Consider the following 72,089-nt stretch of genomic DNA (forward strand, 5'->3'; position numbering starts at 1 on the left):
TATTTTATTGGGAAAGATAATGAATATATTTAAATTTAGATTAAATATGTGCATAATTTGATTTATGTTTATTTTTTTTCTACTAAAAAAATTAATTAGCTTTTTTAGGGCAAAATTGAGTAATTTATCTTTAAATTCAAATTTTCATCTAAAATTAACCATAATAAACAATTTAGTGATAAAGTTAATTATTTAATTAAAATTTGCTCGCATTAATGATTTAAATTAATTGGCTTTTTACTTAAAAAAAAAAGGTAACAGGAAAAAATTCCCCAGGGGAATCCCTGCCTTGATCCCGTGGAGAATTTCACGAGGATGGGAATGAAATGGGGAACGAGGACAGTGAGAGAGAATAACATCCCGCGCCCCACCCCAACCCCGTGGACATCTCTACCATTGAAGGCGGTCCTTTGATTTGTATGGGTGGGAGTGGCCAGATTGCCAACTCAATATGCCTACCATTTTGGATTCGTCTGATTGGGGAGCTGAGAACACAGCTACACGATGAAATTCATCCTACCCAATATCAGGATAAATAAATAAATTGCTCCCTTAAGAGCTGATTTCGGGGCTTAAACATTGTGTCCACACCTTCTCTGCTCAAGAGAGACTTGGTCATAGTTGGACTATGACTTATTGTTCATTAGAGGGATCAGTGGTACTTAAGAAGTTAGATATAGGGGCAAAATGGTGATTTTAGCCCATTTGTACTTACAAGCAATTTGCGAATGATCGTCGCACCGTTGACTGGTTATATCCAATGAATACAGAAATATATTGTAGTGCAAAGAATGCAGGTGTAGGTCTTTAACGGAGCGACCGTCAATTAATGAATGTTAGGTAACTTAATTAATTATCCAAGTACCATTAGAACTTCAATTTACTGGTCCATTAGTCCCCTTTGTAACTCAATAGAGATTATTGAGATTGATTTTGGATTAATTTGAATTGTTCAAATTAATTGAGGGATTAATTATATATGATATAAATATAATGTATTTGATACATTATAATATTTTACGTTAAATATCATAAATGGTAGAGAGGAATTTAAACATTTAAATATGATTCAAATATTAATTATATGGATAAGATTCATATAATTGAATTTAGTATAAATGTGATTTATATAAATACCAGTATTGTTGATAGAAAATAGAACCATAAGTTATATTGTATTTGATACAATATAAAAATATAGGTTATGTGTTATATTTGACATAAACACACACACATACACATACACAAATATATATATAAGTTAGTTATTATATATTTATATATATATATATATAGATAACTATTAATCAAATTAATTTTAATTTAATTAAAGGGAGGGAACTCCTTCCCCTTAACTTCCTCGACCACAATGTGAGAAGGGGGTTGGCTTTCTCATCTTCTTCCTTGTCTCTTTGACTGTCGTGAGATTCTCCCTGGAAATTCCTAACACATAGAAAAAAAGTTCTTCGTTCTTCCTCCTTTCATCCTCTCCTTCCTCTCCCAAAAAAGTGCAGAGCCCACCACTCCTGCAAATTCTCAATCCCAAAAGAATATAGAAGGTTCTCAAGTGGTGGTGTCTTGATTTGGGATCTCAATTTCGGAGATCGAGGGAATTCGTGAAGACCTTTAAGAGTAAGTCATATTTCTTCCCTAATTATTATGTTTTTTAGCATGTTGTAATTTAAATCTTATAATGCGTAATTTTTTTTATTCTGTACAATTTTGTGATTAAGTGAAAAATAAAATTGGGACCGATCCCGACATTTCCGCACAAAGGCCTTCACTAGTTCCCTTCAGGCATGTGGCAGGAGCTTAGAAAGAGATTATGGGAAGTAAGATTCTCGGTCAAATTGAGGGAGTGGTCGACCAACTAGGCTTTGATACGTGGCAGGTACGAAATCAATGTAAAGTAAGAAGGAAAGAAAAATGATTAAGGTCGAAAGGAATGACAAAAAAAAGAAAAAACCATGGGAAGAGGATGTTCTCAATCTAACCGAGGATGAGGGACCAATAAAGTTACAAACTTGGCACTCGTGATGGTTTGAAAAAGGCCAAATAGACAAGAGGGTATTAATCAGCAGCTGCAAAATGACAAAAACTAACAATAAAAGAAAAAAATTAATTAAAAGACATCACAGGAGGACAGAGGTCGTGGTCATTATTTTGAGAAACAATGCGTGGAAGAAAGGGGAAGCTTGGAAAATGTGAAAGGAGAAAGAAGAAACGTGAGAGAGAAAGGAAGTCAAGCATGGAACAAGACGATAAGATTATCAAAGCCTCACCGTAAAAAGGTAGGCAGGCTAACTTTGCCTAAGGACAGGAGGACAAAAACCAGGGAACTGATTAGATACCAAGAAAATCTGATCAACACTCTCAAGTAAAGCTCGTCAAACTGGCAAGGTCCAATCTAGACAGGAATAGCCAAGTTCGAATATTTATGCCTTTCAGGATAATACGAGCACGATACTAATACATGTGCTCAGCACTGCTTAATTGTAGTGGATGCGTGCCAAGAACCTAACCTTGCTCTCAAGGAAAAGAAAGTTCATTTAGATATTTCAGGCATGGTCGAGAATCGAGATTGATTTTAAAAGAACCAAGTTCGATATGGTTATACTGATATTGTAAAAAGGTATACGTAGGCCATATAGTAAGAAAAGTGGAGCATGCAAGGAAAAATGTCACAAGCAAAAGTCATACTCTTAAGTTCATATTAGCATATGTGTTGATAGTTTAAGAGTGGGGGCCAATGTTGTGGACAGTTTTACAAACAAGGGTAAAGTCGTACAAAGGCAAATTAAGAGGCAAGGAGACCAACCCAACTACCACGAACCGGGGGAAGTAGATAAAGATCACGTATGGGTTGCAACCCAGATAATAAGGCTCAGCCTCGACCTAGGTCGAGGCTGAGCTCAAGGAATAGCCTAAAAACGGAACACTGTAAGAAAAGTGACCCAAAGGAAAATCATAAGGAATAGGAAGCAGACTCGGAAACCTAAAAGGAAAGGGAAAGAAGCTCTATAAATAAGAGGGAAAAGTATAAGGCAAGCTTTATAAATAAGAGGGAGAAGTATAAGGCAAGCTCTATAAATAAGAGGGAGAAGTCTAAGGCAAGGTAAGCCCATTCTCATGCAATACATTTGACTTGCTACATAGAATTCCTCAAAGTTGACTTAAGCATCGAAACCTGTGTGGCTGGCACCACACTGGTATGCAGTTTCCTTTTTGGTTTTGCAAGATGATCTCTTTCCCTAAATTACAAATTCATAGTTGTTGTCATGTGGAGGTTAGATAATTAGACCAATTTTTGACATCAACAAGTATAATTATTATTTGAAAGTAATCAATTCAACCAGCAATTTTTTTTTCTTTTAATTTTTTTTAAGGATCAAATTTGATATTTTGAAAGCTTGTAGATTAAAATGGAATGCTTCTAAATGTTAGGGAACCAAAATAAATTTCAGACATTTTGACCTCATTTTGTAACTATTAGATCTTTTATTGTTGATTTTAAAAAATCGTGCTTGTTTTCCTCCTCCTTTTTCTTTCCATGAATTTCACATTTTTTTAATTAAACTTTAATTGAATTTCATACAACAAAAACAAGTTCTTGAAAATAAGTTGTTTTTTTAATATATATATATATATATATATATATATATAGTTTTCAAATTTTGATTTATATTTGAATCCATTTCGAAAAAATAGTCAACAAAATAAATTAAGTAATAGTTGAAAAATCAGTGTTTATTGAGCTTGATTTAGAAAATGAAAAATAAAAACTTAAATATTTATCAAACATGTTTCTATATTTTAAAATATTTGTCTTGATATTTTTTTTATATGAAATTTAAATTTAATTCTCTCAAACCTTTTATTGCCTTGAAAGGCTACCCTAATAGATATGTTGTATTATATGTTTGATTGGCTTGTTATAATAGGTTGTACTTGCTTCAAGACAAATCACCTTATGATGGAAATTTTGATTAATCATATTTCCCACTTAGATGAAAAATGTCCATTTTTATTTTTGTTAATTTTATTTATAAATAAACCAAATAACTGAGGAAGAAAATTGACAAATATAACTTTGTAAAGTCAGATATAAGATTCCACAATTATAAAATCCATTACCAATTCTCTTTTTCTTAAAAAAGAAAACAGTGAGAAATAACATTAATTATGCTATTTATTTTTAAATTAGCTTTATAGAAAAATTGAAAATGGTCTCATAATATGATTAGCAAATGATTAAGGTAATGTTTTGAACTCAATTGTTTCAAGATTAAGATGAAATCATCTTTTTTAAGAAATGGTTGAAATTCACTGATCAATGATAATTATCATGCATCCTCATTTTTCAAAAATATGACTTTTGAAAATCGCATAATCTTTTTATAGAAAAGAACGAGATGAGCTGTACATACGTTGTCTTCATCATCATGTATTGTGTGTATGTTAATATGTCTACACGTTGTTATCATGCATATATACAATATGCATATGCATGTGTGACAACAATCTCATATGTATAGATTACTATACAAAATATTAAACGTCCAACAAGATCACCTTGTATATGAATAGGGCAAAATATTGCAATGGCTTGAATAAGATGACTACCTACCAAATTTAATGATAGTATTAATTATTTAACATAATTGATCATAATTTTAAGACAAATATTATGGTGAAAAACTAGGACATATCTTATAGTTCTTTGTTATATTTGCATGAGTATGTTGTACTCATTAAAAAAAAAAAAAAAAAAAAAAAAAAAAAAAAGTAAAATGATATTTGTCACGTATCATACATATCATGATAGTCGGATTGACTTGTGTGTATCTTAGTTATTAAATTTTAGGTAGATGATCATCGTGATTTGAATTAACTTTTTTTTATTATTTACATTTCATTTTTTTTTTCTTTTTCTTCTAAGTACCCTGAATTTGTCATGTAGAAAAGAAAAACTATGTTAAACTGTTCATAAATAATATACTTATTAACTGGGTAATCATCGCAAAAAAAATTAGAAAATATTGCATTTATGTACATAGACCTAGTTTTCATATTCATAAATATAAAATCGGTTAAAATAACTAAGATAAATGTTGAGTCAAATATAATGGGTTAGAGGTACATGTTTAATTTTTTAAAAGAAAAATAAATGCATGAATACATGTGGGCCTAAAAGATTAGGATAATTCAAGTTTAACCTGATACAACAACATTTACTATCGACTTAAATATAGTTCAATTAATTAAAACATTATAAATGTCAACTAAAAGTCAATGATGTTTGAATCTCCCTAACGCTTATCGAATCTAAATTATTGTTGTCAACAAATAAAATAAAACAAAACAAAAACCCTTCAACTATTAATTAATAGGTTAAAAATTTTATTTTCTCGCACTCCATGGTTGGACTAAAAAAATAAAACTATAAAAATAACAATGACACATTTTATTACATCCCTTATTCCCATCCCCATATTGTTTATTCTTCTTCTTTTTCCCCGTCTTTTTAAGATTTGAATGGTGTTCGTTGAAAAATATATTAATTCAAATTAAAATTTGAAAATTCCCAAAAGATAATTAAAATAACAACGATATCTTAAATAATATATATATATATATATAATAGTCCAATTTGAACGATAAGATAGAAAATATAAGACAGACAAGACATCCATCAAATGTCGAGAGAGATTTAACTCTTTGACCCACTAAGATAAGCTCGCTATATTTACGTAAATGTTCGGACATATAATATATCTCTAATTCACCTCTATAATTGACGTTCCCATTTATGGGTGGAAGTCAATTTGATTTTATTGAGTTTGGGAGTAGTCAAGAACCAAAATGAACTATCAATTTTATAAACAAGGGAATCAAACTGATGTATAATAAAAGATAAAATCAACGAAACAATTTTTATTTGATTTGGTTTATTGTCAATTTGATCTCGGTTTTGAGCATCCTCTTTTTATCTTCCAATTTTTCATTTGTATTTGTATTTTTGTTTTCTGTTTTTTCTTTAGAAATTGGAATTAAACATTTTTGTTTTTTCTATTGATTTTTTTTCTAAATTATAAACAAACGTGCACTCTAACAATGAAGAAAAACTAATGAATTGATTTTATTTGGTTCAATTTATTATCAATTTGGTTCTCAAATTTTTGGTATTTTCTTTTTTCTTCTAAATTTTTAGTTTTATTTTCACTTTTGTTTTGAATTAGTTATTTTGCTAATTTTAAATTAAAATTGGGTCTATTTTCTTTTTTTCTATAGATCGAAATTTGATATTTTTATTTTTTTATTAGCACATTTTTAAATAAAAAACATGCAAATGTCATAATAATTTGTCTTTTTTTTCTCTCTCTAAACAACAAATATATATGCACCATAATAATTAAAATACTAAAAGATACCCAAGGTAGAGTTCACTTTAAGGGTGTATATATATACTTGGTTCATTATGTTTTGAATGACTTTTAAAATAAAAAATTGATCCGAGCCAATACTTTCTAGTTTTCTCCAAATAAAAATCAATATGTCCAATTATATACCAAAAATCAAACCAAATTATTGGATCAGGTTGGATTTCAATTTTTTCTTGCACTTCTGATACTTGCGCCAATTTGGTTCGATGGTAAAAAATAATTTTTTATTCTCTCTAAATATAAATTAAAATATCTAATTTTATACTAAAAATTCGAACCAAACGAATGGATCAATTTAGTTTTTCGTTTTTTTTTTCCACTCCCACTCTCAATAAGGTAATAAAATATTTAAATAAAAGTAATTAAATTAAACCTAGGTATAATTTCCAATCCAGCCGGACAGCATATCCATAAAGACATCTCATGTAATTTTCTTTCCCATATTATTTTAAAAAATAAAAAAGACAAATTAAAAAAAAAAAAGAAGTGAAAAACCCAAAAAGCCCTATACTCCTCCATTACACTACTCTCTTCGTAGTACTCTCTTCTCTCTCTCTCTCTTCCCCCTTTCATTTCTTTCCCCCTTTGTTCTTTCTTCGTCTTCTTCTCAATCAAATAGATCAATTTTTTTTTTTTTTTTTTTACAAACCCCTCTCCCCTTTCTCTCTCAGCTTAGCTTTCCCCATAGCCATAGCCCCAAATCTGGTTTTTCCTTCTTTGCTTCCTGTTTTTTCCCTTTGTTTTTCTTCACTTTTACGACCCCTTTTCACCGATTACTGTTTTTCTTCCCCTTTCTCAAGTTTTTTTCTTTTTCTTCTTTCTGTATTTGGGGTTTCTTGGTTGTGAAGAAGGATGAGTGGTGGCGGGTCTACGGCTTCAATCCCCAACTGTGTCAGGAAGACGATCGAGAATATTAAGGAGATCACGGGCAATCACAGTGATGATGAGATTTATGCAATGCTTAAAGAATGTTCCATGGATCCCAATGAAACTGCTCAGAAGCTTCTTCTTCAGGGTACTTTTCTTTTTTCTTCGTTTTTGCTTCTTTTAGTGTTTTCCCCTTTTGGGTTTTCGTTGCTTTGCTTTTTGAATCGTTGTGATCCAACTTCTGGTTTACCCTTCTCTGTTTTATGGTTTTTATGGAGTTTATCCACTCCTGGTTCGTGGGGTTATTGGATTTCAGCTCCGGTCTTTTGCTTTAGTGGGAATTCGAGCTGACATTAATTCAATGTTGTGTTTTTTTCAGTTTCTTTTTTTGCTTAATTTAATGGATGAACTTCAATTGGATTAACATATCTTCTCTTGGTGGTTCTGATCCCTTCTGTTCTCATGAAAGTGGAGTTTACTTTAGAACCATTTGAGCTTCTCATTGTGTGGGATTTTTACGTTTATTAGTTTACATCATTTTTAGGAGCTTTTGGTTGTTTATGATAATGGATGGGGGATCTTGTTTTATTCTATTTCTTGCAGTTGTAATGGGTCTCTACTGGTTGCTTTCATTTTGGGTTTTTCTTTTTCTTAGCTTTCCAATTTATTGGAAACCTGAGGTTTTTCAAATAGTTACACTAGGAACAAGGTTCATGCTTTTGTTGGGTCTTGTTGGATTGTGCAAGGCTTGGCCCGATATAGCAACATTGGCGTATTGGACATAGTAAAGTTTTAGTTTTAGTTTTTTTCATCAACGAATGGTTTCTCGTGTATTTTTCTCCGCAATATTAATCAGTTATAGTGGTTTTCATCATTTATAAGGTATTTTTTTTCAATGCAAGGGAGAATACCAACAACTTGAGCATGTCACAATTCTGCCCCTAAGAATGGATAAAGTTTTTCTTCCTGTCTGTTGTTGATTACTGATGTTTCTCTAGATCTTGCATGCTTATTATTTGATGATTTTCTTATTTATCTTCATTTCATTTCAACAAGTATCCAATTATCCATTATGTCAGGATTCTCAACCATGCCATTAGGCGTTAGTACTCACGCTGGTAGGCATGTCTTGCATCTACTGATTAGTTTTCACTTTGATATCTTTGTTTCTGAACTGCTGATTTCTTAGGTTGTCATAAATTACTATAGAGTAGGTTTTAGAGAAAGCTGCTTGTGCTCTGGCCAGAAGTTTCTGTTGAATTTTATTTATCACGACACACGTACCCTAAACTATTAATTCAAACTCCTTTATTCTATGTTAGTTCTTCCCCCCATAATCATTTAACTGATTTTCAGTGGCTAATTGGATTTTAAAAGCAATAATATATTTTTTTAAAAAAAGAAACTTCTTGGTTGGCTCTTTTTGGGATTTTTCCCAGTTTTATGTTTTTTCCTATTTCCTATTTAAAAGAAAGTGGTTCTTGTTCTCCTTCCTACTTTTCTTTTGTTTGTATTTATTGAGACAATACTAACTGTGTCGATGTTGTTCTTCAGATACTTTTCATGAAGTGAAGAGCAAACGTGAGAGGAGAAAAGAGGTAACGCCTATTTCAGCATGTTGATGCCTTATGGTACCCACATTTTGTTTAGTCGATATCATCTATTGTGTCTGTGAGCCTTAGAGTTATTTGAACCCCTTGGGCTCTTTCATTATTGTTAATATCATTGTCTTCTCGGTGGAGGATCATTGAAAAGGAAGCATAAGCATTTCATCATTCGTTTTATCAAATCAAATAAATGTCTTGTTTTGTTTTGATAATATGATCATTCATCTATGAAAACACATTGTTTGAGGTTCTGTCTTATGTGTTCTATTTATTTTTGTTTGATAAGCTTTCTAACCTAAAACAATGAACTAATTCTCTACCTTCCCCCCCCCCCCCCCCAACAAACCCAAACAACTATTATTGTAGAATGCAAACAATCGAGAGTCTTCAGAGTCACGGTGGAAAACAGGCATGCAGGGAAGGGGTGGTAGAGGTGGTCGTATAAATTCTTCTCCTCGTTATATTTCTCATGGTAAGCTGTTGTAAAAGATATTTGCTTCTGCTGCATTTTGTGTGTTTATACGGTTAACACCACAATATTTCTTTTGTTCACTTATGCTATGATGTAATTAAGATACCACGAACACCCATTTAATTTCTGAATTTCTTTCTTGAAAAGCCATCAGTACTTTGTTCATATGAATTTTTCTTAGGTTTTTCAGTTTTTTCTTCACTGATTGATGAGTTCAATCTGGTAATGTTAGTTGTATTATTCGTAAACTCCTTGTGATCAGATACTGGGGGTGGTCGGAACCCTGGACCTGGAAGAGAGAATGGAGTAAATCAAGCAATTGAGAAGAGTGGCTCTTTATCCATGCCAACTTCTCAAGAGACAAAAAATAAAGAAAAAATACCAGTAACAAGGTGATTATGGTTTCAGTTTGGTTCTCAATGGTTTTAAGTTGATTGTCCTAAATTGCAATTTTACGTGTAACCTTGAGGATGAATATTTTGAACAAGTAGATGATAAAGGTGTTTTTTGCAGCTCTCCGTCTGTTGGAAATGGTGCCACAAATGTAGCTTCTGGAAATGTTGCTGAAGTAACTTCATCTTCGGCAGACATGAGTGGTAAGGGGAGTGCATTGCCTCCTATAAATGCAAACAAGAACCCAAACCGTGCGCTTGGTACACGGCCCTCAAGTGAGCAGCCCATACCGAACTCTGACAACAGCATAGTACCAATCACACTGGCATCTTCGTCATCGGCATTGAGCTCCTCATCTTCAGATCCATCCAATGAGGCACAGTTACCAGGTTCTGTGGATGCAATTAAATGTGATGGGGAAAGCTTATTGCATCCTAATGAACCTAGCACAGCTAATCTTGTGGAAAATAAATTAATTCTTGGTCAGCACAGGACTATTGGTTTTTTCTTCTACTTCTGTTGGTATCTTTTGACTTATGGTTTAACTAATCCATTTTGTTTGCATTGGCTGAAATAGAGACTTTGGAGATTAGCGACTCTCTGGCTCAGGAAAACCAACCAATTAAATCTCCAAAAATTGAGGAGAGTCTGCTCAATGAGATTTCGCCACCTTCTGTGTCGATGCAGGGCAGCTCTACCGTTAGTTTACCATCTAATCATAATAAACGTCCACAACAAGTAATTGGTTCTCATAAAGGTATGACATTAGTTTTGTATCAGTTCCTCATGTGCATGATTTGACTACTTCATGCGACAATGCTTGGAGTTCTGATGACTCTATTCCTCATAAAAAAATTGTTAACTTACAAATATAACCAGATGATAACTCATGTCTCCATTCTCTTGACTCTAAAATCCATCCACTCCCAACATCTTCTTCAAAAAAGTTGAAGAAAAGGGATAACCTTTCTTAATTGGGTCCTTTCCAAAGGCTTGTGTAATTATTCCTCATACATTGTTGTGTTGTTTGTTGTTTTTCCTTTGTATTATGATGTGTATAATGGATAAAATAATTCAGTTTTGTTGGGACTTTAACAACGTGAAAACAGGAGTCACAAACAACAATTAAAAATATATGATTACAGTTTAGAATAAACAATAATCTATAAAGAGTAGCAAAAAAAAAAAAAATCATAAAGAAAACTGAAAAGAAGCATTGGAATGAGCTACACTCCAAGCCCAAACATCCCTTCAAGGCCCATCTATCCCCTGAAACTGAAAGTGATTGTCATCAAGAAAAGAAAGAACTAAGAACACCTCAATTATGCCCTGTTATTTTTTGTTTGGAGCCAGACTAACACCAAACTTTTAGAAGATATTACCTCAAATGTCCCATGGAAATTCACCCCCTTGGGGGGGGACCAATAATGTATACTCTCATTCATATCTGAATATTCCTTGATCTCTTAATGTTCCTAACTATGAAAACTCAAAATCATTGTGGAGTATTTTCTTTTTCTTTTTCTGAAAAGGATACAAAACTTTTTAAGTACAAAATAAAAGAGATCAACTAAAAAGGAACAATAAAATTCTCTCAGTTCAAACTCAAATCTTGGATGGAATAACCATTGAAGCTTTCATTATTGGCGAGTATTACAGTGTAGTACTCGGGAAATTCATCTTATCTTTAAGATCTCAAATATATGGCATTAAGTAGTCTACTAGACCACTTGGTCGAATTCTAGGCTTTGTATACCGATGTTTGGTCCACTTGATTTTAATTTTTAATCTTTGTTTAAAAAAAAATTTAACATGTACATAATTGTGACTTCTTGTACATGGTTTACATCCATGACAGCTAGTTCTAATAAGGAATGGAAACCAAAGACGACAAGTGCAGTTGTTATCCAGCAATCGAGAACTGTCAGTGCAGCTGCTGCTGCATCCGAGGTTCCAGGTGTTACCATTGATGGCACTGAACATTTAGAGCCTGGTTCGAGGGTCCTTGATACAGAAGAAGCTACTTTAAAACTTCAGAAGAAATTGGAAGAGTTGCATGTATCAAAAAGTCAGCTTGTTATTCTTCCAAACCACATCCAGGTTTCTGAATCTGAACGATCGAAGCTAAGCTTTGGAAGTTTTGGCATTGGTTTTGGAGTTTCTGACATTGTTCCAAGCAGTCAGGAGAGTGACCAGAAACATACACCTGTTTCTGAAGCTTCAGTGGATGCAGATGAAAATGTAGAGGATGATGCTTCAAGGTTGGCAGTTACAGCTCTTAGTTTGTTTTTAACTGTATCATTGGTCGAGTATTTTTACTTCTCATATTGAACCAATTTTGTGTGTGTGTGTGTGTGGTGAGGGGGGGAAGCTATTTTAATCTGCTTCTGTGACTGCTGTTTGATGCATTTGAGAATGAAGTAGGGGTAATAAGATGTCTTTTGGCTAGAAGTCTGCTTCTGATTTCGTTTCCAGTGTCTCTTAAATGTTTTGAGAATACTTCCCTGTTTTTTATTTAGCAAGATTGTATTTCGTGGTGTAAATTCTAATTTTTATTTTTGTATTTTTTTGAACTCCTTGTCCTGGTACGCTTTTCTTCTTTTATTCTTCTATTACATTTTGTTATTTCTTATTATAAGAAAGGTTAATCATTTTGGTAGTCCGTATGTTACAATGATCCATTTCTCTCTCTATCTCTTCTTAGCAAGCTGTGGAAAGTATTTCATTATTAGAATGAAGAATGAAAAATTGGTGTAACAACCTTTTCTTTACAAAATTTACATGGTTTTGTTTCAGTTATCCAAATGTCCTGAGAAGTACTGAAGAAGTGGATTCTCCTGATCGTCCACAATCTCCCATTCGTGTGCCTGAGAATTTATCGCCCACTGGAGGTGAACTTCCATCAAGCACAATTCACGAGTACAATGACTTAAAGCAGGAGACGGTATTACCCTCCGGAGGTCACACAAACTCCATTCCTCAAACTTCTTCAAGTTACAGTTTTGGTTTAATCTCCCCTGTAGTTGGGAGTCAGATTGCAGCAGTTGAAAACTCTGATTCTCACGGCCGCGATGCTTCTCGTCTTCCCAGTTTTGTCGTAAGCACTCAACATAATGCTTTATTATATGTTGATCTCTTAAGTTTTGTATGGTTAACTTGTAACATCTTCAGTGTCTCAAAATGCTAAACATGAATCTTATTGATTTAGAGAGGCTATTTCATTCTTTTTAGTGTCATGGTGCTCGTGTCAATGAGCTTCATTGTCCTAAAAAGTTTACTGGAAATTTCATAATTGCTACTTTTCTTGTAGGTTCAACAACCTTTTGATCCTTCAAGTTACTATGCCCAGTTTTACCGATCAGGTGAGAATGATGGTCGACTTTCCCCCTTTCTTTCTCCTGGAGTTGCTGCTAAGTACAATGGCAATGTTGCATTGTTGTCTCCTTCAAGCTCTCAATCTCCTCAAGAGGTATCTACTCAGGATTTTTATTATTGTTGTTCTTACATTAAGACAAATGTTGTGGGGGGTTAATTGTTACCCTTGGACCACTATGTACTTCTTCAAGATCCTGTTGCAGTTAAATTACTAACTTTCCGGGACTTTGTTCTTTTCTGTATGCTTGTCTTGTTCTCTACTATTTAAATTACAATCGGGAGAGCTCTTGGATTTTTAAAGATCTCTTCTATAGGCCTAGTTTCATAATCTATTTGCTGTTTCAATCAATCATCTCCGGTTTAGGCAACTCTATTGGGTTGGGTATAAAGACCTCTATGTCTATCCTATAGATGGTGCTTGGTGCTTAGTTTGTCCTTCGGTTATCTCTTATACTAGATTGCTTGTAGCCATAATCTCCTGTTATTCTTATTTTGAGTTTGGCTTGTTATTTGATGCTTAAAATGATGAGGAATAAACTTATAGGTGTCTTGCTTTCATCCTAAACAAGAACAGCAATTGCAGAAATGCAAATTCCTTTATTTTGTTTTTTTGCTGGTGTTTATGCTGTTGTTTATCTGCTTGTAGGGTGTGGTTTTGACTACAGCAGGTCCAACAGCACTGTTAACTCAAGCAGCTGGGCTGATGCAGAGCTCCATAGCTGTGACTCAGCAGCCTGTCCCCGTCTTTCGACCTCCAACAGGCGTCCATATTTCTCATTATCCTCCCAACTACCTACCATATGGTCATTATTTCTCCCCCTTCTATGTTCCACCTCCTCCCATCCATCAATTTGTTGGCAATAATGCATTTCCTCAGCAACCTCAAGGAGGCAATATCTATCCAGCTCCGCCAGCAGCAACTGCTGCAGTTAAATATTCAATTCCACAATACAAGATGGGAGCCAATTCTGGTAACCCCTCTCACATTGGTGTGCCGAGTGGTTATGGCCCCTATGGCTCTTCAGCATCTGGTTATAGCCCTAGCACTGCTGCACCAGCTGGAAATACCACCGCTAACGAGGACCTTGGTGCATCACAGTTCAAGGAAAATAGTGTATACATCACTGGACCACAGGTTGGTGCTGCCCTTTGATTTTCATTCTCTTCAAATTAATAAGATAATACATAAGAATATATATAGATCATTATGCTAAAGGGTGATTGTGGGCGTGCGATTGTCACCCAAAAAAATTATCATATATGATATATGCCAAATGAGAAATGAAGCTAACCATGAAACCCGTACACTTTCAGGACCCCTCAACTTAAACAGCTGTAATTTATCACTTTTTTCAATGTTCCCTGTCATCATCATTATCACACCCTACCCCAAATTACTCTTATTGAACAAAGGACGAGCTGTAACGAAAATAGACTTCAAGTGGGCAATGGAATCTTTTTTTTTTTGATTAAGAGACAATTTAATTGATAAATGAAATATGGAGAAAAACTCTGAACACCAATAAAAAATTCCGATAAAGAACTGATTTGGGGTCTATCGTTGTCACAGCTCGTCTTAGGTTCAGTAGGGTAAATACGGAGGTGTGAGTGAATCATCCATTTGGTAATGAGGAAAAAAAAAGGCTGCAGTAGTTACAAACGTCATGGGTTATTATCTGATGAAGAACTGGAGGATAAGCCGCCTTGTTGTTTACACCAACCATCACGTCAAATTGAAAAACTGGAATCTTTACTTGATTGGTTTCTTTTACAAAAGTGGAAGATGAAGTTTCATATCAGAAATTATAATCGTGTTTGGTAGAAGGATGAAAATGAAAAAGGGAAAAGAAAGAAGTAATGTACCACTGTTTGCATGTCTTGCGTTAAAAAATCTATTAAAAAGTTGCTGATATACGATGATGAACTATATTCTCAAGTACTAACAGAGTCATAATAAACAAAGAAAAAATAACATCTTTATAAATTACATATATTTGAAAAAAGTAACATCTTTACATAATGATGATGAACTATTTTCTCAAGTACTAACAGAGTCATAATGAACAAAGAAAAAAATGACATCTTTACACATTCTTTGTAATTGAAAAAAGTATCAAAGAAACTGTTTGAAGAATATAGTTTAAGCAATAATTTGTTAAAAAGAAATATGAAATAGCCCTTACTAGCATTCTGTGTAATATCTTGAAGTTTGATGACAGACGTGCATGAACAATAATTGGATCTTTTTCCTCTTCCTATTTAGAGTGAAGGTTCAGCGGTATGGATTGGTGCGCCCGGAAGAGACATGTCGAGCTTGCCAACAAATTCATTCTACAACCTTCCACCACAGGGTCAACATGTGACCTTTACCCCAACACAGACAGGGCATGGTACATTTGCCAGTATCTATCACCCAGCACAAGCAGTAACTCCAGGAACAGTTCACCCACTTCTGCAACAGTCACAAGCCGTGGCTGGAGGAGCAGTCGATACGGTAGGACCGGGAGGTAGCATTTATCAACAACCTCAACACTCGCAGATCAATTGGCCAAGTAACTATTAGGTAACAACAAATCAGAAGTTTTTTAAAAAAATATTAATATTGGGATTTTTGGGAGAGCTCCCAGCAATTGTGGATCGAGAAAAGAGTATTATCAGGGGAAGAGTTGCTAATGACTGGAGAATGTTTTAGAGGAGCAGGAAAAGACTGATTCTACTGTTTGCTTGAAGTGAGTACATGAAAGGTGCAGCCCACCTATAACAGATATTTACCATTTTAAGTTAGTTCAAGTTCTACTAGGCATGTGCAGTTCTATTTCTTGCAGCTGGTGCTATATGGAATATCTCTCTCAATTCTTCATTTGATAAGCTTTTCGAGCGTTTCTATTGTTGAATTCTTCAAACTGAGAGAATTTGCAGTCAAAAGTGTTGAGAATCTTTTTGCATTCTTTCTTTTTTAATTTGGAGATCTTATAGGGGCTTTTGAAAGGTAAGATATAGGCTGGTGAAGAATTTTTCCTTCTTTAATTTTTCAGCTACCTTACCTGTAAAGTTATTTGATAGCAAGAAAAAAGTTGTATTCATGTAATCCCAGAAAATGTGAATTGTTTTGGTTGACTGATTTATATTTTAATACTTTAGTTCTCATCTTCCTCAATTAAACACGGACTTTATTTTTGTTTTTTTATCTTCTATTTTTATACAAATGTGATGTTCCTTCATTTCCTTCCATTTAACAACTGATTAAAAATTTGACAACTCGGGAAAAACAGAATCTTCAGAATCAATTTTCAATTTTTTGTTATGGTTTCTCTACAACTTTATATTCTTCTAAGAGTAACTGTGGAGTTTGTGTGAAGCACATGTCAAGTCCCATCAACAAATACTATACATTTTTCTCAATTCTGTTAAGGTGATTTTCTTTAGTCAGAAAAGCACCTGCTGGCCCCCATTTTTCATTTGTCATTATATTGTTGTCCCAAGGGGAAATTCCTCATTTCAGAAAGGGTTCCCCTGTAGGGTCTGAATGGAAAGCCTTTACTGTCTCTCAATGAATCTTTCCCTCTTCTGCCATAGTTGTGGAATGGTCAGCCATCAAGGCCGACTGTAGGAACGAGTGAAGGTTGAAAGTTGAAAAAAGAATACAAAAGAAGAAATATGGTGGGAGGATGGGTGAGATTAAATTTTGAAATATGAAGTAGATGAAATTTAGCAGATACAGAGAAATTTGTTGGCAGGAAATGTTTGCTTCAGAATCCAGAGCAATCATCACAATCATAAGAGTATAAGATAGTGTTCAAAATTGAATCCAGAAGCTACATCAGTGGCAGGAAAGAGTTGAAAGTTTATTGAGACTTACATTACGATGGCAGGAATCTCGACTCTAAAAGAACAAAACTGCTTGATTAGCACTACAACAAATCAAACTTGATATTTTCAAACGTTTATCAACCATCTGAATATGCAATTGCCACATTTTTTATGAGTTATTTATATAATTCACATTGTTTAGCAACAATGACAAATAAAAAGACCTGTGAACTTGGCTCGGAAATTTTGGGTTGTAAAATCCAGTCGTCATTTTATCTCCCAGTCCCTTTCCACTTTTTAACCGGAAAAAGGGTCACTTTTTTGCTAGAGTTGTTACTTCTACCCTCCAATGGCTGTAACAAAGACATTGGTGCTTGATTTTCACTTCTGCTCAACTTATCATCTGCGAATGATTTCACCTCAAATGATCCTCTGGTGAATCCTCTAGCTACCTGAAGGGTTTCAATTTCAAATTTGCGAATACAATGGCCTTTAGGAGTTTGTTTTGAAGAAATAGATTTTTAGAAGATAATCTTGTTTGGTTACAAATGTATTTTTCCCAATACATACCTTCAAAATGATCCAAACTTTCAGAGAACTGCTCAAGGTTGCAAGTTTTGTCCTTTTTCCTGAAGTCAAGTAATCACACATGTGATGGTCGACCCTTAAAATGAACTTTGGCCAGGATTTTGGATTTTCAGGATCTGGTTTCAGCTTCATTGTTGCCTGATCACAGTGAAAAGAGGGATAATGTCACTCATATGTGTAAAGCCATAGTAAGAAATAGTAATGCAATAATGGCCCAAACCAAGTTGCATATCCAGAGATTTGGGGGACTCTTAACATTGTATGATGATCACCAAATGTAAAATCTTACAAGCTGCCGACAGATTTCCTGCTCGATTTTTGAAAAGGAGGTTTCCAGAGCTTCAACTCTTCCAGTAGCATGACAGCAAGCACATGGTTCACTGATCATAAACGTTACACTTGGCCGAACCTGTCAATCAAACACTATAACTTTTAGATCTCGATGTGTTGAGTCCATCGACAAAAATGAAGCAGATACTTCCGAAACTTTGATATACCACTGATAAGCAAGATATAGATCCATATTATTTTCAACTGGTTGGAGAACTCCAAGTTTTTCATTGATTACCTACACTATTATCAGGGAAAGAAAATATGGAATAAAGGAGAGTTTAGGATAGGTACCCTCTTTCTTGTCATTTCCATGAGTCCGTGCCTGGATAACTCAGAAACTTTCACCATTGACCTGTCTCTCTCAACCGCTTTCTTTACTTCTTCATAGACTAATCTCTTATTTGCTGAAACAAAAGAATCCCAAGTCATTAATTAAAAAGATGGCAGACATAAAACTGACCATTCTCGATGCCTCCAATGGCAGCAACAAAAATGTAGATACTTTTCGTAATATTATGCAATTTACTTGAGATAAAGGAGAACAAAACAAGAGAGTTACATGCAAGTTCAACAAGATTCACTCTCTCTTTTAAGCACATTGTTCCAGTGAAAGAGCAACACAGATAGGTCCAGTCGATTGTATCGGGCTAGATCTAAGACAAGTGTTTTAGTTCATTTCATAATTCATTGCAGATTTCAAGCCACTATATAATCAACCAGGAGAATCTAGATTTGCTTTATATACAATTAATTCCATGTTCCGCGAGTTGGTGGATATCCTATCACTTCAGTACAAGAAGTTAAATACACATAGGACCAGAAAGAACAGGGAAAGAAAAAACTAAGTGAAAGATGATAATTGATTTATTCAAAAGCTGACTCAACATACTTTGTAAATATGCAAAATTACACAGGCGTAAGCGGCATGGAGGTAGGAGGAGAGAGCGAGAGATACAGGGAAATCAAACTTACATTCGTCTGCCATGTCAATGAAATCTACTACAATTATTCCACCTATATCTCTCAATCGTAATTCCCTTGCTATCTGAAAGTATTTGTTGCCAATCAGATTTTTAGAATAACTGCTCTTTACGGGAGTAGATAACATAATCATACTTCAATGCAACGACTTAATAGTTAATAATAATTTTTTAAAAAAGGAAATAAGACTTTTCATTGATAATAATTTTTTAAAAAAGGAAATAAGACTTTTCATTGATAATAATTTTTTAAAAAAGGAAATAAGACTTTTCATTGAATAAAGGAATAGAGGCTAATGTTCAAAATACAAGGAAAAGAAACAAAACAAGACTTGCCGAGCAAGCAACGACTTAAAAAAATTACTTATGCTCAAATATACACACAAGAACGCAGAGAGACAGTGTCCTCCCCTCGTGCAATATGATTGTAATACACACCTACATAGCTTAGCAAAATGCAAAGTCTAGAACATAGGAGAAAAAGAGAGATTCCAACAAGAGAATTTTTGTATAATCTGAATCATGGGATGCATTTTGATTGCAAGAGAAATAAATCAAATCAACTCGGACAAAAAAATAAAGCCATGCGCAATACAGACATGGTGTAAAAATATGATCATCCAACATACCTGTCTTGCAGCAGCAAGGTTGACCTCTAGAATAGCTTTCTCCTGCGAAGATGCTTGACCAAACACCCCATGTCCTCCATTCACATCGATGGAAACTAGAGCCTCAGTTTGTTCAATTATTAGAGAACCTCCATTAGCAAGTGGAACCCTGTGAACAAATAGACTTGGCTAATATAAAAAGATCACTAGCAAAGATATTGCATGGATTGAACTCATTTTATATTCAGGTCTCGGGATAATGATGCTATTAATAGTCCATAAATGATTAGACTTCGACTCACATTATCAACAATCGGTACCCTACAGGGATGACGTCCATACAACATGGACCGAAGACTGGAGACTGAGATAAACTAATTATTTAACATGGAATTGTTTCTATTAAAAGATAGAAGAAGGTGACACAAGATTTACGTGGAAAACCCTAGAACAGGGAGAAAAAACTACAATAGAAGAGTTCTTTTTATTATTGTTCAACACACACCATTACAAGAGAGGACTAGGGAAAAAGCTAGGGCAAAGTTAAAAAAAAAAAGAGACTAAAATGCCCTTTGGGCTAATACATAACAACCCTTTTTTCAACACTCCCCCTCAATTGAGGCGTAGATGTCAATTAGACCCAACTTGCTAACACAAGAATCAAAACTTTGTCTGAGTAATCCTTTGGTGAGAATATCGACAATTTGTTGACTAGAAGGGATGTAAGGAATACAAAAACTGCCATTGTCCAGTTTTTCTTTGATGAAATGTCTATCAATTTCCACATGTTTTGTCTTGTCGTGCTGTAAAGAATTGTTGGCTATGCTTATAGCTGCTTTGTTATCACAATAGAGATTCATAGGAAGATCACTGTCTTGATGGAGATCAGACAGAACTTTCTTCAACCAGATTTCTTCACATATTCCCAGACTCATAGCTCTGTATTTTGCTTCAGCATTACTTCTAGCAACTACACTTTGCTTCTTACTTCTCCAAGTAACAAGATTACCCCACACAAACGTACAGTACCCAGAAGTCGATTTCCTGTCTATAACAGATCCTGCCCAATCAGAGTCGGTGTAAATCTCAATACATCTTCTGTCAGTTTTCCTGAACATCAGACCCTTACCTGGAGTAGTTTTTAAATATCTCACAGCTTCCATATGTTCCTTGTAAGGTGCCTACATAAACTGACTCACTATACTGACGGCGTAGGATATATCTAATATAGTATGAGATAAATAAATCATTTTTCCCACTAGACACTAGTATCTCTCTTTATCGACATGAACTTTGTCAATAGAATCTCCCAGCTTAGCGTTGAATTCTGCAGGATTATCGACAGGACTATATCCAGTCATACTTGTTTCTTTCATCCGTTGAGAAATACTCTTGATCTCGCCACCTTCATTCCAAAAAAATACCTTAGTCTTCCAAGGTCCTTTAATCTCAAATTCCTCGACCATTTTCTTTTTAAGCTTGATAATCTCAGTAGCATCATCACCTGACAGAACAATATCGTCTACGTACACAATAAGAATAATAATCTTCCCTGATATTGACATTTTTGTGAACAAGGTGTGATCAGAGTGTCCTTGAGTATAACCTTGGGACTTAACAAAGGTAGTGAACCTGTCAAACCAAGCTCTCAGAGACTGTTTTAAACCATACAGAGACTTTCTGAGTTTACACACCTAATGGTCAAATTGAGCTTCAAAGCCAAGAGGAGGACTTATATAAACTTCTTCCTCTAATTGACCATTCAAAAAACTATTTTTCACATCAAGTTGGTGGAAAGGCCAGACTTTGTTAACTGCCACTGAAAGAAGGACCCGAACTGTGTTTAGCTTCGCTACAAGAGAAAAAGTTTCTGAGTAGCCTATTCCATAGGTCTGAGTAAACCCTTTAGCTACCAATCTGGCTTTGTACCTATCAAGAGTTCCATCTGACTTATACTTCATAGTGAACACTCACTTGCACCCAACTGTTTTATGCCCTTTAAGAAGAGCTACATAATCCCAAGTATTATTCTTTTCAAGAGCTCTCATCTCTTCCATGACTGTAGCCTTCCATTCAGGAACTTCTATTGCCATATGTATATTGTTTGGTATCGTTACTTTATCCAGGCTAGTAGTGAAAGTCATGAACTCATAAGATAAATTACAGTAAGATAGAAGGCTATGCATGGAATATTTAGTGCAAGATCTGGTGCCCTTTCTCAAAGCAATGGGTATATCAAGATAACTCTCTGTTTTGTCAGGCCCCTTATTAGTAAGAGGACGATGATCAAACTCAGTTACCTGTGGCAAAGTCTCATCCTCTGGTATTTCTCCTAATGACTCATCACTACCTGCAACCTTGTCATTCTCTGGAATTATCTTATCGGTTTTGTCACTCTTAACCACATCACACATATCACCCTCGATACAAACATCAATATTATCATAAGTTTTGTCATTCTTACCCACATCACACATATCACCCTCAACACAGACATCAGTATTATTAGAAATAGGAGTACCTTGAGTTGGTGCTGATTCCGATTCATGGACCGTAGTCGGAGAAGCAACAGGTGGCACTATTTCCTTTCTGAGTTTCTTCCTGTAGTACGTTATCCATGGAACTTGTTTAGTAGGTACATAGTATCATTCGTACCCAAGATAGGTACGAGAAGAAGGTCTGTAGGAGTCGAAGATGTGAACCAATTAGTCTCTTCACTAGTATTCCCTAAAGGTGGACTAATAGGAAAGAAAGGTTTATCCTCAAGGAATGTTACATCCATAGAGACAAAGTACTTCCGTAAAGATGGATGGAAACACTAATAACCTTGTTGGTGAATAGGAAACCCGAAAAAGACACATTTCTGAGTACGAAGGGTAAATTTAGTGTGGCTAAGACCATGACTCGACAAAGGCAGTGCATCCAAACACCCAAAGAGGAGCATCAAGAATAAGGCGAGTGGTTGGGTATGATTCTTTGAAGCATTCAAGAGGAGTTTGGAATTGGAGAACACTGGAAGGCATCTGATTGATGAGATGAGCTGCAGTCAGAGCAACATCCCCCCATGAGTAAGAAGGAAGAGAAGTAGATACCATGAGGGACCGTGCAATCTCAACAAGGTGACGATTCTTCCATTCAGCCACCCCATTCTTTGAGGGGTATAAGCATAGGAACTTTGATGGACAATTCCTTTAGAAGCCAAAAATTTATGAAAGATGTTATTAAAAAACTTACGGCCATTGTCACTACGAAGGATGGCAACTTTGGGGTTAAACTGAGTCTCCACAGTAGTATAAAATTGTTGGAATATCGATGGTACCTCCAATTTATCATGAAGAAGGAACACCCAAGTAAGACGAGTATGATCATCAATAAATGTCACAAATCAACGTTTCCCAGAAAAAGTAGTGATGATTGAGGGACCACAAACATCACTATGGATAAGATTAAATGGCTGGGAAGGTTTGTAGGGTTGGAATCAAAAAGAGACCCGATGTTATTTAGCACGAATACACACATCACAAGACAAAAAAGAGATATCAACATTATGGAATAAATGAGGAAATAATACTTCATATATTGAAAATTTGGACGACCAAGACCAAAGTGTCATAACATATAATCTCTTTCAGAAGTTGAAAAACAAGAACATAATAAACTAGTCCTACAACAATTCCTAGAGGAAGCATCATCATTAAGGAAATAGAGCCTCCTATCGTGCCGAACAGTGCCAATCGTCGTCTCCGAGCTCAGGTCCTGAAAGAAAACAGTATCATGTGAGAATACAACTTGACAGTCCAAATCTCTAGTAATCTTATTGATAGACAACAAATTGTAAGATATTTTCGGGACATGCAACACATCTTGTAAAGTTAAACCCTCAAAAGGAGAAAGATGACCCTTTCCAACAACGGGAGCAAATGACCCATCTGCAATCCGGATTCTCCACTACCAACGCTTGAAAAATATCAAAGAAACTGATCAGACGAGGCAGTTAAATGATCTGTAGCTCCTGAGTCAATAATCCATGGTATCTTACCATTAATACTAAGGAGGCTGAAGGACTGAGAAGTACCTGACTGGGCAATAACACCGATGTTGACAGTACCAGAGTCATTCTAGTTATTCACCTGAGATTGAGACTGTGAAGCACCATTTGTAGAATCACTCACAAGCGCTTGACCAAGGTTTGACTAATCGTTTTGATGACGACATCTACCATTCGGAGGTCGACCATGTAACTTTCAGCACTGATCCTTAGTATGCCAAGGTTTCTTGCAATGTTCAGGAGGTTTACTATTCTACTTGTCACCATCAAGCCCAGATGATTTTACATTAAACGCAACAGAATCGATGGTAGAAATAATAGGATTGTTCATAGCACTCGATCTATCTTCCACTGAACGAATCTCAGAGTAGACTTCCATGAGAGAAGGTATCGATTTCTGTCCCAGTATTCGACCGCGCACTGTATCAAATTTGGAATTCATACCAGCAAGAAAGTCATAAATGCGATCAATTTCCTTAATTTTTAAATACTGAATTCCACCAGTCCCAAACAATTTAGCGACATAGATCCATCTCCTGCTAGATTAGAGACAATTTATTGAAATAGGGGGTAACATCCATTGTTCCCGGTTTGCACTCATGGATCTGTTTACGTAAAGTGTACGATTGTGATGCGTTCTGCCTCTTAGAATACAACTTTTGTACTGCATCCTAAGTATCTCGAGCAATTGCAGCATACAGTAAAGGTTTTCCTATTTGTGGCTCCATACTATTAATTAACAACGAGCGAAGCAAGGAGTCTTCTCCTTTTCAAATGCAATCTTGAGGATCGCCAAGTCTAGGTCTCGGTATCTCACCAATTAGATACCCGAACTTGTGACACCCCTTGAGGGCCATTTTGATAGACTAAGACCAAGAGAAATAATTTTGGCCATTCAGCTTTTCCTCTGTAATGAAACCTGTAGAATTTTTCATAAATCCAGACAAAAAAATTGTTGTAGGTAAAGTAGAAAAAGCAGTTACCGAATTCTTTGAATACATCAGTAGACTGGAAGACAAATCTGAATTTATGAGGTTCGACTGAAGATTTGTGGAAGTCTCAAGGCTGCCCCAAGAGTTGCAGTCTGTTGTTGAAGGTTAGCTAATTGTTGTTGTACATTATTGGAGATAGACTCACTGAACCCGTAACACCATGGCTAACCGAAGGAGGCTACACGTGGTTGGTTGCTGTCCACCGTGAAAGGATGAAGATTCCCCCGTTTCAGGAGTGTGTTGGTCGTCGACACTCGTTCAACTGAGGTGGCTGGTGCTCGGGTAGTCAGCGCTAAGGAAGCCGGCGTTAGGAAGGCTGGCACTCGAGTAGGGGAGCATCAACAATCGACCGGCAGCAACTGGCGGAACCAACGTTGAGGGAGTCAGCAGTGTTATCGTCGGGCTGAGGAGAAGCAGAAGCGCCGTCTAGAGGTAGCAATCAACAGCTGCTTGCACGACGGCGGCTCCACCTGTTTCGTTAGTGGTGGTTTTGCTAGCTGCTATTGTTGGTGAAGGTTGAGGAATCAACGATTGAATTTTGTCAACGATGGCTAGGGTTTCGTCATCATGTTCTGATACCATATTGAAAAATAGAAGAAAGTGACACAAAATTTACGTGGAAAACCCTGGAACAGGGAGAAAAAACCACGATAGAAGAGTTCTTTTTATTATTGTTCAACACAAACAATTATAAGAGATGACTAAGGTATAAATAGACCGTAGAAAACCCTAATACAAAAAAGGAAAAAACTAGGGCAAAGTAAAAAGATTAAAATGCCCTTAGGGCTAATACATAACAGCCCTTTATTTTTCAACAGCTTCATTCGTTCTTTCTTGTCTTTTCTTTTCTATTTTTTTATCCTTTCAAAAATTTGGTTAATCAAGGTTGTGTGAGCCCATCTCTACGGACACTTCATCCACCACAACACAAGCATACCAAGGTTCCAAAGATCACTCAAGTTTTTCTTTCTTTCTTTCTTTCTTTATTTTTCTTTTTTTAAAAAAAAAAACTATTAAGTTATTGACATTTTATGAGGGCTAGAGATCTTGGCACAGGCTGCATGAGTAGTGATTGATTGCATACATTAACTGGCTACATAAGCAAGCCTCACAAAACTCACCTTTTGCTGAGAATACCATTGATCTCTTCTTCAATATTGAATTTATCGAAAAGGGGTATTCTTTCATGGAATAACTCAACTCGATCACATAGATCAGGAGCAATTTCCTGAAGGTAATTAGTGACCTGGAAAAACATTCACACACTTAAGAACACTACAACAGAATGAAAAATCACATGTTTAATAAAAAAAACATTCAGGTGCAATCCATCCATATACTTCATTATTAACAAGAATTGATCATGAAGTGCAATAACCGAGTGTTTGTGCTCTTGGGATAACTAAAGATTGGTTGGACTAAGGGAAGCTCAGAGTTCTAAAATCCTTTTAGTTAGAAAACCTAACTAAGAATCTAGTTTCACCTACTTCAACAAATGGAAGAAAGAAAAAACCACTACACGAGTTCTTATCTCATTAAATATTACAAGAAAGCTAAAATGAATTTTTGCAAAAAAAAAAAATGTGAAGTGGAGATATTGAGAAAAGGAAGAAATATTTATTGTTCCAAAGTATACAGACTCTCAAGTCTTAACAAGTCCTACAATACTACCCTAGTGCATGTTCACACAGAGAGATCTATTTTTTTAATACATCACCTAGTGATGAAATAAAATGTACCTCATGGTATGTCCTTGGAGAGTCGACTACCATTTTTTTAACCTGAAAATCGAGTGAAAAAAACAGAGCAGGAACGTTGATTGTTCAGCTATAATCTTGCAATTAAAGTAATGGAACAACATAGACAAGAATAAATCATAATAAATCATAGAACCACCTTCTCATTAAAATAATCTTGCACAACTGAAAGTGTTTGACCCATGGCCCTATGGAGAATAACTGGAACTGCCCCCTCAACACCTTCATCTGCAGCTAGAGCAGCTGATTTTGCATGTTCTATTATAGTTTTCCAAGTTGAAATTAGACCCTCCAAATCTTTTTGTAATTCTTCTAAAGAATGACCAGCAGCAACTGTTCTTACAGTCAAACCAAAGCCTTGAGGCTGTAAGGTTTTAGCTATAACCCTTAAGCGCGTCCGCTCAACACCAGAAATTTTCTTTGAGATGCCAATTCTATCACAACGAGTTATCAATATCTGCAAGCCAAGTAACTTGGTTCAGAGGACACCTAGACAAATATTTGATATAATGAGTTGAGGGGAAAAATTATTAAAATAAATAGTAGTTCATGCATGAAGCACAAATCTTGAGGAACCTACCCAAAATCTGCTTCTGAGTTGTGGGTAAGCAGTCAGTGTTGGACCTTTAGTCCCTAGCCCCTCTTTGACAACCTGCACTATTATTTTGGTGCCTTTCCGAACTTGGAGCCACTTATTTTCATCAGTCGTGGTCTGCTTCGAATCCTTTCCATCTTGGAGAAAAGATAATTGAGAACCACTAGAATAATTTGCAGTAGCTGAACAACTGATGCTAGCATGGCCTTCTAAATGATGTCCCTTATCATCTATGCAGTCTTCAAAGTCAGCATCTAGATCACCATCATCATCTACCATGCTACCATTCACATTTTCTCTAAGAACCTCTGAAACATCAAAGTTATCCTCAACTTCAACATCCTCGTGGTCATCATGCACAGACAGCATCGAAGTACTTTCATCTTGTGATGTCAGTTGACCTTGTATGGAGCCATTGACCACTTGTTTATTTATCCTTTGACGAAAAGGAGGAAATATGAAAGGTTCTCTGTTTTGCTTAATGTCCATTAGAGAAGGTCTGGAGTTTCCAATATTTACAAATGCACCGCCCATATGAGGAACAAGTTTTGAGATAAGCCCTAAATACACACTATCACACTGCACATTGCTTTTAACCGGTTCCAGTAGCAGCTCTACCAATTTTCCTTCTTCCAATACAGCAATCCGCTGCATCGTGCATATTGACGAATTAATCAGTATGATGGTAGAAATAGGGTCCTTCAACATTGTATCAGCCCCAGATGCTGGCAACAGACTTGCTGCATCTTCCAATAGGTGATCTCGAGTTTCAAGTACAGTTGTCTCTTCTTTTACAGTGACATCACTTTTCAGCAAATCAGGTTCAAACACATTCTTAGACGGATCAAAAAAGAGGGGTAGCCATGGTTCCTCAACAGGTTGATGTCTATGAGAATCTGAGCTCTGACTTGTAGAATCCATCGGTTTCTCATGATCAGAGTACAATTTATCATATATCATGGTACCATTTAAATTTACATAGGGCTCAATAGGATCACTCTTAGGACAGTCTTCTTCAATTTCACATTCATCTGTCAAATCACTGGAAGCATTAAGTGTTCAGAAGCATTTTAAGAGAGGAAGTTGCTTGAAGATGGAAATCAAAATGAGATATTACCCTCGGCTGGAAGAGATTTCAATGGTTGTTCCTCTATCCATGAATCCCATGTGAAAACTGAAGGGCGTGTGACAGTAAACCTCATCCACGAATCCCTCACCATGATTTGTTTATTATGTTTGACAGTTTGAGGTAGGGATAGAGAAAACTCAGGCCCAGTCCTCCAAATGATGTTAGATGAAGGCAATGTTTCTTCCTTGATAAAATAATTGTACTTGAAATTTATGCCACGAGCTATCTGCCCAGAATGTAAAGTGGGGACAATGAAATGAAACTAAACAACGACGCAGAATGAACTAAGCACTCCATTTACTATTTACTCCAATGTGAGAAGGGAATCTAACATTCAACATTATTGAGTTGCAGAAAGCCCTGTGCACAATTACAAAAAGATTGTAAATTGTGTATTTGTGTTATGTTTTTTAGCAAATTGATCAATAATCTCAAAATACCTCGTAAGACCTCAAATGGGATTGACATCAGTAATTATGTGCTTCACTACTAGACATAAAGTGTAAGAAGCATGGGTTAAATTGATAGACAAAGGGAATAATGAGAAGATATTTACAGAGAAGCAGGAAAAAAAAAAAAATCCACATAACATACAACACACTGTGGCTTGTGTCATTACCTTGGCTTCAGCCTTCCATAAGTTAGCATGACGCGTAGGAGACATTTGTATCGCCATATTCGGTTCCCAGGACCCTAATGCGATAGGGTCCCCAGTTAGATAAAGAAGTTGATCAGTTTCCAAATCAGCTTCAATAGTCCAAACTACTTTGCATACTCCTTCAGAAACAATTAAGGTTCCATCAGCAATTCTAATCAAACGAAAAGTAGTGACGTAAAAGGAGAGAAAGAATAGTATATTTATGAGAAGAAATAGGAAGAGTATGTCCACCTCATTGCATGGGGCATGGTCCTAGGTCCTGAAGTGGTTAATTTCAAATTTGTGATCTTAGCTAAATGACTGCCAATAGCAACCTAATAATATCCCAATTGACGGAAAAAGAATATGCAAGTTACTTTGAAACTTTACATGCATATTCAACTGTATGATCGTTTTTCTACAGTTGGAGCTCTGCATATGAGGAAAATTTTCAATCTTCAAAAAGACTATAACCCATAAGCACCAGGGCGACATTTAAAGAAATAGTCCTCAACTGTAACACACATCCATGCTTCAGAACATTTCAGCAAATTGTAAATAAGATAAGAACTACTAGAACTAAAACTAAATCTGATAGGAAACCTTTTTTTCAGTCATTAAGAAATTAAGTACCAATACAGAAACAGACAACTCAATCAATGGTATGTGTCATCTCTACTTCGTCATACGAGTGGCAAATTTTGCGTTAAAACTTTCAGAAATGTACAAGCAAAAATTGATCATCAAATTATATATATATATATATAAGAAAATAAAAGTTAGAATAAAATAACCAACAACAACAACTAATTACCTTTTTTGGTCGACATTACAGGCGATCCTCCAACATAATTATTCTGCCCTGTGCAGAGACGGAATCTCATCTTTCCAAGAGGCATATGCAGGTATATATACCTGCTTTCACATAGTAGGTTTTAGAAAGGAAGCGTGAGCTAAATTTTGGAATAGCTAAAAGGTACTTCTCACACACTTTAAAGTTCATCGTTTAACCAAAAGTTATTCTTAAGTACAATTTAAATTACTTAATAAGAACTTATTTTGAAAGTACTTGACTTAAAAAATAGTACTCTTGAAATGTACTCTTAAAAGCCATTTCAAACTCACTCAAAGACAGGCAGGAGAAACTTTACAAGTCTTACAATCATGCAAGTGGATGATCTACATACATATACACCATAATATAATGTCTGGAACTCATTACAGTATGTCTTAAACTACAAACTTGTCAAATTCATGCAATTAAGCAATTAAGACTTCTCTTCTGGAATGACATAAAATAAGGATTAAAGCAGCTATTGAACACATATAGCCCACTAACATCACAGGACTTCGTACAAAGAAAACCTATCAGAAAATTGAACTTATACAGACCAAAAACAAAAATGCTACCCGGTGCCGGGTTTGAAAAAACAAGAAAACCCATCTAAAAAACAGGCAACGAAGAATGCAAGATGTTTTTATCGAAAACTTACTGAGATAGAGATAAAAACTTGTCGGTCCATAGTGACCAAGAGCCAGAGAGGCGCAAGCGGCGGTGCAATACGAGATGGTGAGGCGACGAAGAAGCCTCAGGAACACCCATGAACCGAGGTTGATGATGAAGCTCAGAGGAACAAGGGCAGAGAAACTGAGAACCCATGATGGCTTAGCCGAAATTGATGAAGTGGAACTGGCAACAGGGCCAGTTCCGTCATAGAGAGCGAATTTGAATAAGCAAAGCCTTGAGCTCTGCGATTTTGGATAACGAAGTGAAATACACCGTCGTGAAAGAGGAGAGTGAGCCTGAGCCGATAGGATTTTTCGCTTTTGTCATTCACTTGGCGCCTTCTTTGGCACGTGCAATAGGGGTTGCACACGAGTGTAAAGTTGTATCCTCCATAGGAGATGAACCTAAAAACCAATTAGTTTTGCAATTTGGGATTGTTATCGATGATTTTGGTCAAAAGGATAAATTGAGAAATTAGGTCGGGACCAAGATAGGGTCATGATGAATCAAGGGAGGTTGAGTCTCTCCGACCGACCCCACTTCCTTGGTATTAGTATTGACCTTCAAGGATGAGCCCAACTTTTACATAGGCATGCTCCCAAAGCTTAAGAATCTCACATAACATCCAATCGGGTGATCAAATAACTAGATTCCAAATGGGAAACAAAAGAAGACCTAAGTCAACATTCTCTACTATACGAGAGAACTTGAATCCTACTCTATAGCTTTTACACCCTTCCACTCTCGACTTAAGCATTGGAATGTGTGTAGCAATTCTTTCTTGATTTGCTTCATTATTGGAAATGGATTTAATAACTTTTTTTTTTATTGAATCAATAAAAAGTTGTCCATTAATCCTCGTATATTAATCATACGTTGAAAGATATCTATGTATATGTTTTCAACGAAAAATTTTAGAAAATGATGCGAATTACAAATTAATCGTACATTTCCCTTTTTTAAACACTTGCAGACTTTCTTTTTTATTGATCATACTTTTTGTCTTAAAATAATTTACTATTAATATCACGTAAAAGTCAAGTGAGTCTCTCTTATTAAGATAAAATCAAAGAGATAAAAGGATAATAGTAAAATAACGAACTTTGATCAAAATTTCTCTCTATTTTCTGTAGGAAAATATGGGTTTGTTCTTTATTGTCAAAGACAAAAGTACAGTCAAATCTTCCATCTGTCTTCTGCCAAATTAATATTAAAAAACATGGGTTTTTAATGGATGTTTTCCTTCTTCAATGCCTCCTTCTAATACTTGTGAAAACAAAATCTTATCTTCAACAATGGCCATTTATTGAAATACATACATACCCATCTCAATCTCTCTTACCCAAGCGATAAGTCATTATCTCATTACAGGCGCAAAGTCCATATGGAGAGCTTGAATGCCACGGCGAAAGCCAGTATTTATCATTTTTGAGATCTTCTTTGGGTTATTTGATAGATTGAGCTAAAAAATTGGGCCAAATGTTCTTTGACTTGGTTTTCAAAATAAAGTTTTATAACTTTTTAAATCTTCTTAGTATTATGTTTCTCTCTGTCAATTCTCATTTTTTATATATCTTCACAACAACGACAAGAATGAGTAAAGTTATTTCTGCTTCTCCCAATAATGTACCGCAGAACAATCAATGGCAACGAACAAAGGTTTTTTAGACGCTAAATGAACCAAGTGTAGAAGGCAAGGGCAGAAGAATGAATAAAAATGAGATCAATAGGGAGAAAGTGAGCTAGAACTATAACAAAAATGAGGGGAAAAATCTAAAAAAAATGTGGATGACGGCAGCAAAAGATTAGAAGGTCTTGTTTTAAAGAAGTCAATCAAATTTCATTTTTTCAAAAAAAAAGTTGGGTCATATGTAAAATCCCCACATCTTTTCTATATTCACTTGACAATTTATCAAGAACAGAAATTTCTGGGTTGTATGAAGTTGGATTTCTACACAGATGATGCAACTTGCAGGAGTGCCAAAATCTGAAACCTGTACCTGACAATCAACAAACATATTAGATTTAACAAAGGAACCCCAACAAAACAAGAATGCTAAGTCAAATTGAAAGGTTCTTTTTCCCTTCCAATCCTCCTTTAACAGAGATTTATTGGATCACGTTAACATTTTTTCTGTTAACTCTTGAATCACATAACTTTACATGGAAGAATAAAGGAAGATTTGTTGGTAGCAAGCAGTTACAAAGGAGGAGAGACATATATGTAGGTCAAGAGTGTGGGAGAAGTTCTCAAAAGGCTATTATCAGCCTATGTAATTTCTTTAAACACTGTCTATATATACTCTGTCTTCAATTTGGAGTCCAATCTGGTTTCTATCCTTTTGTTATAAAAGCACATGATCTTCAGAATCATGGTGACTTTCCAATGGTGGCCAAAAATGGAGAGAAGGATGGAAGATGGTCAAAGCTCATGGATGGAGCTGCTCGATTTCGATGGAACAACTCTACTGTTCGGTTTTACGAAGCTAAACTTTTTTTTTCCACAATGCAAAGAGGAAGAGAAGGCAATTACAGCATCAAAGCATATAGTGGAGGCTTATGCTTCAATTTTAGTAGGGCTAAGGAGCCGATAACTCCGAACCTTCAAATGGCTTGATATATAAACCGTGCCTTCATTCCGGCTATAGTTAGCAAGTGAGTAGGGGAACTATTCCTTCCCTAGGAATATGAAAATGACTCTTCCCAACTCAAGTCAAGCAAAGAGTAGTGAGGAAGGAGCGGAAGAACAAATACAGAAAGGCTAAGGGAAGTACTTCTCGGAACTTCTCTTTTCTTAAGACTAATGAGAACTTTTCCATATAAGATCACAATAATCTAGCAATATCCTGCTCCAAAGACGATCAGTACTCGACATCAAAAAAACTAAGATATAAGTTACCATCAAGATTTGAGAAATCCCCAACACATCACTTAACAGTAATTCTAGGAAATTGATGTACAGACGGTCAATCCCATCAAACAAACAGATTCTGAAAAACTTTTTTGCATACTCGTCAATTCCATATACAAAGAAGTGAACAGTGGATTAACTCAAAGCTAAAGGCACAAGCCAGAAGCATAGAAATACACATGTATTTACAGGGACAAAACTTTGGTCTCAAAAGACCAGTCTGACACATCAAACTTCAAACGTCATACACGACGAAGGTAGGAAACGCATTCACGATTATCTTTAAGAGTATGCTGTACATGAGTTTCTCCTAACTATATTCTAGCATACTAAATGCTCACCAAAAGCACGATTTCTCTTCTTCAGACATTAGAGGAGTTCTGCAAAGAGGGCATGTGATGTTCCAGTAGTCCAGCCACTTCTCCAAGCATTCTGTGTGAAAAAGATGACCACAAGATAAGATATTTATCTCAGATTCAGGTTCAAATTGAGTTAGGCAGACCGAGCAGTCATGTTCACGACGTTCTGAACCCTGTATTTTATCAAATCTAATACTCAGATATCGGTTCCGAAACATCTCGAGGTAACTCCAAGAGGAGCCAAAATTGGAATCTCCCAACTCTGAGGAACTTTCAAAGGAATCTGTTGATGAGACTAAGGATGATGGCCATGAGAGACGGATTCCTATCATGTGAAGGATCAAACGAACAATGCATTTGAACATGGAAATGGACAGTGCAGTGTTTACAAGAATCACATTCAGAACTCCTTCAGATGGAGCTGGAAGACTGGAGAGACCCATTGTAGTTAAAACGAACTTCACGAACTCGGTCGGTATAGCCGGAAAAACAACTAGCAGATTGATCAGAAATACACAATGATTAAGAGGTTGCAACTTGCAAGTAAGCCTTTCTTCACATCAGAGCTGAAACAAAAGTTAACAAACAACTAAGAACCTTTCGCTACCATGAAATGAATAACCGAACTAAACTGAACTTCATGAATAAATCATCAGGAAAGAAAAATGAACTATACAACTAATTAATGAAATTTCAACAACCAAAATATGAACTGGAAGAAGAAAATATAGATCAGCAGAAGCTGAAGGAAAACAGAAGAAATTCTTTTTCTTCCATTAAAGTCTATGAAATTACAATTTTTCACATGAATCATGATCCACTAGTTGAAAGCTGCCATTCAATAATGGATTTCTGTAAAAGCAAACCCTATGGCTAAAGATCCAATTTCAAATTCTTCCACCAGGTTCATAGAGAAATTTCAACAATCTAAAAACCCAAGAACAACAAATCTTCGTAACATTCCACGTAACACTCTTGAGGAATTCAAAACACACCAATTTCAGTGAAAATGGAAACCCTCCTCCATCATCAAGCATAATAAAGAACAATAACAAACTGAAGGTCAAAGTTCAAAATCTACCACTGAAAATAACAGAAAATGATGAAACTGAAATGCTCAAGGGACCATTTCCTTTACTAAATTCAGAAACCAAATAAAACCCGTTAATGGAAAGTGAACATTTCTTCAGAAAGACAAAGAACAAGAAAAGGGGTGGCCTGAAACTTACTTCAATTACCTTCGATCCTCGAGAACAGAGGAGAAACAGAGAGAGTAGTATCGAAAAAGGGGGAAAACTCAAGAAAAGTAGTGGAATTGTTTAGATGGTAAAGATTGCTGATCAGCTCATCTTGATTCGGCCAATTCAGTGTCCTTTCGGCCATTTATATAGGCGATCGGAGGAACCTCGTCGCACTGAAGTCACGTGCCTCCCACCATTTTTTTACTTTTAAGTATAAATGAAAATTTTAATCAATTATTTGAACAATATTTGAGTTCTCACAATTTTATGAAAATGTTGATGGGATAGATTGAAAATTAATAAATTAAAAATAAAAAATAAAAAATGTATATTTAAATTTAACGAATAAGCGTTTCATGTCCAATAAAACATATTTAGTTTTATTGATACGTGAAAATGTTTGCATATTGACATAAATTTAGAGCATCAACTAGATATTCTCTTTAAAAAAAAATGTATAGGTTTCTTATTTCTTTTCAAAATAATACAGATAATAACTCTGTTTTATCCTCTTAGTTAGTGCTTGTTATTATTTTTATTTTTATTTGATATGTTTTTTAGTACACACAATCACATGTGATGGGAGATTTAATTTCAGATTAGATGAACTTCTTCTAATGCTTGTGATGGCCAATAGAATGATGTTATATTTTTGTGGTTGAGGCTGGCTTTTGAGCTTGATGCTCTTTCTTATAACCAGCTATGCGGTGATTCTAGTGTTCGAATTAATGGATTAATTGTAAAACAAAATAATAAATTCCAACTATAAAAGGAGTGCATGACACTTATGAACTAAACTCATTTTGACATTATTTAATACTTGTTTATTTAATTTTAAACTTTTATAAAATTTTATTGTTATCCCAAATTACATTTATTAATGTCAATAATCGTTGTAAATTGATATGTATTCACTCTTTTTTTATGTTGAAGATTTAAATCCTCCTACTTTATATTTGTTGTATAATATATATATGTATATAATTTAACAATTAGTTAAATGGTAGATATATATATATATATATATATTTAGTAATGCTCGTATGATGGGATGTACTTAAATTTGATAATATTACTAACTAATTAATAATGAGGTGTGTTTCAAAAAAAAAAAAAACAATTGTGGCATGTATAAAAAAAAGAAGACAGAAAGAGGAAAATAAAAATTAAAAAAAACAATGGGGCATTCCGAGAATTGAACTCAGGACCTCTCGCACCCTAAGCGAGAATCATACCACTAGACCAAATGCCCTTCTTGATCCAAGAATTATTATTTAAATATTTTAATATAACATGATAAATAACTAAAGTAAATGAATAGTCAAACAAAATAAATTCAAATTTTGAAGTAACATATGAAATCACTTTTATATAATGTACTAACTTATTCTGTTTGAATACTCATTTCCTTCAATCATTTATTTTGTCAAAATTTTCAAATCCAGCAGCATACAATATCCAACTATCCAATAAAATTATAGCCAATTATTGTCTTAAGTTTATAATTTAATTCAAATATTTTGAATGATCTAATTATACCTGAAAATACACAACAAAAAACAAACCATGAGATGAAATTTTATTTTAATACTAACGATATTTACATTAAAATTTGATAGTGTAAGTTTGAAAATGTCAATAGGGTGACTGGTAGTTAGCCTTTTCGATTATTTTGATATTTCTTTAAAAAAATAATTAAAAAAAAAAAAAAAACCTTGTGGTTCATATTGTTTTAATATCATGTCTTTACTTTTTAAATCTCAAATTTTTTTTATTAAAATAACAGTATAAATAAGATATTGAACCTCCGACATCAAGAGAAAAAATATAAGTCAATTGTCATCGAATTAAACTCGCTATAACCATCTCAAAATTGTCATTGAGCAACATATATTAATTGATTATATATGTATATATATTAAATACATTGATAATTAAAAAGATTCAATATAAATCATTAAACTAGATTGGATAAATTTAATTAACTAATAAAGTCTCGTTTAATAGCCATTATTCAAAGGGCATTCGCTCCATTATATATAAAATGTGGTATCTTCCTATTAGGTAAATTCATCTTCTTCTTTGTAAATTTGTTCTACCCTTTTGTCAAAAACTAATTTAAGTATCGGAATATCTATGGTAAGCACTATATCGGTGTGTTATTCTAATTGTTTTACATGTGACCTATTTTTTAATGGCACGTGAAGGTTAGATTAGTTCTCTTGGCCAATAAAATACTAATGATAGAAATCAAGATTCGAAAACAAAAGATACCCGATCATTTTGATATTATTAGGTATTATTATAAAGCATATAGAAATTAGTCTTTTTTCCAAGGAACTTTGTATGTGGATGTGAATGACTGATATGACATGTGCCACACGTGGATCAACCATAGACATCCAATCATACCATTTTGACAAGAAAGTCAATTGAAAAACTATGGTTACACTTGTACATTGCTATAAATTGCACTTGATTGTTCTATTAAATATTTGTATTTGTATTTGTATTTGTATTTTTTTATTTTTTAAAGTGTAAATATTTTTAAATTTTTTAAATTTATAAGAATTCCTCATTAAATATTGTACTATCAAAACCTTGCCAACAAAAAAAAAAAAAAAAACAAAAAGTGTACTATCTATATACCTGTTATATGTTACCAAATAAATTAGGACAAATATCAATTTGACCATGAACTTTAGGGGTTGTATCATTTTAATCCTTAAACTTATAATTATATCAATTTAAACTTCAAACTTTTGAGATTTTTAAATCCCGAACTAATAATTATATCAATTTAAACCTTGAACATTTATAAGTGTATCAATTTGAACTCCAAACTTTCATAATTGTATCAATCTAAACCCTCCATTGTGTTTTATTTGGTTATACTTATGAAAGTTCAAGATTTAAATTAATACAATCAATGTTTTGGGTTTAAATTGATACTTACCTCAAAGTTTAGGATTTAAATTGATACAACATCAAAATATAAGGTTTAAATCGATAAAATTATTGGTTTAGGGTTCAAATAAATACAACTCTAAAGTTCAGGAATATAAATTTATATTTGTCCAATAAATTATTATACAACTATTTTGTTTTTCAAATATCATAAACACTAGACCATCAGTGATCTTATTTGTTTTGTTATTTTATTTTTAAAATATTTCTATAATTTAAATCAATATCTGAAAATTAAAAAAAGAAAATTATGTGCTAAAATGAGTTTAATTCAGTAGTAAAGACACATGTACTACATTTTTTTAAGTCGAATGTTTAAATTTCCTTAACTACGTTCATTATAGTAACAAATATATGCGTATGATTATTATCTCACGTCACAAATTATGCCCTTTCAACGAGTGAGTCGTTGAAATGCACAATATAACTACTATACTCGAATATAGTTGATGAATCAAGCAATATACAATATGGTGTATTTGTGAATAAATTAACTATATCATCATTATCTCAAGACTTAAACAACACTTGTTACAAAAAAGTCCTTGATACATTTTCACATGCGACACATTGAAATTATGGTTCGTGAACATATATGTGTAATACGCTCGTTTTCACGCTCTGAACTACTTCTAAAAATTTTATATTTAACATTTTTTCCGTGTATGGAATCTCACTCGAAATCTCCATTTAGACAGAGAATAAAGAAGTGAGTGGAAGATCTCCCTTTCATGTAATTGCAAATAGTTTCTAAAAGTTGCTATCCATTTGAGATAAACAATCAAATATTGCAAGGCTTAGTTTTATGAGCTGAAACAAGCAGGCCACTTTACGAGTCAACACAAGTCTCCTACTGACCTCACCTTTCTCTTTATAATTATTATAGAATATGTTAAATGATGTATTTCAAATACATTTACAAGTATTTAATTTAAAAAATAAATATTTATAAAAAATTATAGTATTTGACAACTAATCAAAATAAATTTTTTCAAGTATATTTTAATAATTTGTTATCAGAAGCGTTTAAATAAAAATGAATTTTTTTAAAAACATTTTTTTTCTCAAGTCAAATCAAACAGACCCTAAGAAAGTACCAACGGGTGAAATACATTTTTTTTCTTCCAAACGTTAACTAGTCGTCAAAATTTCAATGATTGTCAAATTTCACCCCATTACCCCAATAATCGAAACTCGAAAGATACACGTTATTCATTTTTTTCATAGTACAGCGAAGAAGGATAGGAATGATTTTAATCTCCAACTTAAAAATAATAATAATAATACATACTAATTACCGTTTTACTATACTCTAAACGACGATAAATGTTATTTGGTTGAAAAAAACTGATCCCTTAATTGTTGTGAAAGTACAAATTTAGTCCACAAACTTTAGATTGTGCTAATTTAATTCATATATTTTCAAATTTGTAACAATTTAGTCTTTAAACTTTAATAAGTAGTGATTCAATCCATGTACTTTACACTTTGTAATGATTTAATCCCAATCGTGAAAAAAATTTATCAAAATTAAGTGTCAATTTATCTGTCACATAACAATTTAGTCTTTATAACTTTAAGTAAATATGATTCTTGATAGCTTACCAATCCACACATCGAGGAAACTTCATTCAATCATACTAATATTTTTCAGCATAAGGACTAGATCGTTATAAGATTAAAATACATGAACTAAATCATTATCAACTAAGTGGATGTTTGGACAAAGGTTATAAAGTACATGGACTAAATTGTCATCAGCTAAGTTGTGAACTATACTCCTTGTTCGACTAAAGGAGTTTGTGAATCTCATTATTTAAAAATATATATATATATATATATAATATTATTAGCTCCTTACACCATGGTTAAAATGAGTGAAACTAAATTAACATAGTATTAAATTTATCAATCTCGATGACGTAGGTTTAATTCCATCATCTCACAAATTATCCAAAAAAAAGAAAACGAAAAACTTCTTACATCGTGGATCCATGAATTCAACAACTAAAAATATTTTTAACCGTCAATTTAAATTTATCAATCTTGATGACGTAGGTTTAATTCCATTATCTCACAAATTATCCAAAAAGAAAAAGAAAAACTTCTTACATCGTGGATCAATGAATTCAACAACTAAAAATATTTTTCAACCGTCAATTTAAATTTATTAATCTCGATGATATAGGTTTAATTCCATCCTCTCACAAATTATCAAAAAAAAAAAAAAAAAAATTCTTACATCGTGGATCCATGAATTCAACAACTTAAAATATATTTTAACCGTCAATTTAAATTGAGGTATATGCTTGTAGGAACACGTAAGCTTATAAAACAGTGGGAAAAAAGAAGAACGGACCCTTGAACTGATGTGAATAGACACGTGTCAGCTTTCATATAGTTAAAATTCCAGGCCCACGGTGGCAGAAAATCGACACGGTCCAAAATGCGGCGGCTCCACACGGATTACGTGTACGTTTTGCAACACGTGTTTCACTATGATACGGCCACGTAAATTCCCGCGTAATTATTCTTAAACCCCACAATAAACAGCGTTACCCCATCTTGCTAAGTGTCTAATCTCCACGTGTTACTCTCTAATTGTGCCGTCACGGGATACCGTGGTCCCTCGGTCTAGTGTACAGAGCTCACAGTATAGGGCTCGACAGGTGGCAACCGCATTTAAAAATGTCTCAAATGGTTTGAACTATGAAGTTAATGTGTGACGTAGACATAGATAAATTGCCGTGTCCTAAAATTTTGTTCATATCTTTTTCCTTTTTAATTCCACATTTTCACATTGTTTTTTTAGACATTTTTTTAAAAACAATTTTTTTAGGATCAGCTTTTTGTATGATTTCTTTCCATGATAATTATATATATTTTTTGGATTTGCTCACGTTACTCGTTTTATATTTATATTATTTAAATTTGTATAGATCGATAAAGATGGTAGAAGAAGATCATTGATTATATAATACTGGTAAAAATATGTATATTTGTATAGAAAATGTGAGATTATGGAAATTTAAGGGGACGTTTAGGGTAAGAAGTTAGTTGTTGTTATAGTTAGGTTATAATAGTTCCTGTTTAGGGTGTATATCATTTTAATTTGGGTTATAATAGTATGTGTTCGGGGTGTAAACTATTTTAGTTTGAGTACGAAATAGTAAGCACTGTAGCAAATATTAAAAAAAAAATTACGAATGTAAATAAAAACTGTAGCAAATAAGAGTTTTTAAATAGTGTTAACTGTAATAAATTGAGAGTTTTGAAATAATATTTACGATAACAAGAGGTGATTATTATAATTATATGAAAATCCTTGAACCAAATGTCCCCTAAATATTTGACTTCAAATAGAGTATACTAAGCTACATGTTCATGTTGGAATGGAAAAGAAAAAAAAAAGTTGAAAAATGATAATTTAATTGTGCATATAATTATAAGCATGGGCTTATGAAGTGAAGTAATCGTCATATGTTGTCGTATGCGTGAGGCTAATTCTACATTTTGTCATCTAAAATAGTACTATCTTTTGTGGTCTCGTGTCATTGAAGCCTCGAGAACAATTCATTACCTGAAAAGAAAGATGCCCTAAAACTTTAAGTTGCTAGTTTATTAACAATCATGTAACTTTTTAAAAAGTCAAGGGACGAGTTAAAATATATATATATATAGATAGATAGATAGAAAATTTCCAAAAATATTTACATTTTATAGTAAAAAATTTCAAAAATATTTGTACGTTAAAACTATTTGTTATAAAGTGTAAATATTTTTAAATATTTTTATATTAATTTAAATAATAAACATCGAAATTTATTAATTTTCATGTTTTAATTTAAAAGATCTTGTGATGCTAATGAATTACTATCATAAGCTTTGTTAAATGCACTCAAAATTTAAGAAAAAAAAATTACATTATTTTATTTACACGTTTTTGTTTGGATATCATACATGCAGTAGATAAGAGTCCTTATATGTATGTCATTATCACCATCTAGATATTTGTTTAATTAAAATTAAATTTAAATGTTTACAATCATAGATTTATACATCAAACTTTTTTCCTTTAAGAATGTAACCAACCAATACTATATGTAAATTATATATACAAATATAAATTATATTGGTAGGTATTACTGTCATTATCCTTTGTTCACAAATGGTGAATTTGAGGTATATATATTTAAATAACTAACATTATAATTGATTTTTAACAATCAATTGCTATACTCTTAAATATTTGAAACTCGTGTCATTTTTGTATTGTCAATTAATTACAACGAACTAGTGACTTTTAAGTTCATTGTATCGGAGTTCGGAGGTCTTGGTGCTTGAGGGCTATCTTGCGAAGTAGAGATAGATTCAAGCATCTGGTTCATTTGATGATTAGCGATGGACGGTCTTATTTTGTTTGGTGGGATCCTTGGCTACCGGGGGGTGCGATTTTGGATTCATACGGGTCTACAGTGGTTCATGATGCAAGGAGTAGTTTGGAAGCGCGGTTGTCAGAGTTCATGGATGGTGAGGGAGGTTGGAGGTGGCCTACAGTGTCTTGAAGTTGCTTAAGATATAGGGTTTTATCCAGGCAGTAGGGCCTAGGGTGAGGGGAGAGGATTATTGGGTTTGGGTGTCGGATGCTAGTGGTCGGTTTTCTATCACTAGTGCTTGGGAGAGTATACGTCCTCGTCGTCTTAGGGTGTCTTGGGCTTGTATTTTGTAGGCGGGGGGTGGTATTCCGCACCACTCCTTCTGGTCGTGGTTAGCAGTGAGGGACAGGTTGGGTACGCGGGATTGGTTGAGGAGTTGGGGTGTGTTGTCAGAGGAGGGTGTCTTCTGTGTGAGGGAGGTGTGGAGTCACAGGATCATTTATTTTTTGAGTGTGGGTTTGGGAAAGATGTGTGGTCTAGTCTGTTGCGTCAGTTAGGTTCGACGCATCAGGTGGCTGGTTGGGATGTAGATTCGAGTTGGTTGTGTCGAGTGGGGTCGGGTAAGGGGGTGCGTAGTAAGTTGTTCCGTGTTTTCTGGTGTGGTTCCATATACTATATCTGTCAGGAGCGTAATCGGCGGCTGCATGGAAGTCAACCAAGGTCGGTGTTTGCTCTTGTTTACCTTATGGTCTCTACGGTTCGTGCCCGTGCTACTTCCTGGCAGGTTGACCTTCTTGGTCTTATCTAGTGTGTGTACGAATGTTTTTTCTTTTTGAGCTTTATATTGTTCTCTGTTTTGTTGTTGCTCATTGTTTGTGGGGTTTTGGGTTCTTTTCTCTGTCTTTCTCCTTGGTGGTTTGCGAGTTTGCATTTATGTGTTGGTTTTGTTATGGTCTTATCCTGTTGGATTTGTTTTGGTTTTGTTGCCCTGTCTTTGCTTGTGCTTTGTTGTTTTGATGCCTTGAACCCGGGTTGTGGAATCCCCTTATTGTTGTATAATAATATCACCTATTCTAAAAAAAAAAAAGTTCATTATATCGGGAAAGAAAAAAGAAGTTAGTCCCTCTAAATTAGGTTAAAGTTTTAATTTAGGTCCTGTTGGAATCTTCAAATTTTTTTAATCTATTTTTTATCAATGATTTTAAAAATCAAATCAAAATTTGAAAAATAAAAAGGTAGTTTTTAAAAGCTTATTTATGTTTTTTAAGTTGACTACGAATTCAACCATTGTATTCAATAAATATACAAATCATTATAAGAAATAAGAATAAAATATATTAAATTTTTAAAAACCAAAAACCAAAAACGAAATAGCTATTAAACAATACCTTAGTCTTTCATTTCCACTCAAGAGTTTTTTTTTTTTTTTTTTAAATTTATAATATGCATGTGGGAGAATTGAATATTTAATATCGAAGTCGATAATATAAAGTTTATAATACTTAAACTATACTTGTTTCTGTTTTTTTTTTTTTTTTTTTTTTTTTTTTTCTTCTTCTTCTTCTTCTTCTATTGAACGTTGATAGAGTTGACAATCATCTGAAGTTGAAATAAAAACACATAGAATTATCAAGATCTTCACCAATTTCTTTTGAAATTTAGAAAATAGAATTAAAAAATATATTGTACTTGAAGTTATCTAATTTATCGTCCTTTTCGTTCATTCTATCATACTATGAGAACCTACCATCAACTACATTCAACATCCAACATAAATGGAATAATTGGACTTTTTTTTTCTTTGATAAAATTGAAAAATACGTTAACAGAAGGTACCAATTTAAAAGTCAAATAATTATAACTAGCACATATATTTACCCAATGGTTGGATTGTAAGTTTAGTAATAAAAAAGTTGATGGTTCGTTTGGATTGATTTGATTTTTTTTTTTTAAGTATTTCAAAAATCTAATTTTTATTTAAATATTTTTGATAAAAATAGTTGAAAATACATTTCAAAAATTGTTCTAAGTGATTGCCAAACACTCCAATTTATTACAGAATAACTTATTTTTTAAATTAAACACTTGAAAAGGAACTACAAATACACCCTTAATCTCTAAACATAGATTTTAAATGGTTGAGTCACAAGTCGAGCCTTTAAACTTTCAAATATGTACTAAATAAGTTTATGAATATGAAATGTTTTTAATGGTCTCCACATTGTAAAAGGTGTATAATAAACCTCTAAACCTTTTATTTTATATTCAATAAACTCTTAGACGTTTAAATTTATGTCTAACAAGTCATATTCTTGTTTAATATTTTTTTTAATTCACAATAGATACAAAATTGAAAGTATAACGTCCAACTAGACACGAAATTTAATTTAATGTCTAACATGTTATTAATTTGTTAAAAATTACTTAACATGTTATGAATCTATCCGACGCAAACTTCATTTCTAACATTTTAAAAGTTTGTTGAGTCATGAGATGTAAAATTGAAAGTTTAATGTCTTATAGTTACATTTTAAAGTGTTAAGGATCTAGTTAGCACAAATATTTTATTTATTAAAGCATAAATCTACTAAGAACCAAAGCAACCACCAAAACCAGAACACCACATCGCTACTCATTTAGAATGAGAGAAACAACATAAGCTGGAAAAAGTATTTCCAAACTCGAGAGAGCTTCGAAGAGGAAACTAAAGATGCTAACAAAAGTTTAGTTTAAATACTATTTTGATCCCTATACTTTTGGCTTTCATTCATTTTGGTCATTGTACTATTAAAATATTGTTTTTTGGTCCCTAAATTTTTAACTTTGGTTCATTTTGGTTTTCGTATTTTCAGAATGTTCATTTTGATCCTCGTATTTTCATTTTTTTTTCATTTTGGTCTTTGAACTTTTTAAAAACATTCATTTTGACCCCTAAAAAATGAAGTTGAAATAAAAATAAAGTGACCAAAATGACCACTTTTTAAAAGTACAATGACCAAAACTAACATTTTGAAAACATGGAGATCAAAATGAATCAAAGTTGAAAATATAGAGATTAAAATAAACACTTTAAAAGTATAGAGACAAAAAATGAACAAACACTAAAAATACAAGAACAAGGTAATTTGTCGTATATTGAAAAATAACATTAAAATGAGAAAGAGAGGTGGAAGTAGGGTTGGCAACGGGGCTGGGGCGGGCCGGGAGAGGGTCCCCCATCCCCGGCCCCGTGGGGAAAATTCTTCCCATCCCCGTCGAGGAAACGGGTCCCCGCGGGGATTCCTCTATTAATTCTCCGCAGGGAATCCCCTATTAGATCCCCGCGAAGATTTCTCATTTTTTTTCTTTTAATTTTCTAAGTATGGCCTTGACTTTTGAACTTAAATTTAGAATTTATATATTCAATATTGGGCTTATAATACTATAAGTCTATAATATATATTATAACATACATATAAATAAGTTATTTATATATTATAAATATATATTTATAAAAATATTAAAAATATAATTGTATAAAATCGGGATTTGGGATTAATCGAGATCGGGATTGAGGTCGGAGTCAGGGTCGGCAGAGTCCGCAGGGAATTTTGCCAACCCTAATTGAAGACAGCGAAAATTAAATGAGGACAGTTGGGCCAGCTGGAAGAACAGCCCAAAAAGATCCAATGAACCATGCGTTGGGAAGGGCCAATCGCAGCCTTAGGGAAATGGAATAGGTGGGTTTCACGTGTCCACCTTATTTTGTCTTTTGTTATTAAAACAGGCGGCGTTTCACAAACTGCGGCGTTTCACAAACGCGTTTCACAAAAAATATTATTTTAGTCTCCGTATTTGGAAGTTAGTTCGTTTTCATTTTTTATATTTTTAATAGGAAAAAAAAAAAAAAAAAAAACCAACGATGGTCAATATCATGAACTAAGTTTAAAATTTATTAAAAATATAGGTACTAAATTAGTCAATTGAAAATATTATGATTAAAATTAAACAACTTTCAAAGTATAAGGACCAAAATTATATCTTAACATTTTTTTATTAATTTAAAAAAATGAAGGACAAATTACAAAAAACATCATTGAAGTAAAATGTTAGTTATAATTACACCATTAAACTTTCAATTGTAAATATTGAGTCCTCAATTTTATCTACGTGTTAAAATTGAACCTCAAACTTACAATTATTATAGATATTAGATCTCCAAATGATAAAAATTGAACTTTCAAATTTATATAGTCGTTACAATTCCTAGATAATTATTAACACTAATAAAAGTTTAAGTGCTTAATTTTTGCAATTGAAAGTTTAAGAGTATAATTGTAATTACTACCATATTTTACGAGTGGTTTTTGCAATTTGCTCAAAAATCATTTTTTCAAAAAAAAAAAGTTGCACATGTACGGTAGGATAGGAGATTTGAACATCCAATGTCTCTTCATGTTTTATGCTAGTCGTACAAAAAAGTAAAAAAAAAAAGTGATCGAAAATCCAAACAAATGAACTTTAAATGCATGTTTGAAGTGATTTATAAATGGTTTAAATAATTTATGTGATGTTTAAAATAACTCTGAAACACATATTTAATCAATCAAAATCAATTGAATGTCTAATTTTACATTTTTAAACATGTTTTCCATACTATTAAAATGATTATCGAATGATTAAAATGTTTTTTTAAGTAATTTTGAAAATGAAAAAAACAATTTTAATCATTTTATAATCACTCCCAAATACGTCATATGCAGCTTGTGAGTAGTTGAATTATGTTTTGATTGCCGACTTAAACATATTTAAAAAATTTATATCTTTTACATGTTTAATTATTAATTTCTTTTTTTAAAAATATTTTTCTAAGAAATAAACTTTTTTTTTTAATAAAATAAAATAAATTGTTTTTTCTTTTACTTTTTCTTCCTTCATCCTCATATTTGGGACCATTTTGTATGTACCATCAAATTTAGCTATCTAATCCTTATCATATTCTAAAGGAATGTCAACCACTATATTAGTGGCTTCATTTACTTTTGGGCCCTCTTAACACACATAACTAAGAGTCGGAGACTAACGTCAACATAGGTCAATTAATTGAAACATTGTATCTCAACAATAGGTCAAATTTCGAATATTATCCTTTCCATATTTTTCTTTTAAAAAAAGATTTTTTATAAAACACGACGACCTTCTATAATTACCTAAACATTCACGACCAAGGATTAGATTATGGATAAGTACCTTCTTAATAACGTAATTCATTCAAAAGAGAACGATAATACTTATCTGTAGGACCTTTGTATTCTCTTTAGTTCAATAATTACGAAAGTGAAATTAATTTATTGATATTTGAATGATAATTGATACCTTATTTAACTATGCTCGAATGGACAATCCAAAATTTTAAAATATTTGTATTTTCTCGAAGCCACCGTTGGTTGAAACAATAACATAACTTTCGATTTTGAGAAAAGGAAAATCTGTTATAGTTAGAGAAAATTACAATCGTAGTCTTTTGAAAGTTCCCGAATTCCATTAATTATGCCCTTCTCCTTTTCAAAATTTTTCCTTGTTCGTAATACTAGAAATAACCTCTTATTGTTATTATTTGAGAATTTTATGTTTAATTATGAGTCTCTCTCAAACTTTTATAATATACTACTAATCAAACATGTGCCACGCATGCTAAATATTGTAATTTTAAATTAAATTAAATGTATATAAGATTATAATATCTTTTTCTAAAAAATAGTTTAAATGATTAGTGTTCGCACGAGATTTCCGAAGAAATGTGTTTCATGGAGTTGAACTTGTGTTGATGTAGTATTGATGTGGATGTAGTTTAATCTCTAATATGTGATCCTCTGATTCTCATTTGGTTGAATACATATGCTTAACTAGAGGAAGTAGAGCGCGTGTTGTTCTTGAAGTCGAAGTCTTGAAAGAAAATTTGTGTTGGGGTTGGTGCCCTAAATCTTGTAGGGTCCTATAATTTGTAATTGTAATTATTTGTTTAATAAAACATATGATGTTTAAATTCAATTTTTTAACTGCATTAACCACGAACACTAAACTAAGATCTAAGATTATCTTGTAGCTTAAACATGTATGTAGAGACGTACGGTGGATCGTGTTTAAGTGATAAACCAAATTGTCTGTAGTAGATGAATAAGGCTGGATACCTTATTCTAGTAGCATTATAAGTATGATCCGTTTTGTAGATGTTACAATTGTTGTAAAGTGCTATGATATGATCCTAAACATTCATGTGGAGACATGTGAGCGGGGATATTCTATACAAAGAAGTCTGTATAAGACCGGACCAGGATATGTTTAATCTTATTATATAATGTCGTTCATAATAGAAACTCATATTTCACTAGAATGATTACAGGTAACATGACCTGAATCCTGAATAAACTACTACCTATATTCATTTGATTGGAGAGTTGGGGTAGCGTTGTCGAATAAGGGATTTTCTCGAGATGAGTCTTTCAGTTGAATGCGTAAGAATTAGAGGTCTTCTAATTGTTGGGAGAATTCTCTCGAGGTCTTCTAATTGTTGGGAGAATTCTCTGTAGGTCCTCTGGAGTATAAAATTTGATCCCCACAAATGAAGAGATCTTCTCTATTTATAAAGATTTCTGGTGGGCTTTGTGGACTTGGGCTTACCAATTAATTGGGTTTGAACTTAGTTGGTATTTGGACTAGAGCACATTAAATTTTAGCCCAAATATTAATATAAAATTAGACAAAGTTAACTTGATTCAATCAAATGGTCAAGATGAAAATATGTGCATAATTGAGATTGGCCAATTTATGTCTTTAACTTTAATTTGGCACACACTGACTTTTAATTAGTCCCAAATTCAATTATTTATAATTTTGCCATTAATTTATGATATGATGTGGCAATTTGTCATTCAACGGATAGTTTTTAATCTAATTTTTATTTACACAAAACTTCTATAAATTGATTTTGTCTAGAGAAAAGTTTCTTGAATTTAGATGGATGGTTTTTTTTTTTCTTAGTTTGAGTAAATCTTAAATTATTGATTATATATCAAATACCAAAACAGGATTAAAAAACCTAATTTAAAACATAATTTTTTGTTTCTATATTATGTTTTGACTATTTGTATTAAAAAAAAGAAAGAAAGATAGAAAACATCTTATTGGTGTCCAAACTTATAATTCATGAACCTAATTTTGAAATACAAAAATTGAAAGAGAGCCTTGAGCAACAAATAAATAAAATTAAAAATTTAAAAAATTATTGAATATATATTATTTTACATAAGTAATTACAAATTTTTAGATTTTTAATACTAAATAGTTAACAAAATAATAAAAGCAATCTCTATATATATAAAAGAGGAAGAGATACCTGAATTAGGAATTTAATATAACAAATTTGTAAAGATTTTTTTTTTATTCAACTAGATTTGATTTTGAACCAAATATAAATGATAACATTTTTTTCAAAATTAAAAAAAAACAACAACGAATAATTGAAAAAATAAAAATAAAAACTTAATATTAAGTATATAACGTGATGATCAAAACCGAATCTAAATAAAAAAATTTGAAATAGATCAAATTAGGTAAATCAAATGAGTGGACATTTTTTTTTCCTAATTTTATTATTTTCATAATTTGAATCTTTAATTTAGACCAAGACAATCCCTTCCACGTTTTTTTCCCTAATATCACAATCTCTCAATTATTTTCGATTTTTAATTTAAACCAATATACTATTTTTTCTAATTGTGAAACCCTAAAATAATTTTTTCATTTACACAAATTTTATTTCAAACAAAATTATCATTATTATCATTATTATTATTTTTTAATGTATATGAAATTTCCCAAACTATTATCATTTGTTTTAAACATATGAATCACATATCAAACGGTGTGTATCTACAACAAAATTGAAAGAGGCAAAAAAGATATATAGTCACTAAACTAAACCCATTGATGCACTTTACAAAATTGAAAATTGAAAAAAAAAAAAAAAAACAAGAACCTCTAAATTGTTTGACCTCAAGAGCAACAATATTCTTCTCTACCATGTTCAATACGTGAGAATAAGTATCGGTCTTCTTTTCCCTCGTCTTCAATGTGTAAGGATCCATGTGTATTTACAATAATCATGAAGAAGAGAGAAAAACCTACAAAAGTACTTAAAAATAAGAAATTGCATCAAATCACTATGGAATTGTATCGTATAACTTTGATAATGATCGAGAATTGAAATTGAAATATTAGAAAACAAAGATTTAAAAATTGAAGATTGAGAAACAAATTTGTATAGGCATCGAAATATATTAAATTAGCATATACATGGATATAACATTTATTTTGAATTAGTTAATTTGTTGGATTTTTTTAAAGAAAAAAAAATCGATTTTAACATGAATTTATTTTAAAATAAAGAATAAATAATTTATTTTGACTCAAATCTGCTGAATTAGTTAATGTGCGATGGTGGATATTTTTTTAAGAAAAGTTTTTAACGTGGGTGTTGAATGAGAAATTTTGGACCAATCACAAGTCACCACGTCGTTTGCTAAATTAACGATGAATTTCTAAATCATTGACTTTGAGTCCAATTAGAAGTTGACACATGTCCCGAATTGAATTGAAGACAAGTTTCGATGACGTCACGTGATGAATTAGATAAGATTAAATTGGTCCAATTTGATATTACTATTTGGGCTTAAAGTCCAAACTACAAAAAAAGTTGAATTGGACCCAAATTCCAGATCAGCCCAAAACCAACTAATTGGACCCAAGGGTCAGGCCATGGACCAACTAAGCCCACGAAGTCCACCTGAGAACTCTATAAATAGAGAAGTTCTCTTCATTTGTAGAGGCAACATTTTCTACACTCAGAAGACCTAGAGAGAATTCGCTAACAAGCAGAGAACTCCTGAAGACTCCTGAAGCTTCCAAGACTCCTGAAGCTACACTCTTATAAGGCAGAAGATCTTTGAAGACACAAATACTCTTCCAAGACTTTTACTTCAAGCTTCCAAGACTCATGAAGCTGCACTCCTACAAGGCAGAAGACCTTTGAAGACACAAATACTCTTCCAAGACTTCTACTTCAAGCTTCTAAGACTCATGAAGCTGCATTCCTATAAGGCAGAAGACCTTTGAAGACACAAATACTCTTCCAAGACTTCTACTTCAAGCTTCCAAGACTTATGAAGCTGCACTCCTATAAGGTAGAAGATCTTTAAAGACACAAATACTCTTCCAAGACTTCTACTTCAAGCTTCCAAGACTCGTGAAGCTGCACTCCTACAAGGTAGAAGACCTTTGAAGACACAAATACTATTTCAAGACTTCTACTTCAAGCTTCCAAGACTCCTGAAGCTGCACTCCTATAAAGCAGAAGACCTTTGAAGACACAAATACTCTTCCAAGACTTCTATTCCAAGCTTTCAAGACTTCTACTTCAAGAACGTTCGGTGTTTTCCTTCTCCAAGTCAAGCATATTCACCCAACTGAGAGAGAATCAGAGGATCAAGTATTAGAGATCGAACCACATCGCATCAAATCAACTCCAACATCAACACCAACTCAAGTTCAACTCCACGAAAGACGTTTTTCCGGAAACCTCGTGTGAACAGTGGGTATTAAAAAACTACTAAAAATTATTTTTAAAAAAATCAAAATTTTAAAATAAAGATGAATTGAGTGTGGTTAAAAATTTAATTTAAACCAAAATATCATTATTTACTAAATGTGATTTTTTTTAAAAAAAATATTTTCCCCTTTATTTAATGTGAAATAGAGATTATTAGTGATAAAATGTAATTTGTTTTTAAGTAGATATTAACTAGGTATAAAATTTAAGGGTTTTTTTTTTTTTTTTTTTTTTTTTTTTTTTTTTTTTTTTTTTGCTTTGCTTTTACATGTGATGCTAAGAAATAGGAAAAAAATGATAAAAATGGGAGAAAATAAATTTTTTTGAAATTGTTTTTAATGTAAAATTATCTAACATATGCTTAAAGCCATCCATTAAAAGGGGTAAAAGGAGAAATAAAAAGCTTCTCAACCATACCCTATTTTAGTTAGTATATAGATGATATCGACCAAAATATTCTCACATTTACTATCTTAAATCTCTTCACCTTCACTTCCACCATGCAAATGCATCGCTGTCGTCGGTCCACCATTGCTTGTCATATATCGTTGAAGACCACCACTAATGGTGCCCGAAAATCACCAGTATTATCGCCCCAGACCACCAGTGTCATCTCTTATGCCACAGACAACAACCATTGTCCACCACTACCCATTGGATACCATCGATCTCACCTTAATCACCAGTAGTCAATGATCAATTCTAGTATTTTAAATATAAATTTGAACGTATTAGTTCATAATGTTCATTAATAACCGTTCTTTATAGTTATTTGATGTTAGCATGGCCATTTTTCGTGTAAAGCAAACCAAGCAAAATTGTTTAGAATGGAGGATAAATTTGTAAAACATTAAATAGTAATATGTACACATTATTTCCTATATGGAACAATGTTGAAATAAGTTAGATGGTGAGAGGTCAAAATGAGCCTAACTCGACTATCATATGAGTGTATTGGTGACCATGAGGTTCGTAATTTGAATCCCCTACTTCTACTATACTAAGAAAGAGAGGATTTGGATGGTGGGCCAATATTGATAAGTTGTGAAAATTTCCCCATAGGTAATCGTGTGAGATGCCTTTAAGTGCTTTCAAGAGGCCCATTAAGAAGAAAAAGATCCAACCCATGTTGAAAAACAATTTGGGTTTGGAAGTATCCACTGGAAAGCACAAGATCCAGCCCAGTTTAAAGACATTCGAGTAATTGAATGAAGGGAACTTGGAAAAAATAGAAATTAAATTAAAATCGTAACAAAAATAAATTATTTTGGAGTTCAACCTAGGTTAGATATGAGTTCAACTTTAAATATTTTTAAGGGCTGACAAGAGAAATAGTAAAATTTAAAATTTCATTTGAAAAAATGGCAAAAAGATTTCGAAATTGTAAAAATAGCAAAACGAATTTAAATATAGAAAATATAAATTGGTAAATGACCAAACTATCCCAAAGACTAACAAATTGAATACAAATAGACAATGCTCTACCTAAATATTCTTGAACAACAAATACACAAATATCTAAACATTTCATAAACAAAAATTTAAAATCACCCAATATGGTCCTTTAACACGTCCAGCTGTGTATGTATGCGAGGGAAGATGACGATCAGACGGTGAGGTTCATTAGAGATTTATGGATGTCTACAACGATGAACTTCCTCCAAGGTTAGAAAGAGCAAAATTGATCATACTAATGAAGTTATTGGCAAGTGAGTATTTAAAGGAATTGTAACTTTAGGACGATGTAACTATTAGAAATATGATCGCGTTTGACACAAAACAAGTTGTAGGGAGTTTCATCGTCTTCATTCCATGCGACTATTTTGGTCATAGGATCTTCAAAGCCAACTTTAAACACTATCAATCCCACAATGTCGTCGAAGTTCAAAGTAGAAACAAAGAAACATGAGTGCGAGCGAAAAAAGTCGGTGACCTGGCGAGGGTGGTCGTAAAAAAACTAACCAAGACGATGAGATTCAAGAAAGGGTTGCTAAATCAATGATTGCAAGCATGAGATTGAGAAGAAGAAAAAGAGATTTTAGGGGGCAACTAAGTGAAAAAGATGAGATCTAGGGTTTTTTTGTTATCTTATTTTGATAATAATAATAATAATATTATCATTAATATTAATAATAAGCTGAACAATATATATATATATATATATATACATGTGTCAAACATTTAAAGTTTATCTCCATTTATATGTTTCTTTTTAAGTACAACAACCCATTTTTACGTGTTTCTAGATGAAAAATTGAAAACATCGAAAATATGAAAAAAAAAAAATTAATTTGATAACAATATGTATAAAACAATGAAAAAAAATATTTAGATACAATTGAGTTTGTAACAAACATTTAAACAAATCGAAAGTTAGATAAAATAAAATTTGATAATAAAAGATAAATTCAAATATAAATTGGAGAGAAAAATCAAGAAGATTTTGTTTATTGTAATTAATTCGATAAGTAGTTAGATAAAATATAATTTGATAATAAAATATAAATTTAAATATAATCCGGGAGAGAAAAATTACGATGGGAGTTTGTTTATTTACAATGACACTATATTCATAATTCTATTTTTATCTAAGCTTCAACAATTACACTATATTTATAACTCCATCAACCACAAAACCTACAAAATAAGCCTAACTTGTTGTAGAGGGATAACAAAAATAACAAGATTGCAAAAGTGAATATAGTGGATAAGATATATATTGTCACATCAAACTGATTTAGGGGCTAATCAAGGTTTATTGTAATGGACAACAAAATTCGAAAATTATTAAGTTTAGCAACAATTGCAAATGTTTCTGTGTAGTCGATCCCCATATGTCTATGTATATCCCTTGGCTACTAAACGAGCTTTGTACCGTTCAAATGTTTCATTAGCATTAAACTTTGGAGTAAAGATCCACCTGCACCCAACGGTTGGTTCTCCTCGTGGTAGCTCTTCAGTCCTCCATGTTTGATTCTTCTCAAGAACATTCATCTCATCATATGCAACTTTCTTCCATTTCAGAATATCTAAAGCTTCCTATATACTATTGGGGATTTGAATGTTTGTGACACTAGAAGTAAAGCAAGCAAAAGATTTGGACAATTTCGAGTGTGACACATGATTTAAGATAGGATATTTGGCATATGAGCGTTTCTCTTTCCATGAGGCTATAGGAATATCAAAATCTGAGATGGAAGTTTCACCTGTTGGATTTTCTTATCTTAGTTCTGACTCTTGACAGTTCTGAGGAGTGACAGTTTTAGGTTCTCGATGGCTTATCCTTCTCTCATATGCTTGCCCAAAGAGTTTCATTGACTCCAAGCGTGATCTATTTCCAAAATGATGATGCTAATTTTTTAAAGAAAAAAATTTGAGTATGCACATTTTCTAAGTCAAATTCAGGATTTTCGGATGGAGTATCTTTAAAATTTATTTGTGACTTGGGACTTACTCCTAGATTTTGACTTCCATATTCTAAATTTGAGTTTATATCTTGTGCTACCTCAATGGAATAATCTTTTCCACAGCTAAGGAATTCTAGAGTATTCTTTCTTAAAGAACTATTAGGAGTTTTGGCAATAACTTCTAGATCTTGTAGTGGTCTGGGTGATAAACTTAGTATTTCTATGGATTCTAGATTATTCCAAGGAGATGGAGACGTTTTTATTTCCAAATTTGATTCCGTATTATTCTCCCCCTGAATCTGAATTGGAAAAGGGTTGTTTTTCCAAAAATTGTACTCCATAGAAACACATAAATTTATAGTTGTAGGATCATAAAATCTGTATCCTTTGTGGTTTGGAGCAATACTTGCAAAAACACATTTTCTTGCTTTTGGGTCTAATTTACCAATACCTCTACTAGGATTTAATCGTGGATCCAATATTTCTAGATCCGGTGAATTTATTAATCTGGTTTTTGAAAACTCTTTTTGGAGAACCTGAATAGGAGTTTTAAAATTTAAAACTCTAGATGACATTTTATTAACCAAATATGTGGAGTATTACACAATTTCATCCCAAAGATATTTAGGTATATTCATAGAAAACATGAGAGTTTTAGCCACTTCTAACAAATGTCTATTTTTCCTTTTAGCCCTACCATTTTGTTGTGGTGTATCATTGCAAGAACTTTGTTGGATTTATCCCGTTCTCCATAAAAAACTTCCAAAAAACTTGAGTATAATATTCACGAACGTTATTACTATGAACAATTTGAATTTAAGTATTAAATTGAGTGTGAACCATATGGTAAATTTTTTTGAAAATGCTCTCTACCTCCGATTTCTCTTTTAGCAAATAAACCCAACAAATTCTAGTATGGTCATCTATGGAAGTTATAAACTATCTTTTATCATGACATGTTCTAACCAGTGATGGGCCCCATATATCAGAGTGAATTATTGTAAATGGCCTAGACGCTTGATATGGATGTGAAGTATATGAGCTTCTATGATGTTTTACATATGCACAAATTTCACATTGGAAAAGTGATGGGTCTTTATTACAAAATAAGTTTGGAAACAATTTTTTTAAATAAAAGAAATTTGGATGACCTAAAATGCCATAAATAAATTTCATCATTACTACAAACGGACATTGTTTAGAGGCATGACCTTCTTTGAGCTTCTTTATTTGAGTTGGACTCCTTATCCAAAAAATAAAGACCACCACCTTCCCTAACACTGCCAATCATCTTCCCCTAGGCTAGCTCTTGAAATTTACAGAGTGAAGATAAAAAATTAGCAAGGCATCGTAGGTCTTTTGTGATTTTGCTTAGAGATAAAACATTATAAGTTAACTTGGGAATATGAAATACATTAGATAGGACCAAATACGATGGTATTGCAATGTTACCAACACCAGCTACAGTAGAATAAGAACCATCAGCCATTCTCACTTTTTTAATCCCTTCACAAGGTTTATAAGAAGAAAAAAGACTAGAGGAACTAGTCATATGATCAGTGGTCCCTGAAACTATTATCCAGGGAAGATTTTGTTGTTGAGAGAAGGAAGACACATAATGTAATCTACCATTTTGTGCAAACGAACATGATGGAGTAGTGTCAGGATTGAGTAATTTCAGGATTTGTTCTATTTGTTATGGAGTGAACTGAGTTGCAGTTGATTTCACTGGATGTTCTCGTGAAGTTTTAACCATAGTATGGAGAGCACGTTCGGCCTTTGGTTTCCATCCTAGAGGCTTGCCATGTATTTTTCAACAAGTCTCACGAGTATGCCAAAATTTCTTGCCGTGATCACACCATGGTCTTTTCTTCTTATCTCCACTTCGATCATACTTATGAGTCATCAAGGTTGCTATATTACTAATATTTTCAAGAATTGAAGTGTTGATGTGCATAATATTGCGGTGACTTTCCTCTAGACGAATTTCAGAAAAGACTTCTCGAATTGATGGCAAGGGTCAATGCACAAGAACACGACCTTTTACTTCATCAGGACTCTAATTAACACCTATAAGGAACATGAACACACAGTCATTCTCTTCACCCTTCTAATAATGAGTGAAATCCGCAGTGTTATGTCACACATCCTCCCTGCATTGATCTAGTTCATGCCACAACATAACCATCTCATTCTAATAGGTTGTGACATCACGTTCTCCTTATTTTGATTGCTATAACTTAATTTTTAATTCAAAATTTTTTGAAGCATTCTCAAGGCTAGTGTAGGTCTCTCGAACGGAGTCCCATATTTCCTTTGTTGTCTTCATAAATATTTGAGGTTTAGCAATTATGGGATTCATAGATTTAAACAACCAAGCTATTACCAAGGAGTTCTTGGACCTCCATGTTTGTATGCAACATCATTAGTATTCGGAGCACAAGATTTTCCTATTAGAACCCAACTTTTTCCCTGCTGTCAATGGCTAGCTTGACTAATTGTACCCATTCAAGGAATTTTTTCTATTCAACCGATGTACAGTGATATGCATTGATGAGTGAGTTGTAAGGTCTCCTGCCATTTGCCTTGAGGTATTGAGATTAGGGATTTTTTAGTGGTCTGGGTTAGATCGAATGTGGTAATATTATGAGTGGAGGTGGATTGATTTTTTTCCTCAAGCGATATATCCATACTAAGAGATTGTGAGTTTCAAGTTCTGTTGCATTCAATTAAATTTTATGCAAACTGATGGTTTTTTTTTTAAAAAAAAAAATTTATGGGTATTTTTTCTATGAGTTTCTCTTTTGATGGATATAAATGTCACACTTGGGAAGAAAAAGAATTCACGCTGATGAAGAGGACAAAAATTAAGCTGGAGAAAAAGATCTTTTGATAAACAAATAACAACTTATCTCCACTAACTAGATACACCTAGATAAAGATACAAATAAATATATAAAGGATAATAAATTAAATATATGATTCTATACTTATCTTAGGCACGTTTAAAAAAAAAAACAATACATTTATAATATCTAACACTTTCCCTAACTTGTGGGCTAGCTTGAAATATGTAGAAGAGTCAAACAAGTGTAAATAAATATTAATTGTGGAGAAAATAATATTGTAGGGGTTTGAACATAGGACATTACCATCTTAAATCACCAATTGACCTAAAAACTTAAGCTAGTAGGTAAAGATAGATTTGATTATATATCATCTAACAATTGTTGCTTTTACTTTTTGGCTTAAGGTTTATGATCAATTGGCTCAATAGAACTACTAAACATCCTTGATTCTAAGATTTAAAGGCCAGAGAAATACATGAATCTCATAACACAACCACACCATTACTTCATTTGTAAACTCTTCAAGCCCTTGTACTAATTTTCCCTATAAAAATGAATAAGGCAAATTTCCATCATCTTTATTCAACTTTGATCAACAAAAAGAAAGAAAGAAATATATGTTAAACCTTGTACACTAGCCCAAACCCACCCTGACTAAGATTTACAAGACTTATAAGGCAATCGTGTGAGATCCCTTTGAGTGCTTTCAAGAGGCCCATTAAGAAGAGAAAGATCCAGCCCATGTTGAAAAACAATTTGGGTTTGGAACTGTCCACTGGAAAGCACAAGATCCAGCCCAGTTTAAAGACATTCGAGTAATTGAATCAAGGAAAATTGGAGAAAATAGAAATTAAAATTAAAATTGTAACAAAAATAAATTATTTTGGAGTTCAACCTAGGTTAATATGAGTTCAACTTTAAATATTTTTAAGGGCTGATAAGAGAAATGGTAAAATTTAAAGTTTTATTTGGAAAAATGGCAAAAAGGTTTCAAAATTGTAAAAATAGCAAAACGAATTTAAATATAGAAAATACAAATCGGTAAATGACCAAACTGTTGGGGTTGATGCCCTAAAGTCTCGTGTCCTGTAGTTTGTAAACAGTTTGTACGAACGCTTGTATTGTATAATATATGATATTTACTTCACATATTGTATTTTGCTCTGTTGCTTGTTTTATTTGCTTGACCACAAACCAATAAACATAAAATCCCTCGTTTTCTGTATGTGACTAAATTATGTCTGTGGTGACATACAAGTAGATCATGTCTTGATTGATAACCAAAATGGTCTGTAGTATATGAATATAGGAGGGAAACCTTATCCTGGTAACGCTATGGATGCGACCCGCTTTGTGGAATGGTCACAAGTGTTGTGACTTGTCATAGATGGTCTGATCCTGATCATTCGTGTTGGGGACATGCGAGCGGGGGTGTCCTATACAAAGAGTTTGTATAAGACTTGACCACGAAATTTAACGTCCCGTTATATAACACCGTTCATGACAGAGACTTCACTTCACTAGGATGACCATAGGTAACATGACCTCAATCCTGAGTGAGTTGGGAACTCCTGCCATTGAGGGCGGTCCTTTGATTTGTATGGGTGTGAGTGGCCAGATCGCCGATTCAAACCTACCATTTTGGGGATTCGTATGATTTGGGAGTTGGGAACTCAGCTACACAAGATGAAATTCACTTCTTCCCCGAGGCAGGAGTAAGTAGATAGATAGCTCCCTTAAGGACTGATTCCAGGGCTTGAACGATGTGACGCCGCACACCTTCTCTTGGCCCGAGAGGTGTTCACACATAGTTGGACTATGTTGTATTGTTCATTAGAGAAATCGGTGGTACTTAAGGAGTGAGATGTAACTACAGGGGAAAAACGGTAATTTGGTCCAACTGTACTTATGAGCATCTGTGAGGGGTCATCGTACTCATGATTGGTTATATCCGATGGACATAAAAATATATCTGTGGTAAGAAGAGTTCAGCTGTTGGTCTTTAGTGGAATGCCTGACAGTTAACGAATGGTGGATCTCGTGGCTAAAGAGTTTAGTCTGCTATTCACGGACCGTTAGAGCTTTGAGCCACAGGTCCAGTAGGTCCCCTGGGTAGCTTGGATAAAGTTGAGAATCGGTGTTTGGGTTAATTTGAAATATTCAAATTGACAAGAGGAAGTTCGATTATATATGATATAATTGGACTAGTTAATTATATATGATATAATTGGCTAAATGTATGAGATACATTATTTTGGAGGAAATTAGATATAAATATGATTTATATCAAGAAGAGGAGAAAATAGTATAGTAGATATGTGATATCAAACTATAGGGTAAAAATATAATATGATTATGTTATTAATATTTTAATTGGTTAATTATATGATAATTAATCCAAAAATCACGTTCGGACGTGCGTGAGTGGGGTAGCGTCGGTTATTGTAACCGATGAATTAAAATGAAATTTGGTTTCATTTTGAATCGTTCGTCTAAAAAGAAAAAGAAAGAACGCGCTGGTGAATTGTAATCGGTCACTTATGGAAACTCTCTCCCTCGTTCATTTCTTGTTCAAAGCATGCCTTTAATTGACTGTTAGTTTGCATAACTGTGCGTTTGAATGTATAATGTGTATTTCGGTCACGGTGAGATCGAAGCGATCCGAATGTGCTCATGGAACTCTTTGGTAAAAGATCCTTCAATTAGTATCAAAGCCAGGTTATGATACTCCGATTTCATATGTTACAATCAAATGACATTTAGTTCTTGGTGGGTGCATTTCTACACTGTTTAATGGTTAATATTGTTGTGGTTATGTAGATTAATGGATGTTTTCATGGATGGTAGCCTCGGTTTGATTTAAATCCTTTTACATTTGCGATTGTTTGTAAAGGCCCCTGCGTTTTTGGGCATTAATAATCTTTATCGAGTCTGTATTCAAAGTTTGTTTGAAGTTTTGAGTCGTTCGAAGAAGAAGATCGGTGCAAGGGTTGCGGTTCTTCAAGAAAGGAGGCTATCTAAGCTTGATCGCATCGTGCAGAAGATGTGGTACACGATCGTTATTGATCGCATCGTAAAGACGATGGAGTACACGATCTCTGTTGAACGCATCGGTTAAATGATGGGGTATGCGATCAAAAGTTGATCGTATCGTATTGACGGTCGGGTACGCGATCGCAGAGTATCAGGTTGTGTAGACGATGAGATGCTCTTATATCGTTTAATGCGCGCGTGCACTAGACGATCGTTTAGGTCAGCAAGCTTCATCGCTTACTAACTGACTAAACGATCGCTTAGTAACGCAAGGTAAATCGTTTACCTGTCGTGGTGCTAAGCGATCGCATAGACAATCAGGCTTCACAGCCTTGTCGTCGTTTACGCGATCATTTAATTATGCTTCTATCGTCCAGTACGTGCTGGACGATCGTCTACCTACGACGTTTACTACATGATGGATTTCTCCTGGCGGTTCAAGACCTAATTCGCCTGTTGATAACGGGCAGAAATGCACGTTATTACATTGCTAAGTTATTAAACAATGATGGTTTGCATTGATAAAATATGTTAGATTGCGTCCAAAAGCATTAAATTTATAACATTGTGGTTGCATGCTTTCATCGCATAAAAACAGTTGATTTTTGTATTTTTATGCAGAATATGCATTGACGCAAGGCGGAAAGAGCGATCACAGGAAATCATTGGTCGAGCGTAGCATTACCGCAAGGCTTTGCGGTGATTGTGTTCGCAAACATTTGCTCAAGAAGGATTACCGCATAGAGTCAGCGCAACTTTGTGGGCGCATCTGGGTGAAAGAAATAATTAATCACGATGGGACAGAAGGCTAATGATGGTCAAATTCGAATTAAGTTGACAGCCTCTAACGATAACAAGTACATTCAGCTTTTCGGTGACAAATATTCGGCGTATCAGTTAGGGAATTAAAGCCATCCTATCTGTGCAATCATAAGAGAGAAGCCGCCCTTCACCCTGGAGCTCTATAAATACGAAAGGCATCCTTCAGATAATGGGGTTAACAAGTTCACCTAATTACCGATTTAAGAGCTTTAGCCTTGAGCATAGTTTTCTTTTATTTATAAGGCGGAGGAAGAGAAGAGTAGAGATGTCGAAAGATCGCTCAGAGCAACTCGAGAGAGAACCCAGAGACGTAGAAGCAGAGAGCGGGCCGACCCTCGCGAGAGTGAGATTATCTTTCGAACACGAGTAGAAAAGACAGTGTAAAAGCCTGGAAAGCAAGAGATTGCTACCAGGCTCTTTATTCTATTCTTGCATTGTTATTTTGTACTTCATCTTTATATTTATACAATGGAAGTTCTTATTCTACATCTGTTCACTCTCTTAGCACGCATGAGTAGTTAAACTTGTCAAATGGGTTGAGAAGAACTAAGTTAACATGACCTAGGGTGTTCATTGTTTACGATTATCTTATGTTATGCTATGCCAAACATCCCTTTAGAGCTACTCGATAGAGAGTCTAAAGAAAGAATCTAAGACTTGAGAGAGCTAGGTTAGAATCTAGGCTCGAGAGAGCAAGATTAGAACTGCATAAACAAGAGACAGGGACTTAGAAATAAGCTCTGTTTGCCAACCTGCATCGCATGCATCCTAGAGATAGGTATGATATTATGTGGTCGCCTTATTTTTGTGTATGTCATTTTGTCATCGCATGAATAAGAATAGAGGCTTATGTGTAGGTCCTATAGACTTATCGCATTTATCACATGCGTTCTAGCATTAGAAGCCGTAGCATTCACATCGAGAGATGGTTTACTATTGTATGCGTGTTGCATGATCGCAAAGCCTGAATGCATCCTAGGAAGTGTTAGCCGAAACCCTTCTCAACCCGTTCACCGCTACTCATTGTATCTTCTGTTTTATCAACTCTTTTCGAACTCTGCCGCATTTGTTTATTTTTATTACCGCAACAAACAAAACCAACAACTATTTGAGTTATCGGTTACCGCAAAGTTTATCTGAAAATTACCACCGCATATTGTTTTCCTAAGGCCCTGAGTTCGACCCTGGACTTACCAGGAAACTCAGTGGGGTTTACACTTGAATTCCACTGAGAAAACTTGAGTGCTCAACGCATTTTCATCATCGCATTTCATCCATAATTCCACATCATAAAATAACGCATCACCTGTGAACCGGTTTGCTAGGGTTATTTCATTTCGATTTTTGTAAAGGCTCATCCCGATCCATTAATTCTTTGTTTATTACATGCGATGTATGTTTTTTATATGTCATATGGTATGCACATATAGTAAATCCCACCTTAGGTTATGCAATGGTCATGCATCATCTCTTTATTGTAATTGTTATAATTTAGAGAAGCATGATTTAATTATATAAGAGCATGCTCATACATCATATAAGATAAGAGTTATATTTATGCATGCATAAAAAGCATTAACATGCATCATCTTTATATTATAATTGTTATAGTATAAGGGTAAATGATAACATGTTTGCTTGGTTTTTACGTATTATATAAAAGTTATATATAGTGATGACCGGACATTGCATGAAGCATGATACATAGGTTACTTTATAAATGTTATAAACACCTCGTTGTGCGCAATGGTTTTAGTTGTTTCTTTTTAAAAGTTAAAGAGAAATTAGAACTAAAAGAAATAAGAAAGACATGCATGCTCACTTAGGTTTAATTCATGGTTTTAAAGTATTTAAGACTTGGATCACATAGTCCTAAGATCACGGTTCTAATACAATTAGCAACCCCAAGGCTTTAATCTTTTAATCATTTTAATATGATTAAATTGGCTAATAAAAGGTTAAAGTGTAGCAAATCTATCTATAAGGGACCTTTTGTCTAAGACGGGTTCTGTCTAGGCTGGGGTATTTAAGTTGGCGGAAACGTAACACCCCTACATGGGAACTTACTTGGAAAGATGAATTAGATAGATTTGATGCATGCATGCAAGTTAAGGACAGTCCATTAAAGTGTTTAAATGTGATTACTTGAACTTGTTCATATTTCATAGACAAACGTTGTTTATGAGCAGAGTTTAAAAAGAAGACTTAGACTAAAATCAATAGCCGGATTGTCTAGGTTAACGAACCATAGATAGAACATTCAGTGGGAGGTACTTGGGGCATAAGATGCTTCACTTAAACCTTTCACGTTTCTCCAAAATAGTCCATACCGTGAGATCTATCCTCGGCCTCGCAACACCTTTGGCGTGTCCCCTAACATATGGTGTTTGGGTAGGTCAATATCAAGGTGGATGGAGAGAGTGTTCATATCCCTCGGTCTCCCTCGTTAGATTGAATAAAGTTACTGCAAAACGCCTAAAGGATGGCAGTTTTGCACGTTTCTTTATTTGATTTTCTGTAAGAGGATAAGGTAACTTAGTCTCTTGTTCTAATCTGCTTCTTCCCTACGGTGGGCTCATTAGGGCGGGACTCTGGCACCGAAAGCGAGGGGTCACACTTACACGGAATTATTAAAGGTTAATAGTTATGGACCAAAAAATGATGGCTTAGGTTCAGTTCCAAGGGTTGGTTCTGCCTAATGGTTGAGAATGTCTCATCCCAGCGAAGAGGCAACTGATCACCCTACCGGTGACGTTTGTCCTGCCTCATTGGGGCATCATTGCAAAATAGAAGTCTATAACTTAGGATACTTGAAACTGTTTTGCAAAATTGATTGGTTTAAAAGCGATTTAGCAAAATCTCATAAAGTTTTGTTCGTATTTTCAGCAACTTTTTCAAAATGGCAATTTGGCATTGTTAAGTGCCGAAAAAATTATTGGCGATAATTTCACAACATGGAAACACATGATCACGACGATCCTGATCATCAGGATCTCATGTTCGCTCTCACGGAGGCTTGTCCTCCTATTCCAGCTCCTAATGCCGCTCAAAATGTTCGGGAGGCATACGAGTGATGGACAAGGGCGAATGAGAAGGCTAGAGCCTACATCTTGGAAAGTCTTTCTGAAGTCTTGGCCAAGAAACAGGAGCCTATGGTCTCAGTGTGTGAGATCATGGAGTCCCTGTGGAGGACGTTTGGATAACCGTCTGAACAGCTTATGCATGAGGCTCTTAAATATATATTCAACTCCAAAATGAAAGAAGGCACCTCTATTCGTGAACACGTGCTTAACATGATGGTCCACTTTAATGTGGCAGAGTTGAATGGGTCTACCATCGATGAGGGCAGCCAGGTTAGCATAATCCTGCATTCTTTGCCGCTGTGCTTCCTGCACTTTGTTAGTAATGTGATTCTTAACAAAGTGAAATATAACCTTACAATTCTCCTCAACGAGTTGCAGATGTACCAATCTTTACTGAAAAGTAAGGAGAGGTAGAAGGGTGAGGCAAATGATGCTTCATCCTCCAGGACGTTCCATAGAGGTTCGACCTCAGGAACGAAGTCTGCACCTTCTACTTCTAACTCTGCAAAGGGGAAGAAGAAGGTGGTAAGGGAAAAGGGAAGGCACCTGCTAACACACCGCCTGTCGCCCCAAGGAGGCGTCCACAGGTTACTAAGGGAAAGTGTTTCCACTGCAACCAAGATGGACACTGGAAAATGAACTGTTCTTGGTATCTGAAAGAGAAGAAAGCAGCCGAGGCTAAGGCCAAGGACAATAAAGGTAAATTTGATTTACTTGTTCTTGAAATTTGTTTAGTGGAGAATGATGATTCTACCTAGATAATTGATTCGGGCGCCACCAACCATGTTTGTTCTTCTTTTTAGGGGATTAGATCTTGGCGACAACTGGAGGCTGGTGAGATGACGATGCGAATAGGCACTGGGCACGTCGTCTCAGCTGTGGCAGTGGGAGGACTCCAATTAGCTTTACAGAATAGGTTTCTTATTTTAAATGATGTATATATTGTTCCTGAACTAAAAAGGAACCTCATTTCTGTAAAGTGTTTATTTCAATGTAAATATATTATCTCGTTTAATGTGGATAAAGTGTTTATTCATAAAGATGGTATTTTTATTTGCACAGCAAATTTGGAATTGAATTTATATGTGCTAAGGCCGTTAGCCATTAATTCCCTCCATAATATTGAATTGTTTAGAACTACTGTAACTCAATCAAAACGTCAACATATTTCTCCAAAAGAAAATACCCAACTTTGGCATCTTCGTTTAGGGCACATCAATCTCAATAGGATTGAGAGATTGGTGAAGAATGGACTTCTAGTGAGTTAGAAGAAAATTCTTTACCATTGTGCGAATCTTGCTTTGAGGGTGAGATGACTAAACGACCTTTTACTGGAAAAGGTTATAGAGCCAAAGAGCCTCTTGAGTTAGTACATTATGATCTTTGTGGTCCTATGAATGTGCGAGACCGAGGTGGAGGTCGAACAGGTACGTTTATCTTATGCAACAGAAGTCTGAATCTTTGAAAAGTTCAAAGAGGTCAAGGCTGAAGTTGAAAACACATTGGATAGACGGATTAAAATACTTCGATCGGATCGAGATGGAAAATTTTTGGACTCGGCATTCCAGGACTATTTGAAAGAACATGGAATCGTTTCCTAACTCTCAGCGCTGGGCACACCTCAGCAGAATGGTGTAGCGGAGAGGAGAAATAAGACCCTGTTAGACATGGTTAGTTTGATGATGAGTTACGCTTCCTTATCAGACTCGTTTTGGGGTTTCACAGTGGAGACTGTGGTATATATTCTCAATTGTCTTCCCTCCAAGAGTGTTGCAAGAACACCTCTGGAGTTGTGGAATAGGCGTAAAGCTAGTTTACATCACTTCCGCATTTGGGGTTGCCTTGCGCATGTGCTTGAGGCTAATCCCAAGAAGTTAGAACCGCGGTTGAGGTTATACCTCTTTGTAGCTACCCCAAAGGTACACGAGGGGGTTATTTTTATGATCCGATGAAAAATAGGGTGTTTGTTTCAATAAGCGCTATTTTCCTGGAGGAGGATCATATAAGGAAGCACAGTTCACAAAGCAAAGTCGTGTGCGTGAGCTTTCCAATGAAACTACTGAAACTTCAACAAGAGTTGTTGAAGAGCCTGCTACATCTACAAGAGTTGTTGATGGGAGTTCATCCAGTAGGTTGGTTACACCTCAAGAGTTAAGGGAACCTTGACGTAGTAAGAGGGTTGCGAACCCACCCGTTTGCTATCTGGGTTTCACAAAAATCCTTGCTATAGTAGCAGATGGCGACGTTGAGGATCCATTGTCTTATAATAAGGAAATAGAGGATGTTGACCGGGATGAATGGGTAAAGGCCATGGATCTCGAGATGGAGTTGATGACTTCAACTCAGTATGGGATCTTGTAGATCAGCCTGATGAGGTAAGACCTATAGGTTATAAATGGATCTACAAGTGCAAACGGGGTGTTGATGGGAAGGTATAGACCTTTAAGGCTTGACTTGTGGGAAAGGGTTATACCCAAGTAGAGGGAGGCCTGTTGCCATGTTAAAGTCGATCCGCATCCTCCTGTCCATTGCAACTTATTATAATTATGAGATCTGGCAAATAGACGTCAAGACGACCTTTCTCAATTGCAATCTTGAGAAGACCATTTATATGGTGCAACCTGAGGGATTCATAGCCCAAGGTCAAGAGCAAAAGGTTTGAAAACTGAATCAGTCTTTTTATGGACTGAAACAGGCGTCTTGATCTTGGAACATACGGTTTAATACTGCGATCAAGTCGTATGGCTTTGACCAAAATGTTGATGAACCTTGTGTCTACAAGAAAATCATCAATGCTTCAGTAGTCTTCTTAATGTTGTACGTAGATGATATCCTACTCATTGGGAATGATGTAGGTCTACTGACTGCAGTTAAGAACTGACTAGCGACCCAATTCCAAATGAAAGATTTGGGTGAGGCTCAGTTTTTTCTAGATATACAGATCTTTCGGGATCGTAAGAACAAAGTGCTAGCACTGTCTCAGGCATCGTACATTGACAAGATGTTGCTCAAGTACTCGATGTAGGACTTCAAGAGGGGCCTACTGCTGTTCAGGCATGGAGTCACTTTGTTTAAGGACATGTGTCCTAAGACGCCTCAAGAGGTTGAGGAGATGAGACGGGTTCCATATGCATCTGCCGTTGGCAATTTGATGTACGCGATGCTTTATACTCGTCCAGACATCTGCTACGCAGTGGACATAGTCAGTAGGTATCAGTCTAACTCAGTTCAGGGTCACTGGACTGCAGTGAAGAACATCCTCAAGTATCTTCGGAGAACAAGGGACTACATGCTCGTGTATGGTTCTAGGGATTTGATCCTTATCGAATACACGGATTCTGACTTTCCTGATAAAGACTCTCGTAAGTCCACATCAAGGTCAGTCTTTACTCTTAACAGAGGAGCTATAGTATGGTAAAGCACTAAGCAGGAGTGCATTGCTGACTCCACTATGGAGGCGGAGTACGTAGCGGCTTGTAAAGTTGCTAAGAAGTCCATCTGGCTCAGGAAGTTCTCGACATAATTGAAAGTTGTTCCAGATATGTCTAAGCCCATTACCCTCTATTGTGATAATAGTGGGGCAGTGGCGAACTCCAAGGAGCCGAGGAGTCACAGGTGCGGCAAACACATAGAGTGTAAGTATCATCTGATCCGCGAGATAGTGCATCGAGGGAACGTGATCGTCATGAAGATCGCTTTGGAGCACAATGTTGCTGACCCGTTTACGAAGGCTTTCATGGCTACAGTGTTTGAGGGTCACCTATGGAGCATGGGTCTATAGGATCGCCCACGGGCTGACTAGGGAAAGTGGGATATTTTTTTTGTACTGGGCTTTTATGCCCTAGTTTATTGTTTTGTTCTAGTTTTTTTGTACACCCCACTTCGCTTTAGGACAAGTGGGAGATTGTTGGGGTTAATGCCCTAAAGTCACGTGTTCTGTAGTTTGTAAACAGTTTGTACGAACGCTTGTGTTGTATAATATATGATATTTACTTCACATCTTGTATTTTGCTCAGTTGCTTGTTTTATTTGCTTTACCACAAACCAATAAACATAAAATCTCTGGTTATCTGTATGTGACTCAAACATATATGTGGTGACATACAAGAGGATTATGTCTTGAGTGATAACCAAAATGGTCTGTAGTATATGGATATAGGAGGGAAACCTTATCCTGGTACTACGGATGTGGCCCGCTTTGTGGAATGGTCACAAGTGTTGTGATTTGTCACAGATGGTCTGATCCTGATCATTCGTGTTGGGGACATACGAGTGGGGGCGTCCTATATAAAGAGTTTGTATAAGACCCGACCGACGAATGTTTAAAGTCTCGTTTATTACACCGTTTCATGACAGAGACTTCACTTCACTAGGATGACCATAGGTAACATGACCTCAATCCTGAGTGAGTTGGGAACTCTTGCCATTGAGGGCGGTCCTTTAATTTATATGGGTGCGAGTGGCCAGGTCGCCGATTTAAACCTACCATTTTGGGGATTTGTCTGATTTGGGAGTTGGGAACTCAGCTACACAAGATGGAATTCACTCTTTCCCTGAGGCGGGGGTAAGTAGATAGATAGCTCTTTTAAGGGCTGATTCCAGTGCTTGAACGATGTGGCACCACACACCTTCTCTGAGAGGTATTCACACATAGTTGGACTATGTTGTATTGTTCATTAGAGAAATTGGTGGTACTTAAGGAGTGAGATGTAACTACAGGGGCAAAATGGTAATTTGGTCCAGCTATACTTACGAGCATTTATGAAGGGTCATCGTACTCATGATTGGTTATATCCGATGGACACAGAAATATATTTGTGGTAAGAAGAGTTCAGCTGTTGGTGTTTAGTGGAATACTTGACAGTTAACGGATGGTGGATCTCGTGACTAAAGAGTTTAGTCAGCTATTCACGGACCTTTGGAGCTTGGAGCCACAGGTCCATTAGGTCCGGGTAGCTTGGATAAAGTCGAGAATTAGTGTTTGGGTTAATTTGAAATGTTTAAATTGACAAGAGAAAGTTCGATTATATATGATATAATTGGCTAAATGTATGAGATACATTATTTTGGAGGAAATTAGATATAAATATGATTTATATCAAGAAGAGGAAAAAAATACTATAGTAGATATGTGATACCAAACTATAGGGTAAAAATATAATATGATTATATTTATTAATATTTTAATTATTTAATTATATGATAATTAATCCAAAATCATGTTCGGACGTGCGTGAGTGGGGTAGCGTCGGTTATTGTAACCGATGAATTAAAATGAAATTTGGTTTCATTTTGAATCGTTCGTCCAAAAAGAAAAAGAGAGAGTGCGCTGGTGAATCGTAATCGACCGCTTAAGTAAATCGAGAGCTTATACGATAGTCGCTCTGCGCTTAGACGATCGTCCACCTCGCGTCTAAACGATCGCACTCTAGTTCCTACAGGATCGGATAGCTTCCTTAAACGATCGTATAGTGTGCCGAGTGATGACAGGAAATTAGATATCGAATTACTCAACAACTAAGATCCCTTGGACGCAATATGCGATGCATGTTCTAAGTGTATGCGTTGATAGTCATGCGTTGGAATGGATATGCGCTAATAAATGTATGCGATGATCATGCGTCCTGTCACAAGTTTTCTTGCGCTCACGCCAAGTATAACGCGAATGCAAGTTTCTCAGGTAATCCGAGGTCGAACACGAGGACTTGTAGCAAAATGAATGCAGTAATGTGAATGCGGCAGTTAAATAAAAGAGTGGAAGGAAGGTTGCTAAGTTAACCCTATTCCTACTCCTATCTAACAGACAACGCAATGAGAATATGCATGAGAGGTAGAGACACGACAACTCTTGACATGAAACAAATGAATGGAAAAATAGATAAAATGCGAAGGGCAACCTTAGTCAACGCAAGCCATACAATCATGCTACAGACACGTGAACCTAACTCTAGGACGTATGTGGTGGATCTGCGATAATGCCAAGAAGCCTGTGCCTGCCTAGACCTCCTATAACCGCTTGCTAGCTCTCGCCGCATGAGCATGCTAGTCGCATACACCTTATCCTACTTCCTGGATGCATGCAATATCCTATCTGTAGGGCGCATACGCTGTGTGATAGCAAACGGAGCTTATCCCTAAGTTCCCCTTTCTTTCCTATGCGTTCCAATCCGCTCTCTCGAGTCTTAGATTTGGGTTTTTAGACTACTCTCCTGGGCAGTTGGTTGTTGATGACTTTACTCATAGACAAGCAATGCGTTAGCCTATAGACAGGCGTTGCCACAACTTCACACTAAAGCAAATAAGGTTACTCACACACTTCACGCAACGCACACCTCTCGGTGGGTTGCTACATGCTTCATATCCCTAATCCACATGATTAAGTAGGATACCCAAGCAATCTCACTAAGCGTTGCAATGAAAGGTAAGGATGCTAAGCAAAGAAGATGGAGTATGAAGTCGAAGGAAACTGAGAAATGCATTGAAAACAAATTGTATTAATTCCTTAATCACAAAATGTCATACAATACAATATAAGAAAGAAAGGAAAAGAAATGACTGTTGGAAGCAAAGACTTGCTTCCAGCGGGTGTGCGTCAGGGCTGCCGGTGGTGCCATGGATGGGCGGTAGAGCTGACTCTCCCGAGATCTAGCTCTGGTTGAAAGCTCCGGTCGTCACTCGAAATGGATGAAGGAGGTGGAGAATTCTCAAGCGTCTTCTCATGCATTTTGTCTGGATCACAAGGAAAACTCTGGGTTACAGGGATAATCCCCGGACAAGTTGGATTATGCTCATCGGCTTCTATTTATAGAGCTTGGATCGCAGATAGAATTAATGGACTACTCTGAGTCTGACATTCGGCGCGTTAGTCCTTTTCTGAACCTCTGCAGGTAATGGCGTGGTAGGTGAAATGTCAACATCATCTTTTGATTTTCCCAAGGTAAATACTTTGATGCATTAATTCCATCAACCTTGCGTTGATCCCTTTATCATGCGTTATCGTGTAGCCGCAATCATTCGGTCCCTGTGACGTTCATGCGTTATTGCGTTGATCCCTTTAGACCACGCTTTGGGTTCTCACTCCGAGAATACCTGGGGCTCTTTTCTGGTGGTGTCGTCCCCGCGACGTTCGTGTTCGTACGGTTGTTCAGGCGTTGGTTGATCGGGTAGAGATTTTCGCTGCATTGAGTTCCAAAGTTTGAAGAACGTCTTCAACTGGTATGGCAACTCTCTCCCTCTTTTATTTCTTATTCAAAG

General features: G+C 34.6%; 3 protein-coding genes and 1 non-coding gene across 11 annotated transcripts; 1 reads left to right on the plus strand and 3 right to left on the minus strand.

Moving 5' to 3' along the window:
* Nucleotides 1-6,981: 6,981 nt before the first annotated feature.
* LOC120077647 (GBF-interacting protein 1-like) lies at nucleotides 6,982-16,319 on the plus strand. Of its 2 annotated transcripts, none has more exons than XM_039031601.1 (11): nucleotides 6,982-7,458; nucleotides 8,865-8,908; nucleotides 9,284-9,389; nucleotides 9,652-9,781; nucleotides 9,903-10,264; nucleotides 10,360-10,539; nucleotides 11,641-12,043; nucleotides 12,579-12,879; nucleotides 13,093-13,251; nucleotides 13,804-14,292; nucleotides 14,472-15,372. In XM_039031601.1, the coding sequence occupies exons 1-11, from the start codon at nucleotides 7,296-7,298 to the stop codon at nucleotides 14,484-14,486; spliced, it is 2,352 nt and encodes a 783-aa protein (XP_038887529.1). In that variant the 5' UTR covers nucleotides 6,982-7,295; the 3' UTR covers nucleotides 14,487-15,372. The 2 variants fall into 2 exon arrangements, with proteins under 2 accessions (XP_038887529.1, XP_038887528.1); XM_039031600.1 differs by lacking the exon at nucleotides 14,472-15,372 and adding an exon at nucleotides 15,421-16,319 and having other exon boundaries at nucleotides 6,984-7,458.
* Nucleotides 16,320-16,915: 596 nt separating this feature from the next.
* On the minus strand, nucleotides 16,916-32,893 carry LOC120077646 (ribonuclease E/G-like protein, chloroplastic). Of its 4 annotated transcripts, none has more exons than XM_039031596.1 (14): nucleotides 30,128-32,893; nucleotides 29,449-29,549; nucleotides 28,617-28,774; nucleotides 27,986-28,223; nucleotides 26,854-27,899; nucleotides 26,413-26,730; nucleotides 26,256-26,297; nucleotides 25,638-25,762; nucleotides 19,498-19,645; nucleotides 18,861-18,933; nucleotides 18,180-18,292; nucleotides 17,845-17,964; nucleotides 17,538-17,693; nucleotides 16,916-17,419 (listed from the first exon to the last, which is right to left on the minus strand). In XM_039031596.1, the coding sequence occupies exons 1-14, from the start codon at nucleotides 30,292-30,294 to the stop codon at nucleotides 17,240-17,242; spliced, it is 2,985 nt and encodes a 994-aa protein (XP_038887524.1). In that variant the 5' UTR covers nucleotides 30,295-32,893; the 3' UTR covers nucleotides 16,916-17,239. The 4 variants fall into 4 exon arrangements, with proteins under 4 accessions (XP_038887524.1, XP_038887526.1, XP_038887525.1 ...); XM_039031598.1 differs by lacking the exons at nucleotides 29,449-29,549; nucleotides 30,128-32,893 and adding exons at nucleotides 28,330-28,357; nucleotides 28,438-28,483 and having other exon boundaries at nucleotides 28,617-28,747; XM_039031597.1 differs by lacking the exons at nucleotides 29,449-29,549; nucleotides 30,128-32,893 and adding exons at nucleotides 28,330-28,357; nucleotides 28,438-28,486 and having other exon boundaries at nucleotides 28,617-28,738.
* A 239-nt stretch (nucleotides 32,894-33,132) lies between these two features.
* Nucleotides 33,133-34,809, minus strand: LOC120077648 (probable E3 ubiquitin-protein ligase XERICO). Of its 4 annotated transcripts, none has more exons than XM_039031602.1 (2): nucleotides 34,650-34,809; nucleotides 33,133-33,904 (listed from the first exon to the last, which is right to left on the minus strand). In XM_039031602.1, the coding sequence occupies exons 1-2, from the start codon at nucleotides 34,792-34,794 to the stop codon at nucleotides 33,390-33,392; spliced, it is 660 nt and encodes a 219-aa protein (XP_038887530.1). In that variant the 5' UTR covers nucleotides 34,795-34,809; the 3' UTR covers nucleotides 33,133-33,389. The 4 variants fall into 4 exon arrangements, with proteins under 4 accessions (XP_038887530.1, XP_038887532.1, XP_038887531.1 ...); XM_039031604.1 differs by having other exon boundaries at nucleotides 33,133-33,977; nucleotides 34,650-34,788; XM_039031603.1 differs by having other exon boundaries at nucleotides 33,133-33,977; nucleotides 34,641-34,783.
* Nucleotides 34,810-35,832: 1,023 nt separating this feature from the next.
* Nucleotides 35,833-35,904, minus strand: TRNAP-AGG. The gene has a single exon. It is a non-coding gene; the product is annotated as a tRNA-Pro (tRNA).
* Nucleotides 35,905-72,089: the final 36,185 nt, after the last annotated feature.

Source organism: Benincasa hispida, chromosome 5 (genome assembly GCF_009727055.1).
Source record: "Benincasa hispida cultivar B227 chromosome 5, ASM972705v1, whole genome shotgun sequence".
NCBI classification, from domain to species: Eukaryota; Viridiplantae; Streptophyta; class Magnoliopsida; order Cucurbitales; family Cucurbitaceae; genus Benincasa; species Benincasa hispida.

Excerpts from the sequence above, each read along its gene's own strand:
- LOC120077647 (XM_039031600.1), top strand. The coding sequence starts at position 7,296 with ATGAGTGGTGGCGGGTCTACGGCTTCAATCCCCAACTGTGTCAGGAAG. Across the intron at positions 7,459-8,864 it reads TCAGAAGCTTCTTCTTCAGG|ATACTTTTCATGAAGTGAAG; the intron begins GTACTTTTCTTT and ends GTTGTTCTTCAG. Across the intron at positions 10,540-11,640 it reads AGTAATTGGTTCTCATAAAG|CTAGTTCTAATAAGGAATGG; the intron begins GTATGACATTAG and ends CATCCATGACAG.
- LOC120077646 (XM_039031596.1), bottom strand. The coding sequence starts at position 30,294 with ATGGGTTCTCAGTTTCTCTGCCCTTGTTCCTCTGAGCTTCATCATCAA. Across the intron at positions 25,763-26,255 it reads CTCCAAGGACATACCATGAG|GTCACTAATTACCTTCAGGA; the intron begins GTACATTTTATT and ends ATGTTTTTCCAG. Across the intron at positions 19,646-25,637 it reads AATGGTATTCTCAGCAAAAG|GGTTCCACTTGCTAATGGAG; the intron begins GTGAGTTTTGTG and ends ATTTGTTCACAG.
- LOC120077648 (XM_039031602.1), bottom strand. The coding sequence starts at position 34,794 with ATGGCCGAAAGGACACTGAATTGGCCGAATCAAGATGAGCTGATCAGC. Across the intron at positions 33,905-34,649 it reads TCTGTTCTCGAGGATCGAAG|TTGTTTTTCCGGCTATACCG; the intron begins GTAATTGAAGTA and ends TCAATCTGCTAG.